The sequence below is a fragment of the Papaver somniferum genome, chromosome 7 (assembly GCF_003573695.1).
Source record: "Papaver somniferum cultivar HN1 chromosome 7, ASM357369v1, whole genome shotgun sequence".
Classification (NCBI taxonomy): Eukaryota; Viridiplantae; Streptophyta; class Magnoliopsida; order Ranunculales; family Papaveraceae; genus Papaver; species Papaver somniferum.
Genome location: NC_039364.1, coordinates 3,741,161 through 3,813,249, shown reverse-complemented (window position 1 = coordinate 3,813,249; position 72,089 = coordinate 3,741,161). Strand labels below are relative to the sequence as shown.

General features: G+C 36.2%; 5 protein-coding genes across 5 annotated transcripts; 3 read left to right on the top strand and 2 right to left on the bottom strand.

Annotated features, from left to right (window-relative positions):
- Positions 1–9,924: 9,924 nt before the first annotated feature.
- LOC113292910 (germin-like protein subfamily T member 2) lies at positions 9,925–10,830 on the bottom strand. The gene has a single exon (XM_026541725.1). It carries the CDS (start codon positions 10,790–10,792, stop codon positions 10,097–10,099), a length of 696 nt encoding a protein of 231 aa, XP_026397510.1. The 5' UTR covers positions 10,793–10,830; the 3' UTR covers positions 9,925–10,096.
- A 32,085-nt stretch (positions 10,831–42,915) lies between these two features.
- On the top strand, positions 42,916–45,103 carry LOC113296415. Its single transcript, XM_026544723.1, has 3 exons — positions 42,916–42,984; positions 43,503–43,827; positions 44,850–45,103. Coding segments are annotated over exons 2-3 (315 nt in total). The 5' UTR covers positions 42,916–42,984; positions 43,503–43,513; the 3' UTR covers positions 44,851–45,103.
- A 1,130-nt stretch (positions 45,104–46,233) lies between these two features.
- LOC113293931 (F-box protein At3g07870-like) lies at positions 46,234–47,559 on the bottom strand. Its single transcript, XM_026542373.1, has one exon. It carries the CDS (start codon positions 47,557–47,559, stop codon positions 46,234–46,236), a length of 1,326 nt encoding a protein of 441 aa, XP_026398158.1.
- A 4,606-nt stretch (positions 47,560–52,165) lies between these two features.
- Positions 52,166–58,969, top strand: LOC113293930. The gene is made up of 5 exons (XM_026542372.1): positions 52,166–52,202; positions 55,977–56,478; positions 57,735–57,943; positions 58,035–58,126; positions 58,358–58,969. Exons 2-5 carry the CDS (start codon positions 55,979–55,981, stop codon positions 58,967–58,969), a joined length of 1,413 nt encoding a protein of 470 aa, XP_026398157.1. The 5' UTR covers positions 52,166–52,202; positions 55,977–55,978.
- Positions 58,970–66,492: 7,523 nt separating this feature from the next.
- On the top strand, positions 66,493–66,996 carry LOC113293929 (ubiquitin-conjugating enzyme E2 7-like). Its single transcript, XM_026542371.1, has one exon. It carries the CDS (start codon positions 66,493–66,495, stop codon positions 66,994–66,996), a length of 504 nt encoding a protein of 167 aa, XP_026398156.1.
- Positions 66,997–72,089: the final 5,093 nt, after the last annotated feature.

Here is a 72,089-nt window from a genome sequence, read left to right as displayed (position 1 = left end):
GTGATTGTAAATTGCCAGACCGACACCTTGATATCACTATCTTCGAAATAACTTTCCATCTCCCAATACGTGTCATATAAGCGTTGGTCTAATTTCTAAATGGTCTCCAGTGTTATTTAATGGAGATGAGAATTGATGGAATCAATGATATAAATCGAGCCACATATTGGGAAATGAATTTGGGGGACGGGTAGCGTTTTCACAATATCTCAAGAATTTCAAAGTAATTTTTCGGATTTTATTTCATATTAGAAAACAAAGTTCTGACTCGGTGACTGACTCGGTCGAAGTAAGGTGTCAGATCGTTTTTTTTCCCTAATTACTGACAAGAAGTCTAACTCGGCCCATACAACTAACACGGAACTGTTTAAATCAGGTATTATTTTGCACCTGTCGTATCATGTAACATCTGGTTGAACTTAAAAAGTCATTTTTATTTCTATAAATTTACTACTATTAAATAATTTTATAGTAGGGTACAATGAGTCAAAATCAAGTCCAAATAACTTGGTTAAGTCAGGAAAAAAGAAACAATATACTCTAAGATGTTCCTTCGTTTAGTCTGGAATAAAAACAAACAATATACTCTAAGATGTTCGTGAAACTCGTCGGATTGGGGTAATCTGGGTATACCAAATTTTAAATGGACTCAGATGAATGGCCAAAGGGTGCCAAAACTGCTAACATTACAAAATTACCCTTATCCATTATATTAAAAACTAAACCTAATTCATCTTCTCATTTCATTTTCATTTCATCTTCTGCTCTACCATACAGACTAATTGGTCCCCTCACCTTCATTGGAAACCTTTGAAAACTCGTCGATTAGAAAATTTTATTGTCTATTAATCTTCAAACATGAAATTGCATAAGGTACTACGGTGGTCGGCCAATTGAATGCAGAGTTGACAAAGGCTTCAAGGGCATTAGTAAAGCAAGTTAACGGGAATCTAAGTCTCTTCCAGGTAATTCAATTCCTAAATCATTTACATTCGCAAAATGTTTGTGTAGTTAGTGTTTGGTAAGATCAGATTCTTGTTATACTTGGTGTTTGCATAGATTTGGATATACGAGCACTTCACATCCTTGGTGACAGCCAATTTCAGCATCAAAGTCAAGACTGATCTTCTGAAGCATAAGCCTAGATGACGCAAGCACAATTTTAAAGGTTATGAGAAGAAAGATATCCCTCATCAATTTATCAACATGGGAGTTTCCTTGGACAACATGATAGCGGATGAGACAATTTCAACCCTTATCAATAAAATAGACAAGATAAAAAAATTATAAGGAGAAATGAGTTGCATTTCTAAAATGGGTTCACTGGAAATTGTTCACCATGTTTTCGATACATACCAACAAGAAAGTTGAATTCAAAGTGTATCAACTATGACAATTTTATATCAAGTCTCATAACAAATCTAGAACACTCAATGCAAAAAATCACGAAAAAGAAGTACATTTTTCTTAAAACAATCAAAATCAAAGGAGAATATTATTTTAAAAATGATAAAAAAAAAAGTATCATAATTATCGGCCGCTAGCTTCAGCATTTTCTAATCGTTATGCTCCTAAGCCCAAACACCTCCAACATCTAAATTAACCTAGTTTCCCCGATTCTTTAAGGATACCATTTTAATTCTTAAAATTTCTTAAGACGAGCAGCATTGCAAGAAATGTATTAAAAACAAAAGGCCGAAGAGTTTAAGCCTTAAGGTGGTCAAAAAGTTATAATTAGGTTCTTGTACGATTTATCTATAGATCCGCTAGAGATAGACCTGCTCTGTAAATCCGCTAGAGAGAGACCTGCTCTGCAAATCAGGAGATAATATGAGTCAACTCAGTATTTCAAAATTTTGATTTCCCTCCCCTATTGATGCTACAGTGAATCTATTTTATCTTTTCTTCGTTTACCCTTAATAATTTTTAAATCATGGTTCTACTTTACTTCTTAATCTTTTTTTGATTTGAAAAAACTACTTTGTTAAAAATCAATCTAAAAAATGCAAATGAGTAACTAATCTCTTTTTATTATCTTTGTGTACACACATTGCTTAGTCCATAAATGGCGTTTGCCGGGTTTTCAGTGTTGATTATGGCGTTTGTTGCTGTTGTCTTATTGTTTGTTAAAGCAGAAGTTTCTCCTTCAATCCTCATTGTTCTTGGTTTCTCCGAAGGAAAAAAATGGTTCTTCTCCGATTCAGTAAGATCTAAACTCGCCCATGGATGTCGCACGTGCAAAGGTAACAGAGTCCGTTACAAATTTGAAATGTTAGTAGCCCCTTTCCTTCTTTGGCCAATCACATCTCATGTTCTTGCCTTTTATGTTGCAACCAATCCCAAAAATCTCTCGATAATTATCACAAAAAATACCCACATCTATCATAGTTCAAGTACCCCTAATTGGTATTATACCTATATAAATCCCAATCTCAAGGAAAGCTTTAATCCTGCAATGAAGTGAAAGAAAAAAAACCAAATGGCATAAAATCAATCAAGCAACCACATTGTTCTTAAACCAAACAATGATGTTTCTGAGTTATCCTTAAGATTTAAAAAAGCTACTTTGGAGCTACAGAAATAAGATAATTAATAGGGGGAAAACCACTTTTACTAGAGGGAAAGCTGACTTGATCCAGGTTATTTGACTTTCACTTAATATTGGGTGGATCTGATAATAAGCTTTCCCCAAATCAATTTTTCTTTTTGGAGTTTATATTCCTATATTAATCTTCAAACGTGCGGATGGCATGGGAACTTCGTTAAGTGCTCTGTACAAGGTTGTATTCAAAGAGGACGTACGGGAGGATGACGCACATTGTGAAAAATGAACAGTACTATAAGGAGATTGCACGTATATTGGAGTCAGTCCGACGACATGAAAATTGAACAAGCAGGTAAAAAATGAAAGAGACTGTGCACCGTGCTTATATTACTGATATTACAAAGCCAAGGCACAAAAGAAAAGCTCCACATACAAGACCGTTGATTATTATATTTTAAAAGTAAATTATGATATCAAAAAATAATACGAATCAACAATGATATACTACTTCCAGGTAAATTTAATGGTATTCAAGGAAAAATCGGGTCACCTGGACATTTGAAACAAAAATTAAGTTTTCTTCATAGATCATAAAAAAAACAAAAATCAAGTTATTAAACTGTAGACAACTTAAAACGGAAAGAGATGTATTAATGTAGTTGTAGATCCCAGCAATGAGGAGTTATCTAATTATAAGCTGCAGAAGACTTCAGATGGCCTGAAATATCAAAATATGTTGTCCTGACACTCGAGAACTTCGAATCAATGTTTTAATCCAAGTTAATCGTTCCAATACTTTCATCTTTGTTTTTGGCCCTAGTTATTTTCGTGAGCGCTTCATAATCCGCAATTTTGTTCTTGTGTGGAGCTAACCATTCCCGTCCATAATCAGTTAAGGATTTCGTTGCAAAAGCATATGATGGATATGGAGGGATCGAAGCAACAAATTTTTCTAATATTTCTTTACAGTGTTGCTTTTTTTCTGCTTCTACCTCAAACAACTGGATACGATAGTTTTCTTCCATTTTAGTACTTCACACTCGGATCAAATTAATTTCTAGGGTTTGTTATTATGTAGATAATAATTTTAAAAAAAAATTAGGGTTAAATGGGATGTGTACGAACTATTAGTTCGGGAAGATTGAAGGGTGGCACAGGATACTAAATTACAAAAGTTATTTTTTGATATGGGGAAAGCTTATTTTAAATCCACCCAATGATAACCCGTAATCAAATACCCTAGACTAAGGTCAGCTTTCCCTCTAGTAAAAGTGGCTTTCCTCCTATTAATTATCCAGAATAAGGAGGATTTTGTCATTATCAATCAAAAAGAATCTGGATAAAAGGAAGAAAATAGTGATGGATAATGGGACTTTTGTTTGATTGAAAAAATTATTACTGAGGGTAAAATGGCTTATGGTACAGTTGAAAAGAATATCCAGTTTACCTGACCATTTATCCCTGCACAAAGTGTCAAAATCATTGAAGTAGATTCTAATGTAATGATATTCAAGCTTCTGAATAAGGATTTGGTAGACAAAATCATAGAAGAAGGTCCATGGAACATAGATGGAAAACTTTGTATTCTATTCGACTAATTTCATGGTCTTATTCATCAGAATCTTGAATGGAGTAAGCAAGTATATTGGATTGATCTGAAGTATATCCAACCTGAACATATGAATGTGAAATATGTGGAAGATATGGGTAAGATACTGGGTGAAGTTATAGCAATTGAACCTGCTAATGCCATTCCTACTGAAGGTGTTCCAGTCAAGATTTGTGTTAGAATTGAACTCACAGCTCCATTGAGAAGAGGTGTCTAAGCAATAATCGCAGCTGGTTCCACTAAATGGATTAGATTCTTCTATCAAAAGCAACCTAACAAGATTTGCAGAGAGTGTTTTATGATTGACCATTCCAAAGATGTTTGCAAAGATGCTGCTATTTATCTGAAAGCAACTCATGATAATACACTACCTTTTAGAGGTGTTGGAATATTAAGAAAGAACATCAGTGTGCGTTCAACCACAACTAATACTCCTAAGTTGATGACAAGAAAGACTACTAAGCCAGATCCTTTTGTTCCTCCTAGCCTGTTGACGGTAAAATCGTGAAGTTTTAATCTATTTCTGACCTAAAGGACTCTGCTACAAGGTCGGAAAGAGACAAAGATTCATAGATAATGGAGACAACCAAGATAATAATGAGGTTGAAGCTGAGAAACAGACATCAGGTAGAATCACACTTAAGGACAAGCAATCTAGAAGCACTACTGAGGAGAATAAGGTATTTCTGAACTTTTATTTCTACTCTTGTCTTAACTTTAATTTTCATAAGATATCTAGTATTAATTTTTACTCTCATTTGAATCTTAGAAAAGTTTTTAGCAACATGAAATTCTTTCATGGAATGTATGTGGCTCTGGGAATAAAGACACTATAAATCATCTTCAAACCATCATTAGATCCAATAATCCAGATGTTATTTTCTTATCAGAAACCAAAAACCAACTTAAAAGAATGCAATTCCTCACAGCTAGATACAAATTCCCCAATTTCATTTTCCATAATCCAATTGGTTTATCTGGAGGTCTTTGCTTAATGTGGAAAGATGATGTAGATCTCACTATTATTGTTACCAAACATAGTATCATTAACTGTCTTATCAAACTAGACTCTATGCACAATGGTACTCTGGTTTCCTTTATGTATGAGGCTCTTAATGATATAAACAGGAACATACAATGGTAGTATTGGGATTATATTAGGAATGCTTATAATAATAGTTGGTTACTTTTAGATGATCTGAACTTCATTTTAAACTGTGATGAGAAATAAGGTGGTAATGTCCCTATGCAATCTGAATTAGATCACTACAATGACTTACTTCAATTTAGAGGTATTCATAACATGAATTTTATAGGCAATCCATTCACCTGGACATATATAATGGAAGGAGAAGAACTTGTTTTAGAGAGATTAGACAGAGCTTGTGCTACTTTTGATTGGATGCAAAGTTTTATTAATGTTGTTGTTTATCCTCTAAATACTCTTGGTAGTGATCATTGTCCTATCATGATTGTCACCTCTAAAATGGATAACTCCACAAAAAAACCTTTTAGAGTTAACAAAGCCTGGTTCAATTATCCTACTTGTTCTGATCTAATTAATTCTAAATAGGTTTTCAATAATACTGGTTCTTATGCATTCAGGTTCTCTAATAATCTGGATGATGCTAAATATGCTCTTAAGGATTGGAATTACAACCATTTTGGCAATATTAGCACTCAAACATCTAAGTTGCAAGCATAATTATCTGTCATTACTAGAAATAGAAGCAACCAAAATTCTGATCAAGTTAGAGACCTAACTGAGAAACTTAAGTTTTGGTATAATGTTGAAGAAGATTATTGGAAACAAAGAAATAGGGAGGATAACTTAAAATATGATGATAGGAACACTGTTTACTTTCATCAGAAGGAAAACTTTAGGAGAAAAAGGACGCAGATAGATTCCTTACAAAATAGCTCTGGAAATTGGCTCACTGATAGAAAAGACATTGCAGATAAACTGTTAGGTCACTTCTATAATATGAGTAGAACTACCGGCACCAATAATCCTGTGAACTATCTGAACAATATTACTCCTTGTATCTCTGAAGATGATAATTATATGCTTATTTCTTTTCCCTCTTATGATGAAGTTAAGAATATTGTATTTGCTATGAAACCTTGGACCACTCCTGGTCCAGATGGTTTTCCTGCTGGTTTTTATCAAATTATGTGGGATACTGTGGGTCAAGATGTAGTTAATATGGTTAAATCTTTCTTTGATCCTCAGAATATTTTAAAACAACTTAACCATAATTTCACTACTCTTATTCTTAAATCTAAGTGTCCCGAAAAACTGTAGACTTCAGACCAATTAGCTTATGCAATGTTTCTTATAAAATTATATAAAAAATTTTGGCTTCAAGATTGAAAAAACTTTTAAGTAAAATTATTGCTCCCAATCAAACTGCTTTTATTGCTGGTAGACTCATCCAAGATAATATAGTGGTTGCTCATGAGATGATTGACTCTCTTAAGAAGACTAAAGCTAAAGATGGAGGTATTGCTATTAAACTTGATATGTCAAAAGGTTTTGACAGAGTAGAATGGTCATTTTTAATTGCAAATTTAAAAGCTCTTGGATTCTGTGATATTTTGTGTGCTATGATTGAGCAGTGCATAGCAACAATTTCTACTTCTATTCTACTAAATAGATATCCAGGTAAGTTATACTACCCCCAAAGTTGATTGAGACAGGGAGATCCTCTATCTTCCTATCTTTTTATCCTTTGTATGGAAGCATTTAGTAGAGCTCTAAGATCTGCTGAATATTCTAAGTTGATTAATGGCTTCCAAGTCACTAACGAAGCTCCTCCTATAACACATCTATTTTTTGCACATGACTGCTTAGTGTTCATTAAATCTAGAATCCAAGAAGCCAATCAATTACTACAATCATTGACCAATTCAATAAATTTTCTGGTCAAGCTGTCAATTTTGACAAATGTGATGTGGCCTTTAGTCATAGAGTTCTAGGTAACATTAAGAACACAATCTCTGGTATTCTTAAAATTAAGATAATGGCTTTACAGGAAAAGTACCTAGGAGTGCCACTTATTCTCCAACGAGACAAACTCAATCCTTTTCTAGCTTGACAAATAGTTACAAGAGCAGTTTATCTATTTGGAAAGGTAAGTTTGTCGCTCCTCCTGGTAGAACATTGCTCATTCAATCTGTTTTAGGTAATTTGGCTAAACACCACCTTGTAGTTTTTCCTATGCCTAAAACTATTACTAATAAGATGGATTCAGTTCAAATGAACTTTCAGTGGGGTAAAGATGAAAAAGGAGGAGGAATGTATCCTAAAAGATGGTTAGATGTTGTACTTCCCAAAAATTTGGGAGGTCTTAACATTAGAAGGACATACATTCTTAATCTTTCCCTTCTCACTAAGTTAGCATGGAGAATGCTAACTAAACAAGATAAGTTGTGGGTTCAAATTTTAAGTTGCAAATACTTTAAAAATACTAATCCTCTTAATGGTGTTGTTTCTTCTCAGGACTCTTGGATTTGGAAAGGTATATGTAATGGGCTTGATATTGTCAAAAGATATTATATCTGGGAAATAGGAGGTGGAAGTCACATAGATATCTGGAAGGATAATTGGATTTCTAATAGAAAGAAACCTCCAGATAGTACATTCTATTCTTCTAACATGAAGAAAGTCGGTCATCTTATATATAGTGATTCCCTTGCGTGGAACTGTGAAACTCTTAAAGCTCTATTTGATGAAGATACTGTCAAGGATATTATGAAAATTAGAATTCCTATCACTGGTCAGGATAAACTCAGATGGTCACCTGCTCACAATGGTTGCTTCTCATTTAAAAGTGCATATATGGTTATTCTAAATGAATCTCTAGAGGTCAGTCCTTCTAACAATGATATGACAGTTAACTGGTCTTCCTTATGGAAACGAAAACTCCCTCCTAAGATTCAACACTTTATGTGGAAGTGTCTGCACAAGTGTCTTTCTACTAAGGATAAGCTTGCAAGAATCACTAAACATAAGAGTACCTCCTGTCCTCTATGTGGTAATGGCATAGAGTCTTTCCAACATCTTTTCACTGATTGCCCTGTGGCTGCCAGTATATGGAGTAGAGTGAATCTTAATCTTTATAATTCCATCTGTAACTATAACTTGCATGACTGGCTGTGTAACATTCTTAATGCAGGCAATACAGGTTTACAGGCTGATACTAAACGCTTTGAATACACCTGTTTTATAACTTGGTACATTTGAAAAGCTAGATGTGCAATTTTTTTTTTAAAAATACTCAGTTTAATATCTCTCATATTTCTGAAAGTATTGTGAATCATCTGGACGAATGGCACAATTTCTTAGTTACTGTTAATAATTTTGCTACTAGCACTGTCAGAAACTTATGGAAACCAACTTTGCCTAATGTAGACAAAATAAATTTTGATGCTTTTTTCATTAGTAGCGCTGTTCCGCCTGGTATTAGACCAACTTTAAAGAATTCTGCAGGATACTGCGATGGAGTACGATGTATTCCTCTAAAAACAGTAGATGCAGAACAAGCTGAGGACATTAGGAGCAATGGAAGCAGTTCTATGGGCTAAGGAAAGAGGGTTTCAAAAGATCCATTTAGAAGGTGATTGTGTGAATGTAGTTAGAGCAATCCAATGCCATCCTACCTCAGTCAAGTGGACAACAAATAATGTTACTGGAAATATTCTCTTCTTATTATCTGATTTTGAACAATGGGAATGTAGCTATGCACACAGAGATGCAATAGCTTAGCTGATTCTTTAGCTAAATTTGATGAAACTCAAGATAGTTTTGTTGATTATTATTCAAACTGGCCTACTTGGATGAATACATTGATCTTAAGTGACCAAAACAATATTGTTGCTTCCTAAATTCATCAATAAAGTCTCTTATTAAAAAAAAAAAAGGTTCTTGTATGATTACGACTTGCATCTTTTACCCATCATCTTTAACATAATTACACAAAAATGTCGCTATTTTTCCGCGGAACAGGTCCGGGATAATCACTATCGATTGGGACATGCCGGCGGGCATTATAAAGTTTGTGGGGGTGTTTTTGTCAAATAACTGTATTCTTTTGTTTTCTTTTAAGCATTGTATTCTTTTGTTGACTTCGCTCATCATTTTGTTTTCTTTTTCTTTTACGCTGGAAAAGTATCCGTTGATGTTTAGGTGGTGTGTATATACGAGGAAGTTTTGGGAGCATGCAGCAGGGTCTATGAGACTACGAGCTATACATACCCCCACCGTCTTCCCCACGATGTGACACCAATATTTTAAACCCTTAATATGGTTGGAGCCCGTGGTGGATTCCGGCTGAATAGCCCACGATGTGACACCAATATTCTAAACACCTATATGCCAGCATTCAGTTATATACTCTCAGGAGGATTCACTGAAAGTGTTCAGCATGTTTTGATTGATAGATATATACCCACAAGAAAATTAGGTTGAATGGATCAAGTCATTGTTTCATAACCACTAGCTATAATGTTCACTGCATAATTTACGACGCAACTGCGTGTAATCTCTGAGTCATGGTCGAACGAGTTAATTAACCGATCAGCTTCGATTGTACATCATGCTTCTCCTTAAGCTTTCGAGACATACGTACATGCGAAAGAGTAGTCACAACATGTGTTATAAGAGGTCTTTTGGTAGCATCTTCTCGTACACACATCTCAGCAATAACAAGATCTTGATATAAAAATTATCCTATATAGCATCTTATTATCTCAATAAGGGTCATGAAAAATTCACTATGTGATGCATACAATCATATATAAGATTTAAGGAAACTAATTTTAGGAAACATAATTCATTAATAAAGCATGGGGACGATCTGTCAGTCCCTTATTACAAACTTAGAGTTACAGAGATACAGATACGATACTGCTTTCAAGTTACAAGGAAGAACCACATTATGCTAGTTTATTAAGTTACCAAACTTTGACTTTATGATAGCAATCACGTTCACATCAACTTGGAAGTTCTTAGCCAAAATCTCATTGGGGATTGTTGGGTTAGAAGCAAAGAGGTTACTAGGAATTTTTGCAAATCCGGGTTGCTGACTATTGAAAGTAGCTATCATAACAGCCTTTTCCTGTCCGGCGTTCGATACAGAGTGCACAAGTCCTCTGGGAATAATCGATAACTCCCCAGACTTCAGAACCTTTGAGTAGAAAACGTTGGTAGTACTAACGAACCCAATATGGATTTCCCCACTGATGATGTATATAACTTCACTTGCCCGAGGGTGTGAATGAAGTGGAATATACCCACCAGCTGCAAAGTCAACTCGTGCTACCGCAAGTCCAAGGGTGTTTACCCCAGGGAAGTTGTTAACATCAGCGGGACTAATTCCAATGCCTAAGGGATTGGCTGTGCTCGATCCATTCATCAAGCCACTGTAAAAGAAATCATTTGATGTAACTTGAGATACCGGCTTGCAAGGAAATCCATTAACAACAGTTGTGGTGGATTTTAAGTCAGCAACACAAAAGTCTTGTAGCGGGTCGGGATCAGCAGAAAAGCATGACAAAGTAAAAAACAGGATCGTAGATAAACAGAGAACTAGGAAGAATGATGATGTTGTTTTGATACTAAACTTAGCAGCAGCCATGGCTTTTCTTTCTTTGTGATTTAGTGTAGAAAGAAATGTTTTTGAGTTGTATGAAAGTTATGTTGCGTGTGCCACTATTTATATACACAAGTTGTGTACGAAAATGCAGTTGAAAACCAAAATTAAACTTCAGCTCATAGTGCAGATCTGTTTATTTGATGTACGATTTTTACCTATTGATTAGTACAGTGTAATTTCTGAAACCTTTAGTGGAAAGTAAAACTAAGAACTCTTTTTTTTTTTTTTTTATTGAAAGAGAGATATTATTAGAAGAAATAATTTACAATGAAAGCTACCAGGGGTAGCAGAACCAAAAGCAAAAGTAGAAAATGTAAAATTTACATAAAAAGATTGTCCCAATTTTGGACAGTAAAAGAGAAGTTCAGGTGCGCTTGAAAACCAAACGCAGAAGCCCAAGAAATTACTCAAGACTTAACTTCATATCCTTAGTCAGAGTCTGTCTTGAAAGTATGCTTTGTATTAAAGGTACGTGCGTTTCTTTCTTTCCAAAGTATCCAGACCACTGCAGCTGAAATGAGAGACCAATAAAGCTTATCTGTGCTAGAAAAATAGTTAAAATCCCAACAGAAAGAGAGATCATACAGACTTTTTGGAAATGACCATGCCCAGTTTGAAGGAGTTAACTGCGACCAAATCCTATTAGCAACCATACAGTGTAAGAAGATATGATCAGCAATTTCAAAAGCGTTTCCACATAAAATGCAGCCACCTTCAAAAATAACCCCCTTTCTAGCAAGAACATCAATAGTCTTTAACTTCCCGTGCACCGCACACCAAATGAGAAAATTTACCATTGGAGGTATGATTTTATTCCATACGAAAGAATGAGGGAAATTATCGATTCCTGCATTTGAATTCAGTTTAGTATACAAAGACTTGACACTAAAAACGCCATCTGAACTGAGTGACCATATTAATTCTCGTATTTTCCAAACCATCTAGAACCGGAGGAGAAACTCCTATAACTTGCAAGATACTAGCAAATTATCTAAGAAACTCAGTGTGTTTTCCATTTCATTGCCCTATGCACTAAACTATGTATTAGTGGAAAATTATCTGTTTCAGTGGTAATCTAAAAACGACATTAGTACATATGTTCACTACATATCACATCATTGATCTATCTGGGACATAATTAAATTTTACCAAGTTCACCTTTTTAACTAAAAATCATCTTCAATGTATGATGTATCCCAAGAAATATTACAGTGAAATTAGATTTCGGTACATTTAAGAAAAACAATTTTGGATTTTTTATATGACGCGTCATTAAAAGCAGGGTCAAGATGACAGCCATGTCATCTTTAAAAGTAAGCAGCACCTTTGCATCCGGATGAAGTTTCTTTAGAAAAATATCTTAATTTACCAGTGGTGTGTTTTTTCTAAGACCTTAACCCCTATCAATTTCAGAGGAGATGAAACAAAATGAATTTACCAGGGGAACTAAAGGCAATCTTTACTCATGAACAAAGGTAAGATGGAATGCAATATTCCGTGCTTGACCTTATTTAAGTTATTAAATGCCACGCACACAACACTAATTGTTAATACAATACATGGTTCAAAAAAAAAAAAACAACTAATTGTTACATATAATAGTCCTTACCACAACCTACAATGGACAAGAAAAATAACTATCATCTATAGGCAAATTAAATCTATTCCTATAGCAGGGACCTGACCTACATTTTTTGTGTTTTTCTATCATGGGCTTACCACAATCTACAATGGTGGGAACTAGGTGCGTGGCAGCAAAGCCACTAGCAAATTGATTCTACTCCAAAGATAGATCATGCCAAAATGGAAAACTGGTTATGGAAATTCCGCGTGGTCAGACCTGATCACGCTCCTTACCCCAACCTACATATAGCAGGGACCTTGTAAGTTATAACGGTCTTTACGTACCACAACCTACAATGGTGGAAACAAGGTGCGCGGCAGCCGAGCCAATATCGTACCATTGGACACACTGATCAAATTATCTAAAACTAAAAAAACTAATCAAAACATGAATTTCAATCAAAACAATAAACATAGTACGATAAACTTAACAGAACCAGTAGTAAAACACCGAGGTGACCAAATTTGGAGTATAAAAACTCGATTCAAATGTTGGGATCCATTAGAACTCCATATTAAACAAAATTGATACAAAAACCTCAATTTTTTTAAAAATTGATACAAAAATCCTAAACAAAATCGGTTTCATCAAATTTTATGACGAAACCAAAATTGGTTTCACCAAATTTTGTGATGAAACCAAATTTGGTTTCATCTTATTTTTGCCTATTTTTTTGATCATGAAATCAAAGATTTTAATGATGAAACGGTAAGTTTATAATGAAACAAAATTTTAATGGTACTGTGTCTAGTTAGTGGCGGTCTTGGTTGGTGGTGGTGCTTTTTATGGTGATGGTAGTGTTAGTATTTGTTGGTGGATATGGTGTTGGTTGCTAGTAGTGATAGTTGATGGTGGATATGGTGGTGGTGGTTGGTGATGGTAATGGTCGATGATGATAGTGCTGTTATATATTGATGGTGGATATGATGATGGTAGTGGTGGTGGTTGATGATGATAATAGTTGATATTGATACAAAAACCCCAAATACTCATATTATTTGGGGATTTTGTGTTACTTTATTTTGATGGATTTTTTTTGTGAATAGATAGTGACACCTTTCGGTTATAACTCACGGCCCGTTGACAGAATAATAATGTTACTCCAGTCCATGAGCCTTGTACAATTAACCAACTAAGCATGCTAATAAACAAAAGGAAAAATTATAACCAATGATCATTGTCTTTATATATAGCTCCAAAAACTAAACCCTCACAGAAAGTTACCAAGGTAAAAACCATAATCTTGTTTGTTTTTAATTTATTTATCTTCTTAATACTAATAAGAATTGTACCATTAACAGAAACAGCTTTTATGGTATCTGCGTCTGCATCACGAGGAAGCTTTAATCTCGCTATAGGGGGGCCAGATACATAATTTCCTGCTGCAATAGACATCACTTGGTTATCATCCTCGAGCTTAACTACAATATTCTTATTGGTAGTGTTGAACCGTGATTCACTTGTTAGGAACACATGTGAATCGTAAAGAATCACCAACTTTTGCACTATCGGTCAGTCCCTTATTACAATCCTGAGATGGATTCTAAACTTAAGAAACATACTTCATTAATAAAGGAAGGGGACTATCGGTCAGTCCCTTATTACAAACTTAAACAGTTAATGAGATGCAGATACAGATACGATACGATACTGCTTATAAGGAAGAACCACACAATGAGCTAGTTTGTCAAGTTACGGAACTTTGACTTTATAATAGCGATGACGTTCACATCAACTTGCAAGTTCTTAGCCAAAATCTCATTCGGGATTGTTGGGTTAGAAGCAAAGAGGTTAAGTGGAAGTAATGCAATTCCGGGAAGTTGGCTATTGTAAGCACTTATCAGAACCTAGGAAAAATAAACTGCTCTCCAACTTTTAGAACCTTAATTTTGCTTGCTCGAGGATGTACATACTACATGGAGTGGAACAAACCCAAGTCAACTCCAGATTGAAATTCCAACTAGTGTTTAACCGAGGGAAGGTGGTAACATCATTTGATGTAACTTGCAAGGAAAGCCATTCACAACAGTTGTGGTGGATTTTAAGTCAGCAACACAGAAGTCTTGTAACGGGTCGGGATCAGAAAAGCTTGAAAAAAGACACCACAAAACAAAGACTTAACTACAAATTAAAAAAATAATAATAATTTTTTTTTGGTCATGAAATAAGATTATATTGAAGAAGAAATAAGAATCAATACAAGGAGATACAACTTTCATTCTTCAACTTTCGATTGAAACTTGAAAGTGTAAAGATATTACACGAAAAAACGTAAGAAATAACTCTTACAAACTGTAAGATGAAACCCAACAGTCACAACCCCATCAAAGCCTAGAAGCCCATTGCAAACCAATATAGATGTCCAAATGACACAAGGGGAATTGCCCAAGATATCAGATGAAACCCTAATTAAAATTCCAAACCTTGACCTAGCGGAATTGCTGCCTACCACAGCTGCGCCGCCATCCTTGCCATCACCTTCACAAACCATTACTAAACCTCCCCTTGATTAATTGATTTTGAGTATCATCATAAACCGGCACCTTCACCGATTAAGAACTGACTATGGAAAGCCAGATATCATCAGAACCGGCACTTTTACCGATTAAGAACTGAGATTAAAAGCCAGATATCATCGGAAACCAACACCTTTACTGGTTAGGAACTGAAGATGTATGAGATGGGTATATCAGAAATCAACACCTTTGTTGATTTAGAACTGAAATTGAGTGGGATGTCTTTATCAGAAACCAACACTCTTGTTGATTTAGAACTGAAATTGTATGAGATGGGTGTATATGAAGTGTTTGATGGAGGTTAGGTTTAGGTTGAGATTAATTAATGAAAATTAATTTGGGATTTCATTGATTGTGAGAAGTAGTCTGTAATACACCACCAGAAACTAAAATGAGGTGAAATTGATAGAGGGAAATGGGGACAACTTCCTCAATGTCAGAGAAAATGAATTTATAAAATAGTTTGGTTTTTGGTCTTGGTGGGATTGGAACTTAGGATCTATTGGTCACTAAGGACACTAGCTCATTTTCACTATTTGTGAATGAACTTTTAGTCCCACATAGGGAAAAGTAAAGATGATACCTCTCCATAAGTATTGAAAATTTTGATATTAGAGTGGCCCTTGGGTCATTAGCACTTTTGTGCGAGGGAACGGACTTAGGCAATGGCTAGTTGGTGCAATCACACATTTTCACACACGCGCAGTGCTTCACGCCATCCGTGCGGGCTCGGGTGTGGGTGTGGGTCAAGACTTAGCTTTTTTGGCAAAACTTCTTTTGAATTTTTGAATTAATACTTAAAAGATTTTAAACAAAATAAATCTTTGGGCGACTTTATGTCTATGCATGAACGTTATATCAACATTAATTTGCATGAACGTTTTATATCAAACTTAAATTTGCATGAACGTTTTTATTTCAAATTTAAATTTGCATAAACGTTTTATATCAAACATAATGACGCATGAACGTTTCAGACCGTTGGAAAAAATCTGAATTAATTGAAATTGTTTTAATGCGCGTTTATGAGACCTCTCTCTATTCTCCCCTATATAAAGCGATCACTTTCTCTCATTTCGTTTTGTGTCCAGAAGAGCTACTATCCTCTTCTTTTCGTCTTCTCCCCCTGTGTGGTCCTTTATTTTTCATTCTGTGCACAATTGCTGTTGAGGTCGTAAGAGTGGGCAAGTACTGTAGTGCTAACAGTGCTTGCAACGGGCAGTTTTATCCTGGATACGAACTTGACCACAGGGTATAGGTATCACTCATTCTTGAGGCGTACCGGTCAAATATCGTGTTAAGGACAGCGTGTTGAACACGTGACTCTGTCCTCTGTTTGCAGTCCAATTGAGTGTCTATTTACTTTCCAGAAATTAATCCTTTTATTCTTACATCTTTCTTGAGTGTTTTATTGTTACAGACGCAACATTCAATTCATGGAATCGAAGAAAAGATACAGGAATTGAAGCAGAGATATGGAGTCTCAAGCATCCATGGGTACATGAACCCACTCCGACAACCCAGAGATATCCGGTGACCAAAAAACTAAAACTGCAACTAAAACTAACCAACAAGAACTGAATTTCTTGCTCCGATCTAATCTGTTTGGACTAGATCCGAGCAAAAACGGCGCTGTTTTGTAGGTTTTTTTTTTCCTTCTCTTAGAGAGGAGAAAGGAAAATAAAAATAAATCATTGCATGGAATATTATGTTCTATCTATCATGTATTGTCCTCTAATTCCATGGTTGTAATGTTGTATGCACAAACAATAAACCACCTTATCATGTATTGTGTTCTATCCATCATGCATTCTTATCCAAATTGACTTGATTTATGGATATCATGCATACATGAATTATTAGGCTTAACAGTTCGCTCCTTAACCTCTATACCAGTATGTAAGATAACAATTGCCTTATTGGATAAGCCCGTATCACTTGAGCACCGAAATTATAAGCCATAGAAATGAAAACTGGGCTAGTATTAAATTATTTAGTGAAAAGGGTATAAATGGAATTGATATTTTTTAAAGAACATGTAAAACATATTTCAAAACCATAACAATTTCAATAAAACTCATCTAACCCCTGGAGAAAAAGTGAGTTATTAATGACTCCGTAACATTCTGTATATATTAACAGAGTTTTTTTCGAGCGCTCTCATTCACCGGAGTTCTTGGTTGATTATCGTTTTTGGTTGATTCTCGTTTCTGGTTAATTCTGACCCCACTAATTTTTCCTAATTTATTTATCTGGCCCCACGAGATTTATTTTATTGGAAAACAAATATTTTATTAACTAAAGCAATTGTCTACAAAAATACAGTGTTGCCAAAAATAAATTAATACAAAACTCAACCACACAATTTCATCGTAAAATAAAAAAATTAAATCAATCATGTATCAATCATAACTCAGTTGCATAATTAATAAATAAATAAAATATCCAATGTCCAATGTCCGATTACATTTCTCAGAATCATATTTTCCTAATAACAACACTATTCTATCGGTTAAAACTAAATAAGATTACATTTTCAATGAGAATTAGAAAAAACAAAATTGATCCAATAAATTGATCTAAAAAATGAAATAAAATTGAAAAATTAAATTGGTCGTGGGTACTAACCTTTGAATCTGACGTTGAATCTTTTTTGCAAACAAAATTTTTATCGACCCTGTCCAAAAATAGAGAATTAAAAAATTGATTAAAAAAATGAAGCAATCATTAAAATCTAAAGCAACCAAATGTTAATACAGGCAAACAAAAATTCAATCGAAAACAAAATAATAAACCTATTTTCACATTATTTTCTTAATGTTTTTCATACCATAATTAAAAGCAAAATAAGTTTACTAAAATAAAAAATATATTACAATAAAGCCGATTTCTAAAAGTGTTAAGTGTTTTTCTTAATATCATAGTACATAAAAATAAAAATAAAATAATCTCTATTCCTAAAAATATTTCAAATAATAAATATGGCTATCAAAAATAACCGTGGTAGCTCAATATTATTAAAAATGCATAAATCTAAGACTCGAATTTTGATTTATTTCCACAATATCTTCTTCTATTTATGGAATCATTCATAAAAATATTTTAAAAAAATATATATTGGTACCAAAAATAACTGTAATTGCCCAAAATTATAAAAAAAAAAATCATAAATTTGAGACGGAGATTTAATATTATTTCCAAAATATGATCTTTTATTATGGAATCATCTTTTATATATGGAGAATCTGGGCATTGTAAAAATCTATATAAATCACTCAGCAAACTCTCATCGTTTCCACAATTGTTGGTTTTTCTTCTTCCTTGCTTTTATTATTTTGTTTGTATTTTTCGTTGATTTTGTTTTGCAGTTGTTGATGATATGTCCCCGCAGTTGATGATGAAATAATGAAATTGGTCCTCGCAATTGATGATGAAACAATGAAATGGGATCTTTGGGTTCACTTTTAAGGTGATGATTTTTTTTTCCTTTTTTTTTTTCTTCTATATTTTCTGTTGGTTTTGATCATGCCTCACAATGAATAATGAAGCCATGAAATCGAACCTTACGTTTAGTTTGGTATTCTTTTATCTAAACCAAATATAAGCGATCGATCTATTGATTTCGCAGCATAGGAGAAACCTGGGAATCTAAAAGATCAAATATCAATGCATGTTGTGTCATTTTTGTGTAGGTTAAAATCTCTTATCAACACACAACTATTAACCTCTGATCTAGTTTATATGTTGTGTACACAGGTACGAGTATCATTTGGGAAATCAACAAATAGTGGAGAAACACAGTTTCTCCAGCTACAGACGCCATCCAAATCTGAAACAAACATCGGGAAAAAAAAGAAAAGGAAGAAGCAGACAAATCACTCTAAGATGGATATGAGCACTGATTAGAGGTGGAAAACAGATGATGTTTCAACTGAATTTCTATTCGACCAAGAAGCTAAACTCCAATTTAGTAGAAAAAACTAATTACCTGCCTATCATATTCTTGCAATTTTTCAAAGGCAATTTGTTTTTTGAAGCACACGGTTAAGACTATTTATTAAGAAAATAATCTTGTTTGTTTTTAATTTATTTATCTTCTTAATACTAATAATAATTGTACCACTCGCAGAAACAGCTTTTATCGTATCTGCGTCTGCATCACGTGGAAGCTTTAATCTCGCTAGATCTAGAGGGGGGCCAGAATAATTTCCTGCTGCAATAGACATCACTTGGTTATCATCCTCGAGCTTAACTACAATTTGCTTATTAGTAGTGTTTAAGCGTGATTCACTTATTAGGAACACATATGAATCATCTCCTTCTGCCATTGGTAAAGAATCATCAACTTTTGCTTTCTCCATTGGTATATGAGACGGAAAATACTTGCTGCGTGAACTGAAACTGGCACCTAGTTGTGTTGATTTTAGGGTTTTATTTGTATCCCTCGAAGTCAAAAGTGTTTAAATTTTCCGATAAAAAAAAAGTGTTTAAATAGGGGCGTTAAGTCTTTGAACTGGTAGCCCGTATATGGTTTCCCAAAACGAATTTGTTTCCTTTTGAATGTCAAGTCCCAATTTGGTGGACCGGGGCACTCCTGAACAAGGGAAATAAAGCCCTGTTTTGGGCACGACGGGTCAGGACCATAGAGGCCGTGATATATAAGTGCAAATTCTGCAATTTTGAGAAGACGTTTGGATACCACGTGAGAAATGGTTTTCTCACCGAGTAAATTAAAGGTGTATTCCGTGGGCTGACTCGTATGTAATCGTTGTTTGGGATTGTTTTTTAACCTATAAAAGCACTTCGTAACCGACTTGTAACAAAATTTTTTAGAAAAATAGCCTTTGGTAAACTTTTTCCAAAATGTTTTTCTTCAAAACCACTTCTGTTTGAGGCCATGTTTTAAAAACTACCCAATATTAGGTTTTAGAAACAGTAAAAGAAGTTAAAATCTACTTAATTTTAATTAATTGATTTTCTGTTTTAACCTTGTTATTATACAAAAATTCTTAGTGTACGGATCCCATGGACAACACTAAAAGACTAAAAGAACTACTCACATTTTTGGATATGTGGGGCCCAAAAGTGGCCCCCTGCAAATCCCCCAAAGGCTGAGGGAGATTGTTTGTAGCGCAAAATAATTATTTTTTATATCTAAAACCCATTAATAAGATTCCATATTTGTGCAACCCATAATTAATGATAATAACATTCGATTACAAAAATAGCCTTTTGCTTAAATGGAGAATCAATTCCATTTTCTTTTGTATTTTTTCCAACTATTAGGGCTTAACCCTTGCCATTACGGCACGGGCCTTGTATTTTTTTGGATAATTATTTTACTTCCAAAAATCCAAAATAATGTTTTGGTAATATTGTTCAATTATCTTTACCCGACCTTCGTCGGGTAAGCAAATGGTAACCTGGTAGGACATTCCACCTACACTACAAGAAAACTTGGTTTAAGCGACCAAAATCTTAGCAAGCTCTCAAAGTTTTGGTCGCTTTAATAGTTAAGCAACCATGTTTGCAATTACCAAAAACTTTGGCTGCTATTAACATGCCCCCATTAAATCGTAGCTACTAATTAAATTTATGGGTTGCTCCAGCCTTTTTCCCAGTACTACATAGCGGGTAGAATAGTAGGTTAGTACCTATTTACTTCAAGCTACCGTGTATCAGCAATTCAAAATATGTTTGGCTGCTAAAAACTTGTCTCAGCAACTAAGGTATAGCGACCACCAATTCAGAAAAGGAAAGTGGATGATTCTAATAATGGAAAGGGAAGCAATCACCAATCTAGTGTTTGATGTTTGATATTGAGATGTTTAATTTTGATTTGTAGAAATTTTACGAGGTGGGTTTCTAATAGAAGTTCTACAGTAATTTTACGAGGTGGGTTTCCCATTCTTTCTCATTTTGCTAATCATTTTCATTCAATTGATTTATACACATTCGTAGTATTCAATCCAAAATATATATGTTCTACATATTTTCTACGATAATAATTCACTTGTTCATTCCGTCCATTTCTAATACAATACTCGAAATTCTATCTAATTGAAAACCGAAGGTAATTAGCGAATTTGTTTCCAATCATTACCTAGCTCTTGGCTTTCTATTGGCCAGATAAATTTGAAAAATCGTATTCCTTGTTCGTTTTGTAATTAGCACAATTTTATATGATCTAAAATACTCTTTACATCCTAATTGCGTGATTAAAAAAAATTGGGACAGAAAAAAGAAAGAATCGGAAAAATCTGATTCCTATGATTCAACATGAAATTGTTTTAAGTGTTTTATCAAAACCTTGAAAATTTAAAAATTATATCATTAATTCCTTTTTTTCAAAAAATCGGTGGAACTTGGTCAATTTTCCCGATTTACTGTCAGTAGTTCCCATCCTCGGTGAACTAATGATGGACATTCAGTTAAAATAATGAATAACTGGATAAACCAATTTATGTAGGAGAAATTCAAGGTCGAGCGAATTGGATAACATTGATAGATAAAGGGTGAAATACACAAAGGTCGATGGACATTCAGTTAAAATAATGGATAACTAGATAAACCAATCTATTTAATAGAAACTGAGTGAGGTCCAACGATATTGGGTAAGATTGATGGATACCAAGTTAAATTAATTCAAAGCGAAGGAACTTTAGTTTATTTGATCGATAACCATATAAACTCATGGAATCTAAGAAAAATTGAGTGAGATCCAGTAATATTGGACAAGATTGATAAATAATGTCTTTAATTAATTAAGGTCGATGAATATTCAATTAAAATGATAGATAACTAAAGAACCTTATGATTTTTGGGAAAATCTGAGTGAGGCCGATTGACATTGGGTAAGATTGACAAATAACAAGTGAAATTAAGTGAAGCCACGAACATTCAGTTTATTTGATAGATAACTATGTGGCGAAATTGACTAAGGTCGATCGATTGAGATGCACTTGTATAAACCAAACAGTAGGTTTCAGATAACAAGGCCGGTCTAATTTATAATCAGGAATCTATTTTTAATGACAAAGCTGGTTCAAGTAGTGATAGTGTGTTATACCGAATTTGAAGTTCGAACGGACATTGAGCTTCATATTTAATGATTTCGATGATGTATCATGCTAAGTTTCAAGTCAGAACTCTTCTGAAGCTTCGTGGTTCATAGTTTGTATGCCATTTTACCACATTTAAAGTACGAATCGACATTGAGATTCATATTTATCTATTTTGATGATGTATCCTTCTAAGTTTGAAGTCAGAACCCTCCTAGAGCTTCTTGGTTCATAGTTTCGTTGTCGTTATACCGAATTTGAAGTTAGAGTTGGCATTGAGCTTCATATTTATCGATTTTGATGATGTATCATGCTAAGTTTGAAGTCAGAACCCTCCTGAAGCTTCGTTGTTCATAGTTTCTATGTCGTTATACCGAATTTGAAGTTCGAATCGACACTGAGCTTCATATTTATCGATAAATATGATGTATCATGCTAAGTTTGAAGCCAGAACCCTCCCAGATCTTCGTGGTTCATAGTTTCTATGCCGTTATACCAAATTTGAAGTTCAAATCCATAATGATCTTCATATTTATCTATAATGAATAGTAGAAATTACTTCATGACCTATGCGGCTAGTCGAAATTCAAACCGGAAACACACAAAGAAAGCACAAAAACACAAAGAAACACACCAATTATCGATTTCATTTTTCATTTTCCCGATTCATTCTTATGTATTTTTTGGATTTTTTATATCATAATGTCGATAACAATGTCCTAAATTTATTAATATTTTTTTTGGATTTTTTTCATGTCAAATTTTGATAACAAAACCGGATACATGAGTACGTATTAGCACAAACATAAAAACACTTACTTCTCAATCCGCATGAACATCCCAAATATAATATCAACCGTCAAGATCTTTTTCTTGATCCGTATGAGTGGATCAAACGAAATGTGGTCCGTCGATAATTTTAGTTTTCATTTTGGTTGTATCATCAACTACTCGAACTCTAATTCCTTTTGGTTCTCTCTTTCTTTCTTCCTCTCCTCCGAAGCACACCGTCGGCGCTGCATCACCACCGCTGCTCTTCTCTCAATCCCTCTTATTCATCTCCATTTCTTGATAGAATCGACCCATCTTAATTCTCATCTGCAATTTCTGGTGAAAATCATCACAACCTCAGTCACAGAAACTCATCAATTGAATACCTCAGATCCACCTTCTACAAACCCTAAATCAAACGAAACCCGATTTCAATTCGTAATCTGCTACTGATTTCCTATTTCACCGATTCAATCTCAGAACCCCTTTCAATTCTTCATTCAACATCTAATCTAGCCATAAAAATCATATCTCTCCATCCCTGAACATCGAATCAATAACAGAAAATTCATTATCTCTTCCATCTCTGATTAAAGTTTCTTAATCATGGGTTCGATTTGTGGAATTGGTGTTTCTGCTGCTAGAAATCAAGATGGATGGTGAATTACAGTTAGGGTTTGAACAACAAATTGGAGATGAAGATTTTAACTGAACTGTAGATGGAATTGATTACAGAAAAGAAGGAATTGAAATCAAGATGGATGGTGAATTACAGTTAAACCCCATCATTTCTAATGTTTATAATTTTGTTTTCGTGGCCATACAAACACTGAAGTTCGGTCTTACAAAGATCTTGAAAGTAAAATGCTTAAGAAACTAAAGAAATCAATGTTTTTAGGGATTTTTTTTCTCTGATTGTGCGGCTTTTTATGGGATCCCATATATGAAAATGTAGTTTCAGATGTAATTAGGATTTTAGAGGGGTTTTTTGTTTGGTAATACTTGTCTGAGGCTTTAAGCATCTCATTTTGATTGTTTGATAAACATTTTGTTCCATGCTTATGATGTGTTTGTTAATATTCCTCTGAGAAATAATTATTTTGAAGTGATTTATAGTGTGATTCATTCAGTAACTTGAAGGAAGTTCTTTGATAATATAGTTGGATTATAGTAGCCTTTGATAATATGGTTGATTATAGTAGGTCATTCTCTGTATTGTTAGCATGGGAGATGAGGGTAAAGTTGTTAAAGTTTTGGTGAATTGAATATGGTTTAGTCTTTCATTCGTAGTCACTTATTCATTTTTGTTTCTTTCATAGTGTTTACATTGGGATGAGCTAGAACGGGATTATCACAAAGTCTTGGCGAGGTGATCCCTTGCACTATTCTCTGTCAGGTAGAAGTGTTATTGCAATTCTGGCGAGTTGAAATTTAAGTCACTTGACTTCTTACATTTTCTCAATTACCTTGTGTTGGTTTGCTAATTTATGCAAGTGGTTAATTGCAGGAACAAGGCAAATTAGTTCTATTTGGTAATACTTGCAAGACGATGTTCGAATCAATCATATTTTTGTTTGTCATGCACCCATTTGATGTTGGAGATCGATGTGAAATTGATGGAGTTCAGGTATTTTTTTTTACCGAGTATTATCTTTCTTTTTTGGAAATGGCCTTGTTGAATGTTTTCTCAAGAAACTCGTTTTCATTGAAATTTCAGATGGTAGTTGAGGAGATGAATATTCTGACCACTGTGTTTCTAAGGTTCGACAATCAAAAGATAATCTATATGTAGGTAGGACATTTGTGTCCACCTTCATTACATTTTTGGATCATACTAGGTGGTTCAAACTACCTGCAATGAACCCCATTTGCTAAAATATCTGCACAAGCATTTCCCTATTTGTGGATATATGATTCGACTGTTCAGTTGATTGATAGTTGCATTTTCTGTAGGAATTGATGCAGAGGTCAAGGACATGTGATCCATTATGTTCAGTTGATAATGTGAGCTCCCAATATTTTGAAGCGAGTTACCATCCAAAGACTGATTTCTTGAAAGCGTTTGCAATCGTTGGAGCAGCTGCGGCTGGGGCTGTGGGTTGCTGAAAGTCAGGTTCATCCCCATGTTTTGTTTGCCTGAATCGTCATTTAAATTGTGCTTTCTTTGATTGCTTATGAGTAGAACCATTGAATATAGCCATATAGGTTAAGTTTCTCTTTAACACTGTTCGGATTAGGATATGCAGGGATTATCGTTGAGGAATCTTTATCATTCAATAAAAGTGGAGTTGGATTATTGATGGCAGTTAGTTTATGGGTTATCAGAAGCATCGGGGTAATATTCATTTCAATTTCTTGAGATTTTAGCTTAATGGGAAAAGTATATAGAAACATGATACTGGCTATTTTCTTTTTCGAAATAATCAGCTGCTCCTTTCATTTCTAACCTCTCTTATCTGGAGGTTTTCATGTTTGTTTCTTTCCCCTATTAAGTTCTTATTTGTTTGGTTGTGACGGACTCTTCTTTGGGTGGTGAGTGGTCGCTACTCCTCATTGACTGATTCTTCTGATTCCATTTCCATATTATGACATGGTGTATTGGTGTTACCTCTGTTGTTTCTATTGAGCCATTTGCTCCAAAAGCATATAAGTAAAGTGTTATGCACTTTTTACTGTCAGATGCCTACATATGTATTATACATCCAAACTAATCCTTGAAGTGTTTGTTCACACTATTGTAAAACGCATTCTCAGTAGAAACATGTATATCTGTTTTTCATTCTAAAAATCTGCAAGGACAGAGAATCACTGCCATATTTTGATGGCTCATGTTATGAAGTTCTGGTGGCTTCCGATTATCCCATCCATGTCTAAGCTGAAATATTGAAGTACATTAGATATAGATTTGCCTAAGAGTATAGTCATGAAAATATATTCTTGATGTAAGTATACGTTAGATGCTTTTTGATATCTTCATGTGATTGAAATGCATGACGTTGTTGTGATAACACCATGGGTTCTTGCTGTACATTTCAAGTTGGAATTGTCACTTTCTTTCTAAGCTCAGTCCTTGACAACCTAACATCCACCATTGTGATGGTGTCGTTATTGAGGAAACTAGTGCCTCTATCAGAATACCGAAAGTATGTCCCAATCATGTCCTTTGTTTCAGATGTTCCTGGCTAATAATGACATTCTTCATTAGATCATTTCTAAAATTTATATTATGAATATCATTATCTTTGATTTGACATGATCGTGTTTTGTATAATCTGAATTAGTAACATTGTGGCAATAAGCAGACTACAAGTTGTGGAGATTTAGGATTTGCTGGTTTCTTTACACTTGAATGATGAATGATCAGATAGGAACTTAAACACAAGAATGATGGCAGTATGAATCTCTTATTATGAGCTTAATGCTACAAAGTCGAAGGAGTGTTCATCTTTAGTTTCAAAATTAAGGAAATTGTAATCAGCATTTTTTAAAGAAATGATTAGTTTGTATTTTTGATCTTTTTGTTCCTCTAAAGATTGTCTTTTTTTTAAGAAATGATGTAAATTGATCTATGTGATATAATAAAACATGATTCAATTTTTAATTTGGTTCATAATTTGTTTTAGTATCAATTTTAATTGTAATTTCAATTTAGGATTATCTAAATCGAAATAGGCCAGATACGTTCGGCACCAGAACAACAGATGTAGCGGGCAAAAAGTTTGATAGCTCAAAAATGTAAGCAACCAACTTTAGGGCAAAAAGTTTGGTAGCTCAAAAATGTAAGCAACCAACTTCGGTAGCTCAAAAACGCAAGCAACCAACTTCAGGGCAAAACATTTGGTAGCTCAAAAATGTAAGCAACCAACTTCAGGTATTTCACTTGCTCTATTATGGTTGGTCTATCTATGAAGTGATCAACGTTTTACTTATTGTATTTTGGTTGGTCTAGCTTTAAAGCGATCACTATTTTGCTTGCTCTAGGGAGGTCGGTTTAGCCATGAAGCAATTAAGAAAAAAGACGCTACATGATAGTTGCTTGATTACTAAAGCGATTGCCTAGCTGCTCTAGACTTGTAGAAATCCCACCTTTAGCAATTCGAGAGCGAGAGCCAAATTAAGTCGTTTTAAAGGTTAGAGCGATTCAATATGGGCTTTTCCAACCAAAAATGCCTGGTCGCTTAATCCAACTTTTCTTGTAGTGCTACATCCCGATAATCACTTCCGTTTGTGAACCCACTTAAACAATTATCTTGTGATGAAAGGAAATACGACCTAGATGTCATGAGTATTAGCTAAAAGATTGATAACAAAAAGAATTGGTTGATTGTTAGATTTTCTAAACATGCTAAAAGACATACACATGTAAATTAATCCACAATTAATAAGCGACACCATTATTTATTTATTTTCTGAAAAAAGGCAACACAAAGTTGGCAAATGGAAACTCACAACACTTTTCAAACGGATCGGGAATGCTTATTACATGGTTGGACATTGAAATAAAAGCACAATCTTGCAAATCCACATATGTAGTATGGCCATTTTTGTCATGATTGTTGTCATTGCGCGGGAGCTAACACCAATTTTTTCGACGCTTGTGCACCTAGATGAACCCACATAAAGCTGCTTATGGCTATAAACTTGGCTCCTAAAACATATACTAAGATTTTTAGTAAAATTAATTATTAATAAAAACATGTATTTATTAATACTTTATTAATAGCTAAGAACGATTTTTTTGGGGACCATGGTTCTATTTTTAGTAAGACATTTAGAAGTAAATCTAGGTCACCCCTTATCTAGATATTTATATTAACACCTAAACTACCCTCCTGATTAATTTTGGGTAATGATTAGTCAAGTCATTATGAAATGAAAAGAATTCGCAAATATACAGAAAGAAGGAATAAATGTACAAGTATTACAGAAGATCAAAGAAAGAAACAAAGACTACTTCTTAGTTGATCCTTCATCATCTTCATCAAACTTGTTCTCTTCTTCGTCTGCATCAGAACCTTTATCTCCATCAGAACCTTCATCACCATCAGATTCTTCATCATCATCTTCGCTATCAGAGATGGTCAGACTAGGAATGTTCTTTGGGATCTCCTCCGAGAGACAAGGATAATCAGAGTGAGGAATACTATGGTCATCACAAACCATTTGAATAGTTTGATTGCGAAAATGCAGAGCGTCATTCTTAAAGTTCGCAACAGTGATCTTGATTTGATTATTTAATCTAGAATATTTGTCGTTGCGAGAAGAAAGATTCTTTGCGAGTTCCTCTTTTTCAGCTTCAAGTTCCTCAACTATTTGGCGATATCTACTTTCAGATTTTGCGAAGCATATATCAATTAATCATTAACTTGATAAAAACTCGTGAAAAACCAAAGATTAAAAAAATAAAACAGTTAATGACCTTCTCTATCAGAAATCATATCTCTAATCAAGGTTGTATGCTCAACTTGGAGACTAACATTTACACCTAAATATTTTCTGGCGTTATCCAAGATTGTCGCGGCCCAAGCGAACTCATCATCACTATTTATAAGAAGACGAGAACGAACTTGGTTTTCTCTCTCGCTAAGCACAACATTTTGACGATTGGCTTCATCTCGTTCAAGTTGAACCTCAAGAAGAGTCTCTTGGAATTTCGCCAAAGCCTAACACCTTGATCAGAGGTACGATCTTTATCATCTATAAGTTTGCTAATCTTGGTTCTTAATTCATTGATCTTCTCTTTAGAATTGAGATAAAAACGTTTAAATTGGTTGGCTAGACCTAAAATATATCTATGATCAATATCTAAGAGGCGAAATTTGGATTTAAGTTCATTCAAAGGCAGAGATGAAATTTTATCATTAGAGAAACTATTCAAAGATTTATTAAGATGTTCAACAAGAGTGTCATTATCTAGGGCATCGGGAAATGAACAAAGAAGAATGGCTTCATCAGAAAGACCATAAATGTCTGCAAAAAGGATTAATCAAATAAGATAGGACAATAGGATGGATGAATGAATGAAAGAAAATGAGAAAAATTGCGTACCATAGAGCTGATCATTAGCTTTTTGAAGAGTAGAAATTTTGTTCCTTTGCGAAGAAGTGTCGGTTTCCAGTTGTTTGTTCTTCTCGCGAAGACCTTTAACTTCAGCTTCTAATTGTTCGTTCTTCTCACGAAGACCCTTAGCTTCAGTTTCCAGTTCTTCATTCTTCGTACGAAATTGAAGATTCTTCTTTTCAAGAATTTCGCGTCTCCTCTCCAAATCTGAGGCAACAACAAAAGAAGCTTTTCCAGCCTGCGAGAAAATGTAAAAATTATTAAAATAGAAAGAGATTTTGAGTTACAATAATGAAGAAGTAAAAAGACGAAAGCATACCAGACTATTAAGAGAATGCAGGAAGTTGAGAGTCACCGATCTAGAAACTCCGCGAAGAGAACTATCACCATCCAATAAAGGAACATCGCAAATCATGGCAAGAGATTTGCAGGTATTAGCGAGTTGACTATCTCCCATTCCTTGACAAGAATCAGAAAAGATGCCAGAGAGCTTAGCCATAGAAGATTCATATGGAGAATCTTCAGTTGTGGCGGAGTCATCATTATCGTCATCATCCTCATCTCTCTCGGAATTTTCATGAGAAGGAATATTTGAAGGAGAGGATGAACGGATTTTTCTCTTTTTTAAAGGAGGAGCAGTTGGTCTTTCCCTGCGAAGAGCACCTTTGCCTTTATCACCAGTCTTCGCAACCTTGGCAGGCTCTTCTATTTCAGCGATAACCTTCACACACAGATAGAAATAAGAAATAAAGGCAACAATATATTGTTTAAAATCATAAAAGAATATTTCTTACCTCATCTGTGTATGAGCGAAGAGCTAACAAGGTATTGGCTTTCCCAGTCCTATGGTAGCTATCTTTCAGTTTCTGGATCTGTAGAATGTCGCAAGAATCAACGAACAAAAGAGTAAAGAAAAATAAACAAATGTAAAGTGGGAGAAACTGGAAGAAACATACCTCTTTCTTCTTCTCGGGCCAAGAGAATACCCAAGGTTGATAAGTAGCGAGATTCTCAGGAAGAACATTTGACCCAGCAATGTAAGGTCCTTTTAGCATCAAAGAAAAAACGCATCATTTATCATCTTTGTTTGGCGAGGGGTTGTGTTCTTACCAGAATGCCAATCAATATCATGCATGAGCATTTTATCTTCAGCAATAACATCCTTCCTTTTCAAGCAAATACCCCAGCGAGTATTCTCTTTCTTCATGGATATTAATTCATAATTTTCGAAGAAATTCGCTACTGTATACTTCTCAGCGATTATCTCTAGATCTACGAATTTAGGATCCCTAAGTTCTTTGGAAGAAAGAGATCCTTTAACAGCACCGCGGTTAGCGAACTCCAGCATCAGGCGGATGCAATCCCCACTCAATTGGAAGATAGCTCGCGAAAATTCCGAGTGAGCGAGAATTTCATAGAACAGAGGAATATCTGGGTCATAAAGAGGAATGGGGAGACCTGCGAGAATTTCACCCAACGAGACTATGATTGATTGGTCATCATAATGTTGATCAGAGAAAAGTTTGATAGAAAGAATTGATTTGGCACTTTCACCAGGAATGGTAGAAAGTGTGAAACCTTTCTCGGCAATATCTTTTTGAATGTCCTTTAAGGTTTTCTCATGCTTTTGACTGCTTGGAGGCATATCTGTATATAGAGTATGGGAATGGATGAAAAGTAAGAAGATTGAAGAGGGAAGAATTACAATAGCAGAACTTATGGAAGAACAATAAAGTTGCAGAGATGAGAGAGTAAAAAGAGAAGAGAAAGTAAAAAGAAAATGGAAGGAAGAGTAAGAAGAATATATAGAGAAGATTTTTTTTACTCGAAGAAATAAACACCATTAATGCGAAAAGACGTGAGCGGTTGAAAAGCAGCGGTTACAGAAAAGACGTGTCAAGAAATAGATGGAAGAAAGGATATGTGTGATAAATGCAGAATATGAAGAGATGGACAGCTGCGGCATTTCTCACATCGTTCTCTACTTCGCAGAGAAGATATGAGAAGAGGAAAGATGTAGGATCAGAATCTCGCAGCAATAATGCCTCAGTGAAATTATTAATAACACAACACAACAGTGTCGCAGAACAACTTCAGAAACGAAATAATAAACGACGTCAGCTAAATCATGAGAAAAATGTGATGATCCTGTGAAAATTAGGGAGTTTTACGAGATTAACGTTTATAAGGTTGCAATAATATCGCAAGCCATTTCCGAAAATAAAGGATGGATTAGCTGTCATCCACTATGAAAAACTCTATATAAAGAGTTGATCATCTGTAAGGAAGGGGAAGATCTTTTCTGAGTGAGATGCAAGTAAATAGGAGACAGAAAATCTAGAGCAGTGTTTATTCTTGATTCCTTTATCTTTTTTTGTAAGATTGTTCAAAGATTCATCAATAAAATTAAGATTGTTAATCCAAAAATGAGTTGAATGTTAATGAAATCTTATGAGGGGTGTGTTGTAGGATTTCCTACAACTACATATATGCTTGTGCAAAACAATGAATACTTGTGTATTCCACGGTATAAATCTTCATTGATCCATCCTTTTTGTATTACCGTGAGGCTCCGTGATGTGTCTTATGTTGAGCACGATACAACTAAGTTGATTAGTCCGCGAACTGCCGAAGTTCTCAAACCCGAGAATTTCTGCTGGAGTTGAAAAACTACTTGCGTGAGCCAAGTACGCGAACCCAGTCCACAAACTAGCGTAGTTCTCGAACCCGAGAATTTCTGTTGGAGTTTGTAAACTCTATCCGGTGTCTTAAGTCCGCGAACCTAGTCTGCGAACTTGAGAAGGTTATATATCTAAAGATGATTTATGAACTTAATTTTAAAAGACTAAGGAATACATTTGCAAACCGTGGATATTAAAGTTCATGAACCGATTCGAGTGAATCAAATCATCTTTGCTTCAATTGTGGCTTGTGTAGTTACATAAGATTTCCTTGCAATTGAACAACTCTCTTAACTAGTTCATTTGAGTCAATTGAACTAGTTATGGTGAAGAAGAACATGGTTGGTATGAAACGCTAATATGGTTAACCTCTTTGGGTAGACTATTGTTGAACCAACAATGTACACGTTTGTGTGCGGTTAACAAACCTAGAAGAGTACAGTCATTTGTGTATGACAAGCTAAGTTTTCGATCTGATGGTTGAGAAATATTAGCTTGAATCTAAATCAGGTTTTCATCTAACGGTGGATATTGATTGCTTTGTAACTAAGGCAAAACCCTGATTTGAAAGGCTATATAAAGGAGACATCTATTATTGTGCAAAACTAATCCCCACACCTTACGTGTGATACTAGTTTGCGTGCTAGAGTCGTTTCTCCTTTAACCTTTGGTTTTCTTCTTCTAAAACCAGGTTAACGACTTAAAGACTTCATTGGGATTGTGAAGCCAGAGCGATACAACTTTTATCTTAGTTGTGTGATCTGATCTTGCATCTTCTATCGTACGAGTACAATCATATTGATTGGCTTGAGATCGTGAGAGTTCTCCGATATGCAAGATATAAAAAGTAATCACAAACACCTTCGTCTCATCGTTTGTGATTCCACGACATCTTGTTTCGCTACCAAACGATTAAGATCGTTGTGAGGTGATTGATTAATCTAGGCTATTCTTCAGGAATATAAGACCGGATTATCAATTGGTTCCTGTTCACCTTGATTATTATCAAAAGACGGAACAAAAACTTTTAGGGTTTTTCTATGGGAGACAGATTGATCATTTGATTGACTTGTCTGTGTGAGACAGATTTGTTTATTTTTAAAGCCTGCAATTTTGGGTCGTAGCAACTCTTAGTTGTGGGTGAGATCAACTAAGGGAATCAAGTGCGCAGTATCCTGCTGGGATCAGAGGCGTAGGAAGTACAACTGTACCTTGGATCAGTGGGAGACTGATTGGGGTTCAACTGTAGTCCAGTCCGAAGTTAGCTTCGAGTAGGCTAGTGTCTGTAGCGGCTTAATACAGTGTGTATTCAATCTGGACTAGGTCCCGGGGTTTTTCTGCGTTTGTGGTTTCCTCGTTAACAAAATTCTGGTGTCTGTGTTATTTTTGTTTCCGCATTATATTTGTTTATATAATTGAAATAATACAGGTTGTGCGTTTGAATCAATCAATTGTAAATCTGACCTTTGGTTGTTGATTAATATTGATTGATCCTTGGACGTTGGTCTTTGGTACCGTCCAAGTTATTCCTTGTGTTTAATTATAGACTCGCTGATTTCTATTAGCTTGAGTGAATCAAAATAAGAGAGAGATATTAACTCCTTGAGATACTTTTATCTAGATTGAGTCTGACTGTCTAGTTGATTCTCTAGTAAGTGTTTCGGAGTTAGTCCATACAGATTGCTAATCGAAATATTTGGTGGTGTTGTTAGACCCCCGCTTTTTCATCTTCATATGATCTTCAATTTTTCGTTCTTCTTGAATAACTTGTAAAATCCTAAGACTCTATTACTTATTTTATTCCAAACTGAAGCTGATTTTAGTAGGCTAAATCAAAAAATAGTTCGACATCCAAACTTGACAACATACTCAACATATCAAGGTATTTGGGTTTAAACGAGCATTTACCCTAACACGCCTTCTTGAACGAGTTTGTAAATATATGTTAATAGGTGTTCATCCATATCAAGGTGGATTTTTTTGATTCAAATATTTTTTTGAACGATGAATTCAGATATAGTTTTATTACTCAGGCGTATTTTTTTTATTCGCATACAAAAAGAATTCAAGGTAATAGGTGTTCACCCATATTACAAATTCTAAATTCTTCTTTAACCATTAAAATTATTTTCATTAATATTTCCATAAATCTAAAGCGGTTTTCAAATTAGTATTTACAAAACCCCAGATTTATTTATATATATACAAATTGCGCCATTTTAAAATTGTTAAAGAAAAATGTTATATTTAAAAAAAAAAATTACACATGCGAAATTTATAGCATTATATGCTCTCTTGCATTTGATTATTTGCATATGAATAGTTTTTTTTTCATATAAAATTTCATGTAAGTATATGAATAAAATCCTATTAATAGTTTGCATATGAATAGTTTGCATATTAATAATAAAATCCTATTATTTGCATATGAATAGTTTTACTCTCCCATATTTTGACAGAGCATTTATGAGTATATTATTATTATATTATGTTTAAAATCCTATTACTAAGAAATACGTTTGGAGGTGTAAAACGTGTCAGCCCTGCTGGCCTAGTTCACGAAGTCACATGCTTAACGTGTTGTGCTGGGGTGTTATAATTCTATGTTTCCTATAATTTATCTGGGTCTTCCTTTAGATGATAAATACAAGGGGATTCATAAATAGGACAAAATAATTGACAGATTCAATGCAAAATTTGCAGGTTGGAAAAAACATTTTCTTACTAAAGCAAAGCAGGGAAAGTTGTTCTTATCAACAGTGTTCTCTCAAGTCTTTCAGTTTATTTTATGTCTTTATTTGGCATGGTCAAATATGTGGAGCTAAAACTGGAAAGACTTATAAGAAACTTCCTTTGGAATGACAATAAAGGAAATAGAAAGTTGAATTTAGTTAAATGAGAGGTTGCATAAAAAAGAGACATGGTGGTTTGGGTGTTAAAAAGGTTAGAATTATGAATAATTCTCTTTCATTCAAATGGTTGTGGAGATTTTCTCATGGATCTGAAGCTTCATGGAGACGTATTATTGAAGAAAAATATGGTGTTGACGGGTTAAATGGCTTTCAAAACAGCCAAAAGGAGCTTATGGTGTTTCTATATCGAAAGGAATTATGCAAAGGAAATATTTCTTCTGACAGAATTTTAATTTTAAGGTCAATAATGGTCTGAAAACAATATTCTGGGAGGATAAGTGGCTCATTGATGATGCTCTGTGCAATATTTTCCCTAATCTGTACACAACCACAAAATCTAAATCAAGTTCAGTTGCATCTATTTGTTCAGGTACTTTATTTAATCTCTTTCAGAATCTAAATTTCACTATAAGATTAACAACTGTAGCTAATGGAGAATTTGAAATTATTCATAAATGTTCGGCAGATTTCAGTTTAAATCCGGATTGTGAAAATATCTTTCAGTGGGCTTTAACTTCTAAAAAGTCATTCTCTTCTAAATCCTGCTACAACATGCGCTCACGTCGCCATCTGAGGAACTGTCTTCCTTCTCGTAATGTCGGTCTTCTGGAACATGAGCTTTAGATATCTTCCTTTGGCGTCCAGTCCGCTGTCTTGTAGCTCTACCTTGCTCCGAACGAGCATAGTAATCAGGAGAAACTTCCCTCTCATCGTGTGGATCTCGAACCTCATCTTCATCATTCCTGAGATGTTTTGAATGGGTGTTAGTTCTGGCCGCACTCAGCTGAGTTGCAGCTGGCCGGGTCCCTGCTCGACTGGGTCGTACATGCCTTCGTTTGGGCAATCTTCCAGTGGGTAACATATTTCTCTCTGGTCGATCAAGATTGATCACTTTCCTTTTTGGGTCTACAGCTTGAGGGTCAATTCGACTTCCAAGGCGTTGCCATACCGACTGACCCCACTGGATGTTCAGAATACCAGGCCTAGGTCGAGGCTGTTTTTGGCGTTCTAACCTCAGAAGAGCGTTCTCCTTATCCAAATCGTTCAGTCGATCGAGTAACAGTTCTTCCTCTGTGCTAGGAGTCGTGGTGCGGCCATTTTGCAGGTTCTCTAGATCGCTTGTCCTCCTAAACGAGTTTCCTCGAACTTGTGGGTTTTCCCCATCAACATCCATTCCTTCGTTATCTTGATCTCGCCCACGATCCAGGGATCTGTTATGAGAACGATTTCGATCTCGATCACGATCTAAGGCTCTGTCATGACGATTTTGAGCCTGCTTGTTTCCAGTGGGCACTGCTGGAGCTGACTGAACCTCAATTTCGTGCGGGCATATCCCAAAGACCTTTAAGATGAATAGTTGTCTCCCTCAAAGACCTATAAGATGAATAGTTGTCTCCCAATACTCTTCCAAAATCAAATCTCGGATTCAACAACCTCCTACAACAGTAACTTAGTCTGATGTTAATGGCCGATTCTACAACAGCATCTGTAATAACTTGTCCGGAGCATAATGATTTCTCCTTTCAAAATGTCTAATTCCATATCTCGGCATGCCACTAAGCTTCTTGTACCATCTCCTTTCTTTGGAATTCTTGACATGCAATGCTCTTAGAAAATATTTCTATTAAAAGATTTTTTTTATCTAATTAGTCTACTTCTTGTTTTTTAGTTTTTACGTGAAAAGAAAATCATCTAGTAATCATAATATTATGGTTAATTTTCTATTCTAATGTGGTTTTGTGTAATCAGATCTACTATGAATATGAAGTTGTAGCTTGTAATTGTTTAAATAAAAATAACTTAACCGGACATGGAGAAGAGACATCACAAATTTTCTTTACTTTTTGATTGTTGAGTCAAATTAGAGATTTTTTTTCCAGATTTTATGTATGATTCTATCATTAGATGTACTTCTCGGTTCTAAGATACAGCTTAAATCATTGTACCAATAAATATAATTTTGCAACTCACAGAAGCATCAGCATTTGTGTCTTGAGTGAGTAAAAATCTGACTTTGTCATCTTTATTCATCATAAGTTGTAGTTTATCCCCTTTGGAATAATATAACGAACACGTACAATTAAGTAGTTTCCACTGGACTATAAGCTGTAACCACTAGCGCGATTTTCATATAATTAAGAAGAAGATTACGGGTAAGATGTTGCTATTTTCTTAGGTATTTTCTATGCATACAGCATTTGTGTCCGATTAATGCTTAATTACTCCTTTCATATTCCGTCTATAAAATGTATGATTGCTACATGATGTTAGCCAAATGAAAGTATCTAAACAGTAGTTATTGGATGATGAAAATAAAATAGAAACGGTATGCAATTGTGAGATCAAAAAAGTGTTAGAGAAGGTGGTCTAATTCCTCATCTCGTTACCACCTGAGAGCGTTTAGCTAAGCCTTTGAATCCCTCAGTATGTAAAATCACAACCGTCTAACAAAGTAGGAAAGTACCGTCGGTCCAAAAAAATACTGACCCTCAGTTCCACCATTAACCAAACACAATCCAGCGATCAGAATTAACACTGCACCTAAAACTGCAGATCTCTTAGCCATATAAAAAGAAAAAGTAACAACAACCAATAGATATCTCTTATCTGTTATAGATCTAAGTTCATCATCAGGATGGTCCATCAATGGAAGCAACAATATCACTACAAATTCATGGCTGATTCTTCATCAACATCAGCAACAACAACTCGTCACCATAATGATTCCTCCTCTCAAAATATTAAGACTGCAGCTATCTGTCTTGTTTTTTAATTTTACCTAGCGCTTATCTCTCAGGCAACTTGCCGGTTTCCATTGCCTTCTGATGATCTTTGTTTCCACAAATAATCATTCCACGGGGTTGTATAACCTAAGGAATACTCTCCCATTAACTTTGGAAGGGGGTGTGCTACAAGATCCCAAATCACCGATCATTGCCTACCATAAACTTAAAAGGACATATCTGAAAGACAATCAAATCTCAGATGTAACAGCCTCGAACAACAGTATGATGTCCATGGCCGATTCTTCAACAGCATCACAAACAACACTCGTCAGTATTATGATGATTTCTCCTCTCAAAAAATTAACATGGCTATTTCAAGATTCTCCATCCCGCTTATTTCTTATCCCAGATCTACTGCCACCAAATGGCTAATTCCACATCTCGGGATCGAACTAAGCTTCCTCTACCATCTCCATTCTTTGGAATTCTTGCCATGAAATGTTCATAGGATATATTTCTGTTAAAAGATCTTTTTATGTAAGTAGTCTTTCTACTTGTTGCTTTTCAGTTTTTATTTGAAACGCAAATCATTTAGTAATCATAATTTTGGGGTTAATTTTATGACGCGCGAGTTATAACACCGTGGGGGTCCTTATCGAGCTAAAATAGACCCAACAAAAGAAAGCCAACACATTTACCTCATTTTACCTAAACTGACTAAATAACCCTTCCGTCTATTTCCCTACACTTTCTATTTTCTTCCCTATTCGATTAACCGACACTTCTTTTCACTCAGAAACTATCAAAAACTTCCCTTGGAAACGAAACCATTTTTGATTCCTTCATCTTCTTGCTACAAAAAACAATTAATCGAACTCGTAACATAGAAGTCTAACCTTCCTCGAAAGGAAATTAGGTTGAAGTTTCATTTTATTTTGACCTAGTTTTATGTTCTTAAAAAATTAGGCGAAGAAGAAAATGGCGAAGAAGCAAGAGAAAAAGAAAGATGAAAAGAGGAAACCTATTAGGAAAGTGGTTGTAAAAAGATCTCCAAAAGGTAAACCTAGTTTTATTGTTCTTGAGATGTTCTCTTTACTGATTTCATTTTGATGTTGTTTCACCTAATTCGAGATTATGAATCTTAGGTTCTGTAGAAATTCGATTCATAGTCATCTGCTTGGTTTCATCACTTTTTGAATCTTAGGTTCTGTAGAAATTCGATTATGAATCTTCGGTTTCATCTGCTGATTTCATACTTAGGTTTTTGTAGTTTCATAGTAGATTTTTTTTACTTCAATGGTTTCTTTGATGAAACCAAATCTGGTTTCCATCATCTTCATCAATATATGATTTTGGTGCTACTGGTATTACTAAGGGATAATCTGCTTTTTTGATGAAACCAGATTTGGTTTCTTCATTTTCCAATTGTGAAATTGGTTCCACTATAATTGATGATGCTTGCTAAGGTATATTCTGGCTTTTCTGATGAAACCTTTTTTGGTTTCATCACTTTTCATTTTACAACAAACATCATTCAAAATGAAAAAGTGATGAAACTATATTTGGTTACCAAGAGTTTGTTTCATGTAACTGTATTTGGTTACACCATTTGTACTTTAGTTTCATCAATAACTATATGTTTGTTTTAAGTAATAGAAATTTGCCTGATAAACCTACATATGCAGCATGCCTGTTTACTTTGAAAATCATAATTTTGTTACATAACTAAGGTTCTAGGATGATGTATATGAGAATGATTTATATGGAGTTATGAACCGCTGAAGCTCTTGTTGTTGTGTAAGAATACGAACAAAAGCATTATCAGTTTTGTTAAATCTTTGTCCTCTTTTTATTTCTTTCTGGAGTTTGCGAACACATAGCTTATCTAAAAAATAATTTGCAACTAAAGCTATTATTGTTGTGTTCTCTGTTTAGCGTCTTTATTTCTAGTTTATCTGATGCAACCAAATCTGGTTGCATTATTTTTAGTTATTGGTTTCATTATTTTTATCTATGATTCACCTAACTTTTGGTTTCACTTACAGGTAAAAAAAGAGAAACAGAGTCGTATAGATGCTCGTTGCATCATTTGTGCAAAGTAGTAGCTGACATAAAGGCGTTGATACAAAACAAAGAACCGCATTTGTTAACTCTTACATCATGTCCATTCTGGCGTTTCATTGAGCCCTTCTTTGATGGTGTAATGGAAGAAGAAGAGCTCGTCAAAAAGAGAAAAGAATTTATGATGGTTTTACAATCCCTTGAACTCAGAAAAGATGGTAATCTACCATTGTGTTTCAGATTAGTGCACAGACCAGGGAGAGATGATTCCTTGAGCCATTCTCTGTCGGATAGATATTACAGTGGCGACTTGTGTTGATGGTTTGTGGTCAGGCTGTGCTGCGGAAATGTAAGTTCTCCTTCACTTTTTCTTTCTTCAACTGTTAACTTCTTACAATTATAGTCCTTTTATATATTTTGTGCCTGTCTAGCTACGACACCTTAGGTTTTTTATGTGCCTTTTGATGTTCATTGTTCCAGGTTTTGTTGATTCTTTTTATTATTTTCTTGTGAAGATTCCTGAATGTGAAGAGTTGCAGCTGGAATAAGATGCTGATAGGATGACAAGTTCAAATTGCTTGTATGGTATTTGCTGCATTTTCTGCTATAACCATACATTGTCATCTAGCATCTCATCTTGAACAATGTCTATTCATTTATTTTGCTTATGGAACTTTCTGTCAACCTTTATACAATAATGCTCATGTCTGATAAAACCGTTACAAAACACCATCACAATTATAAATAACAGCCTATTTACAACACGTTATAACAGTTACAAATTTAATAAGTAACATGTATATCCTGTGATAAAATCCTGGAAATGGTGTAGTGTAGGCTAACTCCTATGGTCTAGATTGAACTGATAAATTTGTCAAAAAGTGTTGCAGTTCAAAAAAAAAGTGTGGTAACACTTGCACTTGCTAGTTCTCTCTACTAGCATTTGCTCCCAGTTCAACTAGCAGCGAGATTCAAACGATGAATGATTCAGGGCTGAAAAAGTGATACAAACGCTGAATAGTTCAGCGTTGAGAGATTAATTTTCTGATCTAACGGCTGGGATTTAAAGCGTTGGAGCAAACAGCGCTGACGCTGAACCAAACAACGTTGTATAGTTGTCCCAGATGACGTGGTCTTCTAATCGAGATGCTAGATTAGCCATCCCATAGGACTTAGAAAGTTGCCATAGCTAACATGGATTTCCAATCTAGCTGCTAGAATAGAAGACCATATGACTTAGCCTTAGAGTATCTCTTCCCATCCTGGTCACATTTTTGTTGATAAAAATCATTGAAAACAAAGAAGGAAATAATTTTAACCAATTATATACCTAAAAATAAGTAAAAGTATGATACAACATCTTATGGTTTTGAGACAAAATTTATTTTCTCCTAATATTTAGGATTTTATACCTAGAGAATGTCTTAAAATTGATGCCACATATGAAAGATCCACAATCACTATTGGAGAATCTCATATAGATCTAGTGATATCCTTCTGAGGTACATGACATACTCGATACATCATATTACACTAAATATAAACTATCTAACGTTCCCCCTTGAATTTATGGTTTCGTCACTCTAACGGAAGGACAATACATTAGTTTGGTAATACAATTTTGAAATAAAACTAAGCCTAAACCCTTAGTAAAAACATCTGTTGATTGATGTTCAGAAAGCTAAATTTTACAATCCGGACATCACCAGATCTCTAATGCAATGATAATAATTTTTCACATGCTTGGTACGAACATGAAAGACATGATTATTAGCTATACTAATAGCACTTACATTGTCGCAGAAGAGAACAGCAGGCTTGGAGAGTGTAACGTTCAATACCTTCAAAAGATAAGAGATCCATAATAATTTTGCACTTGCAACTGCGAAGGACTTGTACTCAGACTCAGCACAGAACCTCGAAATAGTAGCACTCGAAATACTAGCATGCTTTTTTGAAGACCAGAACACAAGTGAAGTACCTAAGACAACATACCCACTAGTAGACCTTCGTGTATATGGGCACCCGACCCAATCAACATCTGAGTAAGCAGTGAGATAATCATATTTACAGACACACATAGTAATACCATAAGTAATACTCCTTTTTAGATATCTCAATATCCTTTTTAACAGCCGTAGATGAGCAGTTGTAGGTCCATGAAGAAATTGACTTCCATAATTGACAGAGAAACTCAAATCAGGTATTGTCAAAGTCAAATATTAAAGGAAGTCCATAAAACTTATATATATAACAACATCTGCCAGGGGATCACTATCATGTAAAGACAATCTAGAACCTTGAACAACAGGTGTGTTAGCATGGAAACATGTGAGCATATCTGCTTTCTCCAAACTTTGCAGAGCATACTTTTCTGAGTTAAGATAAGTCCACTAGAATATCTCAACCATTCAATTCCCAAAAAATAATGTAAAGAACCTATATCTTTCCTCACAAATTGTTTACTTAACATAGTGATAAAAGAAGTAAAAATAGTTGATGAAGAACCTTTCAAGATAATATCATCCACACATTAGAGAAGGATCAGAATGTTCTCACCAGAAGTATAGGTAGACATTGATAAGAAATCCAGTTGTAGTAGGAAAGCCATTAAAACATTCAAACCAAGCACGAAATGCCTGTTTTAGCCCATTTTTTTTTTAAATGACACACAAAATGTAGTCTAATTAGATCTTCAAAACCCTTTCGTTGCTTATTTCTTCAGTGAGATAACCATGAAGAAAATTGTTTGACACATCTAACTGATGTATATCCCACTTGCGAGAAAATGCAATAGTCAGTACGCATCTAATTGCCGTAATCATCACTACATGGCTAAAAGTTTCGGAAGAGTCTACTCCACCATGTTGATTAAAACCTTGAGCTACCGGTTGAGCTTAATTCCTTTCAATACTACCATATAAGTTATACTAAATATTATATACCCATTTACTTCCCAGAATGTTCATCCCCTTTGTGGGTTCTACTAAATCCCATATGCCATTATCAAGTAAAGCGATATTTTCTTTCTTCACAGCATTTACCCATACTGGAAGCTCAGCAGTAGGTTTTTAAGTTTTCAGCTCAACATCAGTAACAAGTAAAGCTTCTGATAAAGGATGTAATATAGTTGCATGAGCAATATAATCAGATGGAAGTGCTTTCTTCTTAGAAATACCACTTCTCGAACGAGTAGCAATAGTTCTTGTAGGTAAAGAGGTAGTATTAATTGAAGGTTCAAAAGTAGTAGTCTCAGTCTCAGCTGCAAAATTCAAAACCCTTTTCTTCCTATCTCTCAATAATAATTCTCCTAAAAAACACTTTTAAATTTAACCTAATAATTATTAATTAACTTAACTTAATTATTTAATTAACTGATCATTAAACTAATTAATTTTACACTAATTTAATTAGAAAGAATAATTTTAGTATTAACATAAATACCTAGCTAAGGGATAACTTAGGATTACTTCATAATGATCACCTAAAATTGAAATGATGGTCCACATAAAAAAGGAATAATGCCCAAAAAAACCGTTCTAAATTTAGGGTTATCTAATGGGCCTAAACCTAAAATGGATCATTTTGTGACCGTTTAATCTAACGGTTCATCAAGTAAACCTAAAATCTAGAGATGACATTAGTCTACACATTTAGGCTGAACAGTATAAATCACACTGAGGTCTTCTATTTCGTTTATCCGCCGAAATTTTATTTGTTGTGAGAGAAATTTTATTACAGCAAATTGCTTCACATTTCAAGGTAAGTTATTAAATTTTTGAAGATTCTTATAAGCATCTAGATAAAATTTCTTCATATTTCTGTTAATAACATTCAATAAATTTTCGATCTGTTTTATTTTTGTCTTTTATAAGATTGTTATCTCTACATATTGCTTAAAAAAAAAATTCTGTAATTTTAGGTTAGATATTGATTTGCTTGTTTTGGAAGGCATTTCTGTGTTTTAGGAGTTTGATTTATTTATTTGGGAAACTTTTCTGTTATGAACCATATGTTTTGCTACAAAGCATCTTGTTAATAAGTAGATTATGTAGAGAAACGGGCATCTTGTTTGTAGATAGATTATGCAGAGAAACGAAAATATTTGAGATAGTTTTGAAAATCTATTAAAGGGAAAATATTAGTTTTGATATCTTGAAGTCCCTTAAAGTTAATTTGGGATTAAGCTTTTGGAAACTTTCCTTCATAGTTAATTAGATAAATCATGTTTTTATAGTTGCTGGATGCGATGAATTATTTTTGGTTTGCTGTTGGAGCAGGAAAGTACAATATGGATCAGGCATTGTTGGACGCTAAATATTTGTTAGACGATGCTGTTAAATACGGATCCAACTTACACCAGCCAAATGGTACTCTCGGCGGAAAGATGGTCACAAGCATTCAGGCTTATGTCGATATCATCGACAACTATAATATGCAAGTCGATGACGTGGAGGCGGCTGAAGGGCTTATTGATTTCATTAATGCAGCCGTTGCTGCGCCGGGCAGCAACGGACACCTTACCTCTATCTTGCTTGATCGTCTTCGAACTTTCACGAAGTCCTACCTGGCGTCAATTAAGCAACAACGCGGGGATGCTGATTGGTGAGGTTTTGCTTTAATATCCTCTGAGCTTTGATATCGTTGAGGTTTCATTTTTTCCTTCTTACTTTCCGTCACGCATTGTACTAGCAGTTGTTCTTTCTACTTATGACTGACCTGGGATTAGTAGACTTGATTTTTATTACCTTTTACTTCCTTATTTTGTTGATGGTCATTTTCAATCACCTTTTGACCAACATAGATACCTAAATGCCTTGCATGACTGATATTATAATGGAGGTTGTGGGCCTGTGTCCATAACATTTAGACTATGGTTAATGACAGGTTTTGTTAAATTATTCATGTTGTGGTATCTTCACCCGTCTTTAGGAGGATGCCATGTATATCATGTAAATGCTGAGCAGTATGCATGTTGGCTAGTTTTGGTGAGAAGAGTGATTGTTGTTTATGGATCGCTAAGTTGGAACTTTTAGCTGCTGCCTATCAAAGTCTTGATATGATGCAAATTCACTTTTATTTTTGATAGCCACTGTCTTCTGATGTTCCTGTCACAGCTTTTGATTCCCTGTTTTGTTTCCTAATTTGCTACAACTTTAGCTGCTTACCTGTATTATGTGGAAACTTTTAAGCTGATATCCATCTTTTAAGCTGCTACCATCCTTTGTGAAGTGACTCTGCCATTTGGTGATAAGGCTAGGGTTGTGTGTGGTTGGTTAGATTGAAACTTTTAAGCTGCTGCGCATCAATGTTTTGATGTGACACCAATTCACTTGATGGCCACTGTCGTTTTATGTCCCATTTTTTGTTACCCTTCCCTGTTTTGTTTGCCTAAGATAGTTGCCTTGCGTGCCTGATATAATAGTGGAGGTTGTGGCCTGTGTCAATAACTATTAGACTATGTTGTGATTCCTCCTTGACTTATTTTTATATCCTATACCCCCTGTTTTGTTTGCTGGTTTACTACAACTTTACATGCTTTCCGGGATTTCTTTTCTGTGTTCGCACCTTTGAGCTTCTAGATGCAGAGAGAAAATTTTAACCTCCTGTTTCCTTTAAAACTGCAGATCTCATGTGTATGAATTGGTCGTGTCAGTGGTGCTAGCTCGTCGGCTAGTCAACTGTGAAAGTACTTCTGAACGCACTCAATTCTGTCTGAAACTCTGTTTTCTTTATCTATTCCCAAAAGATTTTTTTAAAATCATTTTGAGGTTAAAACAATGTTAAGTTTCTGTTGAATGGTTATGTTAGTTTTATCATTTCAATAGTAAACACTGGAGTTACTTTTGTTTGTATTGGATTGATGGTCTTACGTTATTTTCTATTGAGGGTGGTATGGGTTGAACCGCTCTCCTTAACCGAGATGTCGATAGGAAATTATTCCAATAGTAGATCTTTTCACTTGGTGTTGGTTCATGGTAGATACTTATGGATATTAGGGGCAAGGGTTGTTGTACCTAAGAAGTGTGTAATTGAACTCAGTTTTTGGTTCTTGTACCTAGTAAGCATTTGTACGCACCATAGTAGTATCCCCTATTGTGAAAATCTACGAATTAATAGTCGATGAATCATTCTATTTTTATTTATCCATGCGAAAGTCTACTCTGGAAGAGGAGGAAGCTTGAGGTAGTTAGCACAAGTTGTCAAAGTACTCGCAAGTCTACGGAAATCTTGCTGTTGGTCAAAACTTTTAAGTTTACTGAAGGGTATAGATTCTAATTCAGCTGAACAAAATACAGATGAAATAAGGACAGATTTGCTAATTTCAGATTTAAATGCATATTTGGAAGGATCCAGATTCCAGAGAAAGCTTATAGAGAAGGTCCATAACTCGTCCATCTTGAAGTACCTTGGCAACAACCTTCCCAGATGAAAAAATGACGATCCCATGGTGCGTAGCTGACAATGGATGAGGGAAGTCCTGAAAAAATAGGCCGTATTTCTAACACGTCGTATCCCCATACCAAATGCGGATCCGATTGCCAATCCAGCTCACCAAAAATAATATCCTTCAATGCTCAAGTTTAGCTCAACAAAAATTGATTTTAATTTTGTGATCGAGAACATAAAACAACTGTTACTGTCAGGGGGGGCTACAGCCAGGTTTAGTCAACCTGTGGCTCCGCCCCTGGTCAATCAGAACTACACTCGATGATTGAAGATGTGATAAACCGTTTCCCTAACAATTACATATCTCTTCACTCTCAATTCTGTTTTTTCTTCCACTTTGTCTCTGTTCTACCACTAACAAAACCAGAGTCGTTATTGCAATTGGAAACAAGTTCTGTCCATGAATTCTCACTTTTTCTTTGTGGGTTTTCTGAAAGCTTGGTTTTAGATCAACAATGTTCTACATAAAAACCACCTTCTCTTTTTGATTGAACAACAAGGTTAATCAATAATGGTCTTGCATCACAAATTTAAATAAGCACATAATGAGAGGGATAGCCATTATGACCCGAGTCTGAAATATTTCGTATCAATCTCCTCATCCAGAGAACCTCGACCTATATCATCAATAACATTATCCAATGGAGTACGAACTCCGCATGGTCGAACCGTGTACTTCTTTGATTTTTCGCCCATAGCTTCCAAAGATGCAAATGTATTTACGTGACTAATTGCTTCAACAGCTTCCAAACAGTCCGCTGATGCTTGGTTGGAAATCATCTTCAAAACTGTTGTCTTCGGGTCATAACAATATAGCACAGATTCAGCAAATAATAATATGATTTCTCCCTTTATTGTAAGTAAAACAGGCTGCAACTTCCTTGTACGAGTACCTACTACGGATTCATAATCTATATCAAACTCCTTACGCCAGGTCTCCTTTGAGTCGCTACTTCTCATCAACGACCAGATTTCTACACGTAATTTATTATCGATATAAACACACAAATGGCTTCCCAGTCCCACAATTCCACATCTATCTCCCTTCCCACGCTTTTCCATACGAGGAGGGGCAGATTGCTTTCGAAACTCCTCATCATCCAAATCAAAGGCCACAACGAAGTTGCGGCAAGTCCAATAGATAGCTTCATTGGCATAGGTACCAATACCCCCACTCATTGTTGCCAGTGCATAGGGAACTTTACCAATCGCTCTCCACCCACAACCACTGCCAAGTGTGTACACTTGGACATTTCCTTCCTTACCATCGAGGTAGTGGATTCTAACAACCTTGTACTCATTGGTTGACCTTACATACCCAAATCCACATGCTATACGACCATACATGTCGACCTTTCCTTCCTCTATAAGCACAGGATCAACGTCTTCTTTCTGTACAACTAGTTGAGGAAGATAAACATATTCTCTGGTAAGGGGATTTCCAATATAGATGGGATCTATAATTGAATGGTGGATTTGAAATGTACAAACCAAACCATTGGAGGAGCCAACTAAGTGACGACACATAGGCTCCTCGTGCATAGGAGGATGATAGATCCTTTTCAGATTTTGGTTGTAAACGTATTTCTCATCAACGCTAATCTTGTCACTTGGTTGTCCTCCATGGAAAAGTAAAGTTTTGTATACAATGGGATCGTTGGTGCGACCAGCAAAAAAGAGACATGGCTCCATCTTAGCGGCTAGATTATCATTGCCATCGTCGCCACCTTGGAGATGGTTAAGTTGGTGACCGAGGTGCATTTTAGCGAAGTTACTTTCCCGAATGAGAGTTACCCATTTCCTACAGACTAATTTGCACTGTAAGACCGATTCAGCTGGAACCCGAGAAACGATAGCTTGTATCATATCTGAGGGAAGAGACTCCATAGATGCTTGTTGAACTAATAACAAAAATCAAAAAACCAACCAATAAAGTAGAAAAAATCTATCTAGGTTTGGATAAAAACTTTGGTGGATGTGCTTCTCTACAATGCCAGAATTTAGCTAGTTTGAGAAAGAAAAAAAACTTAGGTGGATGTGTGTTTTCTACAATGGGAGACCTTGTTCTTATTTATAGGCTTCAATGATGCCATAACAACACAAAGACTGAGAAAAAGAAATCATCAAAACTAGGAAACAGAACTGAACTAGAAAAGAAAAACACGTAGTTTAGCAATCAAAGTAAAACCTAGGACAACAGAATTCTAATACCTCCGGCATTATCACGTCATAAAATGCTTCAGACCTTAAAACCTTCCACGTATACCAAGCAAACAATCACAGCCGAGTATGAGATATCCATTCGGTCAGCAAACGAGGTTAGCCACAAAATACAGAGCATCCGTTAGATCATTTCTACAAACGACCCACCGATCCGAATTTAACCATACACTAGAAGGGCAGATCTACAATTCGCTATTCATACCGAAACCTAAATCTGATTTTCAGCAGTCACTGACAGAGACATCTGTAATCTCAAAAATCATCACGATAATCCATCGACTGGAAACCATATCAACAAATTCGTGGCCGATTCCTCAAAAGCGCCAAATTATGGGTTTAAATGTTTTTAGATTAGATCTTCTGAGGTTGATTGTTTTTCTGCTTCTGATTGCAGATTATTTCAGTCTTTATAGTATGAAAAGAAGGTTTTTAAGAGGTCAAAATTAAATCTAATTCGAGTTCTTTACTAGTAACATTGCTTTCTATTGTCAGATCTACTTTATTATAAATAAAGTTATTACATTTCAGTTGTGTATACAATCTTATGGATCTCAGGTAATCGGATCAACGTTAAATGAAGTTGTCACTAGTTACATTCCATATTTGTGTACAATTTTTTCCTTCCAGTTGAATGGAGAAGCTCCCATCTCAACACATTACGGGTAGCTCTGCACTGGTGTCATTTTAGTGATTTTCTTTTAAAGTTTTCTTAATAGAGCACACAATGCATACACAAGAAACATAATAATATGGTTTTCTATAATCATATCTACAAAGCATGTGTGATTGTAATTGAATGCATTTTTCACATATGCAAAATGCTCAGGCGACCAGACGGGCATTACTACTACCAGATGTAGTAAATAATGGTCAGGTAACAGACAACAAATGGACTTGCTAGTTGCTTCATAAGGCATACTTGTAAAACCCCTTAACTAAAATACCTCTTTATCCTTGTACACATAAAGTTAACCCATCAAGCACGCTTAGGAAACTATTAAGCATCACCAACGGTAGCACAAATCAACGCTTTCCAATCTCAATGACTTGGGTGCTGATTGAGTTATTTATTTGAATGCAGAGTTGCATCAGTATATGAATTTTTAAGACTATTCCGAAACCACTCCCTAACTGGGAGAGGTAAAGCATTCTTGTGATTCAAAGTACTTCGCCGTCAATATTAAGACCTAGGTGCAAAATTTGTTGGGGATTTCTTTACATCGAAAACTCACAAATACTATTAACACATGTACACATCGTTCTTCAATGGCAGTACAAGAAACTAAATTCAAGCAAAGGCCTAATGGAAAACCAAATTAAAAGTCTATATGATACAAAACCAAAAAAAAAACACTCAAATTTGAGATGTGAAATGATGGTACATATGTCTGCATGTGTAAGACTATTTGTAAAGAAAATTCACTACCAAAAAACTAAAACATTAGACCTTAAGTAAAATTAGCAACAAATGACACATTTCGGCTCCTAAACCCGAAAATTAACACCAGCAGTTCCTGTAATCATAAGCGACGGCTGAATGAAAAATCATGGCAGAAGCAAATGGTGATTCAATTAGAAGTATCACCAATAGCAACAAATTATTCGCGTTATGATTTCTCCTCTCAAAATGTTAATTTACCATCTCTTTCTGTGTGGAAGCTGAATTGTTCCAAAGACGTTAATATCATGGGGCTATGGCTCAAGAGAGAGTGTAGACCTATTTTATTGACGTGTCAATATATCCTGCAGAGGTAATGACTGCTTGCGATTTGGCCGCCCTACCCTAAATAATACCTTTGGGGTAAACTTAAGACCTATTAACAAGGGAAGCAAAAATAAGACCCTACTTAGGAAGGCATGATATGACCTCAAAAGAAAAATGTTACTAACACTATTTGCAGGAAACAAGTTAAAAATAATATACATCATAAAACAGAAGATGACAACATAAAGGTGAATAAATCACACATAAAAAAAGGAAAAAATAATAACAAAAGAACGAAGAAATATATAGTTACAATCAAAAGTAAAAAGAAGGGAAATAACTAAGGCAGAAAATAAAAGAGAACATAAGGGCGAACCAAACAGCAAACAAGAAGAAGAAAGAGGAACACGTAACAGGTATGAATCTGGCTAATCAAAACTGTTAAAGCGAAAATTACGCATAAACATATTCCTGTAAATATTAAAAAATGTTTGCATAGCACGTAACTATAAAAGCGATTAACAGAGGCAAGTACGGGAATACAAACGTGGATATAAATGTTATTCGCCTTCATATGTTATAGTTATGCATACATTATTTGCTAGAATCATTGGATTTGTCATAAAAATTAGAAGGAATAGTGTTTTGTTTTTATTAACAATCAAGTGCAGGATTAACACCAAAATATAACAAGAAAGGATATCCATAAAAGAAAAAGCCCCCAAGCTTAGGATCCCCCAGAGAATTATCCAACAAGAAGGAACATATATAAGGAGCATATTCTTAAATTTCAAAGATCTCTGGTGAAGGATATATATTCAGAATATCTATTTTTGTTCTTTACATGTGATATATATATATGGAGATATGAACACAGAATATCTCAAAGATATGTTTCCCGAGCTAAAACAAACTCTGATTAGAATACAGGGAAGTTTGAACAACTACAGAAGACTCGGACTGTGAGGTGAAGACTCATTCAGGTGGTTGTGTTGCCACTGCCGTGGCACACAATGTGTACACGTCCAATACCCCCTCCCCCCCCCCCCCCCCCCCCCCCCCCCCCCGCCCCTCAAGTTGGAGCGGGAGGATCATGAGGCCGATCGCCCAACTTGCTGACAAGATGTCTAAAATGATCCACACCAAGCGGTTTAGTAAAGAGATCGGCTAACTGGGCTGCACAAGGAATGTGAGTTGGTTTGATAAGTCCAGAGATGACTTTTTCGCGAACAAAATAACAACCGATTTCAATATGTTTAGTCCGTTCATGAAATACCGGATTTTCAGAGATGTGAATAGCAGCCTGATGGTCACAATAGACTGGAATTGGCTGCAGAAGATTGACACGAAGATCAGTGAATAAATAATGTAACCATTGTAACTCAGAAGTTACCCTAGCGAGAGATCGATATTCTGCCTTAGCAGAAGAAAGGGAAATAGTGGGTTGCTTCTTGGATTTCCAAGAAAGAGGACTAGTACCCAACATAATGAAATAACCTGCCGTAGAGCGACGAGTGATTGGACAACCTGCCCAATCCGAATCAGTGTAACCAGCAAGAGAAAGTGAGCTAGTAGCAGAAAGAAAAATGTCGTGAGCAACCGTACCTTTTAGGTAACGAACAATGCGATAAGCGGCATCCAGGTGACCAGAACAAGGATGTTGCAAGAATTGACTTAAATAATTCACAGAATAAGTAATATCAGGACGAGTTACCTGAAGATATAGAAGACGACCAATTAAGCGACGATAAATACTTGGATCAGAGATAGGAGTACCTGAGTTTGGTAATAATTTTAGGTGTTGCTCCATAGGAGAGGCCGCAGGTTTAGCACCTAAAAGACCAGAATCCTGAATAATGTCTAGAATATATTTACGTTGTCCAAGAAAAATGCCATTTGGATAACGAGAAACTTCAATGCCCAGAAAATATTGCAAACGCCCTAGATTTTTGAGTGAAAATTTGGCTTCGAGTTTTTGTATGAGCTGTTGGATAGCCAAATGATTATTTCCTGTAATAATGATATCGTCGACATAAACCAAAAGATAAATAGAGATGGCGTCGGAATGAAAAAGAAAAAGTGAATAATCAGCACGAGACTGGATAAAACCTTCTTCCAGTAAAGCATTAGAAAATTTAGCAAACCATTGACGAGACGCTTGCTTAAGACTGTATAAAGAATTATTTAGTTTATAAACACGAGTATCACCCTTTGTTTGAAAACCAGGGGGAAGTTTCATATATATTTCCTCATGAAGAGCGCCCTTGCGCTGAAGTAGCCACAGAGTGTACATTTTGACGTGTTCGACCGCGTTTCCTGTTCGGTCGAATCTTGATGGGAATGCAGGGAGCGTGCACTTTGGTGGAAATGCCGCTTGCTCCAATTCTCGGGTGAAAGGAGTCCTCTCGGCTTCGCTTATTACTTCAGCGAGCTTGTCTTCCTCGTTGCTTCCTGTTAGCTTCTTGATATTTTCTCCTCGGGTTTTTCCTCTTCTGTAGACGAACTCTCGGGCGGACCATATCCTCCTCCTGTCGGCCCTGCTACGGGATGTATCGGGGGTTGGCCCGATCGTCCCTGGTTGCTAGACGTTTCCCGACTGGACGATCCTCTGGATCTAGATCTTTGATTAGGTAACTGGTAGTTTTCATACTCTAGCGCCAGATTTCTCTGTTGCAGTTCCCTTAAGTTCACTTCCTACCTCCTCTGATTTTCTAAAATGGCTAACAATGTTGGATTGGTGCTCTCGTGACTAGATTGCCCGTTTTGATAGTTCATATGAGCTGGGGGCGCCACTGCTATTAGTGGTGGAGGTGGGAGTGGCAGCATATGGGGAACGCCTCTAGTGTTATTTCGTCTGCCCAACTGTACGTGCCTGAGTCGCTTCTTCTCACGATCTAGGGCCTCTTTATATTCGGCTCGTCGTCTAGCTCTTCGCCTCTGGGCCTGCATGATCAGTGCCTCCTCATCGTCATTAGTGTCTGATGCAGTCAGTCCGTCTATCTGCTCGGGTCCTCCTTGTGTTGGGTTGATTTTCTCTAACGGAGGGGGCTCATCATTTCGTCCCAAGTCGACTTCCTCGTCCACGGTTGGCATCCCTCCTGTCAGTTCTCGAGATTCCTCTGGAAGGGGGGGTGGGGGGGTGGGGGGTTGTCGGCCATTTCCCTGTCCTGGTTCTGTTATCCCTCTTGTCGTCCCTGAAGTGCTATCCATTGGCTCGGACGCACCCTTTGCCCGAGTATCGTCCATGCCTACGTCAGCAAACACATATAACTTCTTACTTTGACCTGTTTTTCGAAAGTTTTTATGGGATGTAAGAACTGACACTAAAACTGGGTTTGTGTACGATACCCCCTATTTTGTTCGGATGACCTCACCAATTCAACACTTTTCGACTCTAAATACAGCTTTTGACAAGCACCGTGCTATGTCACTTTCTGTACTTCGGTTGTGCATTAATCAATATTTGTCCTACATTCCCTACACTCCAAATCATTAAAGACTAGTACTTTCCGAGTGAAAAGCCTTGAATTTGTACTCTTGTGATGTCACACTTCAGCCTCTAATTTTCAACAACGAGTATTATTCCCTTAGAACAATTCAGGGATGACTTTCCCTGAATTCCTTGGGTTTATTCCGGCGGATAGTGATGACTACATACAATATTTGTTTTCCCACTCTTCGATTCAACCCATCGATCTAGAGTCGACCTGTCGAGGTGGGTTTTGTAAGATCTAAGGCTTTCAAGACACCGGCATGGAACTTCTGTTGAGTTCAACCAAACATCAAGGATGTTACATGGGAGTTTTCTTAGAAGTTATCTAGCTTCCTGAATCCGATGGCGAAAAATGAGTAAAGAAGACGGAGATAACTAATTATAAAAACGCTATTTTACTCGCTAACTAACACATCTAAACGATTTGTCGACAGAATCTCACCGTGGCTACTACCAAACGCTGATGGCATTATTTGGGAGCTCTTGTAGATCTTCCTGTCGCCTTTGATACCCAGACGCAAATTAACTGAAAACCTTTCTTAATGACCAAACTTTATAAACAAAAATCTAACTTTGATGTCCAAACAAGAAGAACAAACAAAACGAAAAGAGTCACACCAATAAAGTTTATCTCTTAGCATCACTAGCACTCAAGGTGTTCTTAGGAGCTTTAGATTATCTCACTTTATGGATGACATCAGGGTATCCGAAGATGTTAGACGGTTCCCTTAGTCGGCGCCAGAATGTAGTAGCATAAAATCGCAAACTACATCGAAGGGTGAAACTACTAAGCTAAACCAAAGTGAAGATGCATGAACAAACATGAACACAAAGATATACGTGGTTCGTCATGATTACCTACTTCCACGGGGTGAAAGGAGTGATTAATATTACTTCAAGTTTGGTTACAAGTGATGATCTCTCACAATAATGACTTCTTTTCTCTCTAAGTGTGAACTCTCTCTCCTTTCCAACCTGCCTTTCACTCTCTAGATGCCCTTATATTTATAGGCCAAGACATGGATACGACGAAGTTACAGTGTAAATCATGGTGCATCTATCTCGCAGTTCCTCCTCAGGTCTACCTTGATGTTCCTCTGATCTATCGACTGGGCCGATGCGGTAGAGGCTCCCGACAGTTTTGTATCCGAGACCGATTCTTTAATGCTATTTAGTCTGAGGTTGCCTTCTCCCTTCTCGCCGCTTCGTATTGACCTTCTTTCTTATTTTGATCGAGTGTCTTCTGATCTTCTGTCGGCTTTGTCAGGTGATGAGAGACTTGTGACATCCTACAGCTAAATGGTTGTCACGATCGTCCCTCGTGATTTCTCTTTGTTTGTGCCCGCTTGAGTTATTCAATGCTTCTCTTCCTTCGTTTCTTGGTGCAACTTAGCCTGAGATCTCGCCACCTAGCCATGTCGATTATTTACTCCTACACCTAGGAAATGCTCTATAGACCTCTCCATTTCAGATAGATTCTCATTGTTATCCTTTAGCATAAGTTTTTTAAACAAACTAAACGAACACGTTCCTGGTATTATTTCAGGTCCATGATACGGCGAAGCTTCTTAGATGTAATTTCACCTTACACGAAGAAGAAGAAACTAAGCCATCTGATATTTGATAATAAATACCATAAAGACAACATAACTCGTAAAGGTGGAAAATTATAAATTCCGAAACGATTGCTCTACGTATCTTTTGATTATTATCGGCGTATCGCGTATGTATAACTTTACATACTGTAACTGAAGAACAAACATTCTAAATATCCCTATTTTCTCATGTAGCTATAGGTCCCAATTAAGTGACATAAGCTCAATTTAGCATGGAAAATTTTCTCGCGATTGATACATGGGATGCCAGTAATACGAGGAGATACCAATCTAGAGAGGTCATCCCTTTCAGGCGTGCTACATGAACCGCTGTGTGACAGCTGAATAGATATGGCGCTGAAGTGCGCTGAAGTGTTGGAGAGAGGAGACATATATCTTTTGACAGGTCAATGTACCAGAGAAAAAAAAACAGCGAATAGTATGTATGCGGTTGGATTTATCAAACGGGTAAATCTCCACATCTGTTTATCAAATTTTCCATTGTATTACACCAGAGTGTGTAGATTAAACGAAAGAACAGGCTACTCTTCTTCCATATATTCTCTCTTGCCAAATTTTTTGTTCCGTTACTTAATTATCGTCGTTGTAAAAATTCTCTCTTTTGTAAATTACAATATAATTTTATGCCTATCTTGATGGAAAAAAAATATTCGTTATGCCTAATTAATGGGAAAAAACTTCACGAGTTTTTATATTAAGTAACGACTTATTACTGAACAAAAAATATGAGAAAATAAAACAAAATCGAAAAAATTTGTAACTTGTTGTTTAATTGCAGCCACAGGTACAACTTGTGAACTTGATAACCTTTGTAACCTTTGGCTCTAACCTTTGTAACCTTTGATAACCGTATTTCCGAATTTAGCCTTCAGATCAACGACCGTCGTTAAACCTACGCAAGCCTTTAATAAATCTACACAATTTTTACTTCTTGTTAGCCGATTGACATTTGAGTTTTGGAAACTGTGGAGTTGTCATGCAATTGGGAAACTCTATTTTTTAGAAGTGTACGCGTATTGATATTTTTAGAAGTGGTTTATTGGTTGAAACAAATTTAATTCACTATCCTTATATTGATCAAACATCCAAATCTTGAATCCTACACAGTTTCTAATCTTGTTCGGTTTCAGTATACATGCCTTAGGTCCAACTCTAATTCCTCTCGTATATCATCACGCTATAAATAGAACAACTCCACTGCCCTCTAAATATCCCCATCTTTTCTCAACTGCGTCTACTTTTCCTTGACATATAGCTTTCGCCCTTGTAATGGCTGACAAAACTCAAGCAAGCCTTCTTCTTTCGAAACAACTCAGAGATCTTTCCAAAAATCCAGTTCATGGGTTTTCTGCTGGGTTAGTTGATGATACGAATATGTTTGAATGGAGTCTCACGATTATTGGACCTTCCGGTACTTGTTATGATGGAGGATTGTTTAAAGCTATCATGACGTTTCCTGCTAATTATCCCAACAGCCCTCCAACTGTAAAGTTTGTGTCAGATATGTGGCATCCCAATGTTTACTCCGATGGAAAAGTCTGCATATCCATTCTACATGATCCTGGTGAAGACCCGAATGGTTATGAGCTTTCAAGTGAACGATGGATGCCTATTCATACGGTGGAAAGCATAGTTTTGAGTATTATATCATTGCTTTCGAGTCCGAATGATGGTTCTCCTGCAAATGTCGACGCCGCCATAGAATGGAGGTCTAAGAGAGGTGATTTTGTGAAGAGAGTTAAACGCATTGTGAGACAATCACAAGAAGGGTGATCTTCCAGTATTCTTACTGTTGCAATGGCTCAATGCATTTGTGTTTATTGTGAGTGGATGTAATTGTTGTGCGGACGTTTTCTTTAGTTTTTTCTTTTGTCGTAAAAAATTTAGAGATTTTTTTTTTTTTTTTTAGTTCGAATCATTGTTTTTATTTTGTTAACTCGAAAAGTCCAAAAGCAAATTCCGTAATGGTTTGTTGGTAGAAGCAAAAAATACGTTCCTCAAAAAATGCCCTTGATACTAAAATCATTAGTATTGTGTGATATGGTGTACCGTAAACCAATCCTCCGTCAAATTGACAAAGGTCACAATGAAGAGCTCTGATGGAGATACTTTGGAAATCAAGGAGACCCTAGTTCTTCAGTCCGGTGTCTGTCAATCCTAGTTTGTTGCATCACCTTCAACATACTATGCTTAGCAGTTGGGACATGTTTCATAGTAAGGAAAGTTGAAAACATGCCCTATATCGGATTGTTTCTTGAAATGGTCCAGAAACAATTTCCTCGACCGATGGATGACATGTTAAATCAACAAGTCTTAAATAATAATATGCAGACAGATCATTGCAAAGCAGTTACAGGAGATACCAAATTTCACTATATTACGATGAATCAATTATTAACTCCAGATATCAACTTGATTAATTTATGTGGATGCTACTTTAACCAATTATTAACCCCAGATATCATTATAGTAGGCTGGTAAAGTCATTGGGCGGTAGATTAACTGTGCACCAACGGATCGCTGAACAAAAAGTATTTTGACAACACCAAATTTGACACCGATTAGAAACAACTATCCCTATGAACTAGTGGTTAAACGATCTCAAGCCATCACCGGACAATTTTAGAGCTTGTCAATTAGTAGGGGGGTGAGTGGGTAGTAGGGAAGAATAAGTGATTCAGATAAAAAGCTACCTCCACCGTAAGATGTGGGACAAGGACATCATCCACTAAGTCAGTCCTCTCTGTTTGACACCGGCAAACTGAAACTTGTGTAAGTTTTCTGTTTCTTGATTTATCTCTTGAACTTCCTATTATTTTTTCCTAGTTTAGTGTTTTTGCTTATTTTAGTCCGTTTCCTAATTTTGGATTTCCCTTTCCCGGTTCTAATCGGTTTCCCAGTCCTAGGAATTAATTAATGGAGCCTATATAAGAAGGCATCGCATCGCCTGTATTGTCCAATATAACACATTCTACATTGTTATCGATATTTGATTTAATGTTAATCTCTTGGTTATTGTTCTCAGATTTAGTGGCTTAATACAACCATGGATACTAATGATCATCTGGTTAAGGAATTTAAATTACTCGATCCACCTGTATTTGGGGTCTTCAGATATAGCTGTTGCGGAAGAATGGTTTCGAGTGATTGAGAAGAAACTAGGTTTAATGAAAGTTACGATGAGGAACGAGTCATTCTCGCTACATCTATGCTTGAAGGAGTGGCAAGTCATTGGTGGGACATCAATAGATACACTATGGATCTTCAAGGAATGACTTGGAGAGAATTTGATATTCCTTCTTGGAAAGATTTTATCCGTTTTCAGATCGAAACTTGAAAAAGATCAAACTCATGCAACCTGCTCACATGGAAAATAGTGTAGAGATGGAAAATTTGGAGTCTATGGAGATTGGTGATGTGAGAATGTGTAGCCCATTGAGGAAGCAAAGACATAATATATAACAATATGGTGCACCAGAGGTGATTGAGGTAAAGGACGTCTCGGATAGGATGAAGGATAAAGTCGAAGACAGGATAAATTCTGCCAATCCCAATTCTGAACTCATTCTCGTGCAGGATCCCCAGCAACATCCGTATAGTCAGCAATAGTTTGTGGTAGATGGTCCATAAGTACAACATGTATTGCAGAATAAGCAGATAGAAGAAGAAGAAAAAGGGAAAAAACAACTAAATCGAATTCAAAAGGCACAAAATAAAATAATTAGACAGCGGATGTGGAGGAAGAAGAGACGACAACAGTTAGATGTTACTACTGCGATGGAAGAAACACAACAGCAAGTACAGGAGGTTTCAATCGTGGAGGCTACTTCAGAGACGAAAGAAATACAAGTTACACAGCCCGAGGTTGCACCCGTCGACGTAAAAAAACAGAAGCAGTTGCAACAGAAATGGGAGCCGATGCAACAATATATGCATCAAGTTCTTTCACCACAGGATCAGCAACAACCAACACAACAGAAGCTGCTTGCACATTGGGAGTTTAACGTAGAGGAAATAAATCAACATCAACAACTAAAACAGTGGCAACTACAACCAGAGCAACAGGAACCAAAACAAGTAAAACAACATCAGAACCCGGAAAAGGAAGGAAATAGAAAAAATAAAAGAAAAAGAAAGAGGAAAAGAAAACAGTATCGACCAGAGGTTGCGATTGTGGCGGTGAATGTAGAGGAGTTTTGGGAAAACGAGAGGAACAGAGAAAAGGAAAAACCGAGCCCAATCAGGTATGACATGTGGTGAATGTACAGTCTTTAAATATCATTACATTGTGCCAAAGTAAAGTGTCGCAAGTTCAGTAAAAGTTTTTTATTTTTGGGCCGGAAAACTGTTCGTGACAGGAAATATCCATTGCCACTAGCAGTGCGCGGCATCAGGTTTCAGAGGTTTCAACCCTAGAAAACGTGAAAACCCTTGAAAGAATCTGTCTCTCCTATCTCCTGTTTCAGAACCAGACCCTCTTCACAACTAAAATAGAGAATTAACATGGAAATTATCAAGGGGTTCATCGGGGAAGAGCCAAAGCTCACTTCCGATGCAACCGAAGGTATTGAAGGTTTGTTGATGCAACCAAAGACCAGTATGAATGCCTATTTTGAGGAGCAAAAGAAGATCATATCTGGCCTAACAAATACTGAAGTACCAGGTTCACTTTTAGAAGAAAAAGTGGATCCAATTAAAGCATTGGAATTAGCGAAACAATAAAGAGACACCATGAATACTTATTTTCTGGAGCACCAAAGCCAGTTCGGGATTTTCGAGCACAACCAAGATGGCAAAGCTGGGTTACGGAAATCATATAACGGTCAGAAGACCCCAAAGGTTTACCAATCTGTACAGCAAGAAGTCGGTTCCATCATTGAAATTTCACAAGGTGAGCAAAAGTTTAGATATGTTAGTGGACTGCTTGAAGGTAATCGTTTCTTTGGATTTCCTTCAGGATACGTCTTGAATGATCTTAAGAGAGAGATCAACCAAAAGGTTAATAAAGTGAAGGCCAAGGTTTTGTAGGAAGTGGTTCCATCGTTCGAGAATATCAAAATGGAGAGCAACAAAGAACCCCCAAAATGGTAGGACTGAATTGCATGAATTTCGAGCTCATACTGAAACGCCTGTCATGTAATATTCTTGTGAAACTTCTTCTGTGACCGGTTTGAGTGTTTTTCATGTACCTTTGTGATGTTCTGGTATGAGTCTTTACACTATCAAATAGGATGTTATTGGCTATGTTTTATTTCTTCTTTCTATCATTACGATAAATATATATCATCACATACGAAATATAAAGAAAAAAGAAGATAGAAAAACTGAAGCGGACGTGTCGACGTTTTTAATCTTTTTTTATTAGGAGGAGGGGATCTATTTCTTGTCTTGCTTTCTTCTTGATTAAAACTGCGTAACTGGAAGAAACTAGAACTTACCAATCCTGTTATAAGTTATCCCCGTATGAAATCTTTAAGTTAACTAATATAAAGCAGTTCTGAAGATACTCTTAGAATCACATGACGCAGAAGCCAATGCTGTCATGCCAAAAGACAGTAGACAACGTCACAAGGAAAGCAAAACACAGAAGAGCAAAAGATAGATATATATCACTAAGATAAGAATTCATATGAATCGAAAACAAAACATTTGTACAAGTTGGGTTTGCAACCTACAAACTTCAAATAAAGCCAAATCAGAACATCAGTAACCCTTCTGGGGTACTGTATGCATTGCACAAGATTAAAAGTGGCCAAAAAAGGATTAGTGTAATTAAGAGCTAAAGTATTGGCAATGCCTTCCTCTTGGCAGCAAAGGCGCACAATTCATAGTGTGGGCACCTCACTAGTAATGCGCCCAAGGCTTGCAATGACTTATATGTAGTGAATTTATGTTATCAGAGGCGAACCAGGCGCCCGCAGAGATGCTTAGGACGCATGATTTTTAGTGTGGGCGCCTCGCCTTGCGCTTCAGAGAACAAAGGACACCAACGACGGTCAACATACACTTGCCACATTATTGGCATCCTGTGGCATCCCTCTAACGCTTCTACTTACCAATAATGTACCTCCGTTTTCACGCATCCCATATATTCATGCAATTAGGAATAAATTAACCATTTTTCCATAACATATATATATATACACACGAAAAGAAAAGGTACACCTAGGTCAGATCAAAGAAGGATAACACCATAATAAGGAGATATATGCATCACAAGAAATTTAACAAGTCATTTCTACGTACCTAACTTTTAATTCTTAACTACAAGCAGTTGCAGACTCCATAAATATAGCCATCGAAAACATTACCCCGTGCATAAGATACGATATTTTTACGTTGATCTTAGTGTCATAGGTTTGAACCATAGAATATGAGTTTGATAGAATCCTGATTCCCAATAATCTCTTAATATTATCATTATTTTTTCCTTTATTTGCTAATTAGTTTTACAATTTAAGTATGAAATCAACTTCCCAAGTCCCAGAATCGAATGTTTACTTACCGCTGTAAAAACTACAGTAACCAAGAACTTACCTCTCATAGAGAAAAACATATATTAGGTTTGTCTTTTTCTTTTCAATTATACAATCGGTTTGCGTTGACGTAATTTAGCTTACTTATTATTTTTATACTAGGTATCACCCCGACCTACGGCCGGGGCTCAACCTTTTTCGGCTTTGTTTTTGTTTGGCCTACCGGTCCGAATGGACCATAATATTTTAGTCAGCCTAAGCTTAGTTGGGCATAATATCGTCTGCCAGAGTCATAGTTTCTTAGGCCATAATTATGCCCCAATTTGGGGTGGTCTCATTGTTTAGTTTATCGGGACATAGTAGCGGATTTAATCGGTCAGGTTAGCATGTTTAATTAGGATTGGTAACGTTTCTGGTGTACAGTTAATTGGGTTATGATAGCATGTTTAGTTTGGATTTGGAATGATCTCGGTGTACAGTTAATTGGGTTACAATATCATGTTTAGTTAGTCTGGTTGGTTAGGCGTTGTAGTTGGGGCCATAACCCTGATTGTCAAGAACGGTCTTAGTATAGTTAACGCACAGTAGCTTTTTTAGTTGGTCAGTCTATAGTATTTCGAGCCTCATTAAAATGATATCAGTGTTAAGTTACTCAGTTTACGGTAGTTGGAGCCTCATTATAAATGATTTCACTATTATGGTCACAGCAGCGTGTTTAGTTAGTCGAGTCTCAGTAGCATGTTTAGCTACGAACTGGGAGTTTATGGTCACAGCAGCGTGTTTAGTTAGTCGAGTCTCAGTAGCATGTTTAGCTACGAACTGGGAGTTTATGGTCACAGCAGCGTGTTTAGTTAGTTGGGGTACAAAAGCGTGTTAAATGTGCATGTTAGTTGGGTCGGACTGAGATACCTTAGAGATAGCATGCATATAAGGAGTTTAAACTTGAATTTTGATTGCCAAAACTTGAAACCAAAACAAAGTCACGACTCACGAAGTCTGATCGTAAAAGAATACGTGTATAACTCGCTTGATGAACGGCTGCCCTTATACTCTTTTCTGAGTAATGAATATATTGGCCTATAGTTTCCCTGTCTTCATCCATTCTTCCGAATCCATTCGTTTAATCTATATATAGATGGATAATAGTTACCACATTTAACAAACGGTCCGCGAGTTATAACCCCAAAAATTGGTTTCACCAAAATAAGATGAAACCAAATTTTGGTTTCATCATAAAAGAAAAAAGAAGAAGAAAAAATGAAACACAATAAGATGAAACCTTCCACCACCGTCAACCGCACCGCCCTCATCGCCACCACAACCATAATCACCACAAGTCCACAACCACCACTACCATTACCTCCTTAACTAAGACTACTTTCAACAAAAAACAATCCACAATAAGATGAAACCTACCACCACCGTCAACTGCACCACCCCCATCGCTGCCACAACCACCAGCACCACAACCACCACTACCATTACCCCCTCAACTACAACCAGTTTCAACAAAAAATAATCCACCTGTATCCCACCATCAAAAACTGGCTTCACAGATATTGATATTCAACAAAATGAAAAAAAAATAAGATGAAACCTAATTAGGTTTCATCAACTTCAGCCAATTCATTACAATTTTAACAATGCAGACATACACCTCTTTAGTTGTAACCCATACCAGTCCTTTATGCAACACCTGAAGCTCAACTACAACTCTCATTGCATTAGCACCACCCTTACTCAGTTAATCCATTCTTTACACTTCCATAACTTCAGTTAAGGCCACCACTACCAACAAAACTTCTTCATCAATACCTGCAGTACCAGTACCTGCTATACACATTCTCCCAATTCATACACACATATAATCAAAACCACCATTGTACATACAATCGAAACCACATATTGTCATTTCACCAACATAACTTCAATGATGAAACCAAACATGCCGTCTTCCAAGTCAGACCGAATAAACTATACAAAATTCAGTTGAAACCAAAATTTGGTTTCATCATAAACTTAATTTTCATCATTAAAATCTTTGGTTTCATGATAGAAAATAGGCAAGTTTATGATGAAACCAAATTTGGTTTCATCATTAGTTTACTGTTTTCACCAACCAAAACTGTCAGAATTTGATGAAACCAATTTTGGTTTCATCATAAATCTGTCATTTCCCAATACAATATTGATTTTGACTTTGAAGATGTATCATCATTTGCTGGTGATGAAAACATCATAAGGTGGTGGTGGTGATTGTAGAGGATTGAACGAGGAGGCGGAGGTGATGTTGGGAGCGGATCTGCAGGTACTGGTGTTGATTGTAGATGAGGTGTTGTTGGTGGCCGATTTGAAGGTATTGGAGGTGGTTTTAGATGATAAAAGGAGGAGGTAAAAGTAGTGTTGGTGGCGGATCTGATGTACTGGTGGGAAAAACAAAAATAAGAGGAGGCGGTGTTGTTGATGGAAAATCTGTAGACAGAGAAGAAGAAGGTGATGATGGTGTTACTGGAGGAGAAGGAGGTGATGATGGTGTTAATGGAGGAGACGGAGGTTCTGTTGGTGGCGGATCTGGACACATCGGTTGGTTTGATGGTGGCGGAGCTACTGTTGGTGATAGATCTGAATATAAATAGAAGAAAAAGAGACGAAGGTTTCGTGGAGGAGACGAAGGTGTTGCGGGTGGTGGTGACGGAGGTGTTGCGATGGTGTTCATGGAGAGATATTTGTTGCTGCTGGTGTTAATGGTGGTGGGGAGATGAAGACCGCATAAATAGAAAAAAGAAAGGAGAGAAAAAGAAGAAGACAAGGTAAAAAGGGTATGTTTGGCTTTTTTTAAAATAATAAAAACTAAATTTGCACATTATTATTTGACCTGGAGTTTTTGTGTCACTTTTTAATTAAATGATTTTCATTTATTAACAATAATATGGCTGGATTGTTTGTACCACATGTTTGGTCACCTTGGTTTTATGTGACTAGTTTTGTTTAACAAACACAAACTTCAATACTAATTTTCAGACGACTCCAGCCTGGCAGCCTCAGTGCCATCTCTGACCGTCAGGACTCTTATCCAACCCTTCTCTTCCCTCTCCGACAACTCTTGCTAATGGAATTCGTGAGAGAAAGTTTTCCGCCCACGTCATTATCGAATATTATCCTAGAGAATTTCACCGGGTCTTTAGTGGTTTGGACTACATTAATTACAAAATAAAAGAGACATTAATTGGTTAGGTATGCACTATGTTTTCAGTGTAAAAACCTTTAGTCACTCAATCATTCCATCCATGGCTGTATGTTTCTTCTCCACAGGAACTGCAACATAAGAACCATTAATCATTCCATGCAGCGGACCAACAAATTCAACCATTCAATCAATTACATCGACTTGGCCTCCGAACATCATTTTTGCCTACTCTTGGGTCAAAATTCTGCACCATGCAATTAGCAGTACAGACACTTATATCTATAAGTAGTTAATTAATTAAGGTTTAGAATTCACATGGTATGGCAACAGCTTCGTATATAAATCCTTTCGCACCTTTGAAAATAGGACTAATAATTAGAAGATATCTAGAAAAGTTTGTTTATTATGAAAGATTCAATTGGTACCTTTCCTAATAGGATTTAATCTGTACCTTTCCAAATAGGACCTTTTGTATGGAAGTAAGATTAATCATCTCGGTGGAAGCATTACTTAGCATGCCTGAGATATTACCTAGCCAGTCAATTTTTTGTCACCAATGCTCTTTAGTGATTAGAAAATGTTAACTCTTCTGTGCTCGCACATTGCCAGCCAATCAATTGTTTATCACCCCAATGCCCTTCAGCGATGAGAAAACGTTAATTCTTATGTGCTTGGACATTTCTCGCTTATTGGCTTGAATATATCTTGACCGGCTAGAAAATAAATTAGCTATAAATTCATAAAACCGTATCAGGATTCGGTAATATATGATATCTAGGTTAAACATATCAAGGTAGCCAAATTTAGGTTTTCTCAAGTCGGCAACTATAACGAGGATGCAAGTGGCGCATAATGATTACGCGTTACAAAGTTGCAGGTCAAGTCAGTGTGCAGATAGAATGGCGCAACACTGTGTAAACTGTCAAGTGCTAAGAATGGCATAACCCCGCAGGGCCAATGTAGCGCTAGTGCATCACTACATTGTGAATACATTTGGCTGAGTAATGAAGCTGATTGGCGGACACAATGGAGCTTCATTGAGGGAAAGGCAAGACTAGACCAAATTTGCAAGATGCAACATGGAACATGCGAGGTGGCATGTTGGCATGTCCGTGGAACTGAGTTAGCCAACACTCAAGGATGATGCAAGCATGTAGAATAGACTAAGGATAAGTCTATGGTATTAGTTCAAAGTTGGACAAAGCTTGAACAATGCAAACAAGCTAGTAACGCAAGAGTGCGCATTACTATTGTCAAGCTAATTGGCGAAGTGAAGCAAGGATAACTCATATAACCATATGGCACGCATTGGCATCAGTTGGAAATCACGTTGGAATGAATTTGGATTAACTAAGTCATCTTAGCAGGATCAGATCATGGCCATATGCAGTTGTGCACAGAATTGGATCAGATCATGGCCATATGCAGTGGTGCACAGAATTCTCTCTTTTGTAAATTACAATATAATTTTATGCCTATCTTGATGGAAAAAAAAAAATATTCGTTATGCCTAATTAATGGGAAAAAACTTTAGGAGTTTTTATATTAAGTAACGACTTATTACTGAACAAAAAATATGAGAAAATAAAACAAAATCGAAAAAATTTGTAACTTGTTGTTTAATTGCAGCCACAGGTACAACTTGTGAACTTGATAACCTTTGTAACCTTTGGCTCTAACCTTTGTAACCTTTGATAACCGTATTTCCGAATTTAGCCTTCAGATCAACGACCGTCGTTAAACCTACGCAAGCCTTTAATAAATCTACACAATTTTTACTTCTTGTTAGCCGATTGACATTTGAGTTTTGGAAACTGTGGAGTTGTCATGCAATTGGGAAACTCTATTTTTTAGAAGTGTACGCGTATTGATATTTTTAGAAGTGGTTTATTGGTTGAAACAAATTTAATTCACTATCCTTATATTGATCAAACATCCAAATCTTGAATCCTACACAGTTTCTAATCTTGTTCGGTTTCAGTATACATGCCTTAGGTCCAACTCTAATTCCTCTCGTATATCATCACGCTATAAATAGAACAACTCCACTGCCCTCTAAATATCCCCATCTTTTCTCAACTGCGTCTACTTTTCCTTGACATATAGCTTTCGCCCTTGTAATGGCTGACAAAACTCAAGCAAGCCTTCTTCTTTCGAAACAACTCAGAGATCTTTCCAAAAATCCAGTTCATGGGTTTTCTGCTGGGTTAGTTGATGATACGAATATGTTTGAATGGAGTCTCACGATTATTGGACCTTCCGGTACTTGTTATGATGGAGGATTGTTTAAAGCTATCATGACGTTTCCTGCTAATTATCCCAACAGCCCTCCAACTGTAAAGTTTGTGTCAGATATGTGGCATCCCAATGTTTACTCCGATGGAAAAGTCTGCATATCCATTCTACATGATCCTGGTGAAGACCCGAATGGTTATGAGCTTTCAAGTGAACGATGGATGCCTATTCATACGGTGGAAAGCATAGTTTTGAGTATTATATCATTGCTTTCGAGTCCGAATGATGGTTCTCCTGCAAATGTCGACGCCGCCATAGAATGGAGGTCTAAGAGAGGTGATTTTGTGAAGAGAGTTAAACGCATTGTGAGACAATCACAAGAAGGGTGATCTTCCAGTATTCTTACTGTTGCAATGGCTCAATGCATTTGTGTTTATTGTGAGTGGATGTAATTGTTGTGCGGACGTTTTCTTTAGTTTTTTCTTTTGTCGTAAAAAATTTAGAGATTTTTTTTTTTTTTTTTAGTTCGAATCATTGTTTTTATTTTGTTAACTCGAAAAGTCCAAAAGCAAATTCCGTAATGGTTTGTTGGTAGAAGCAAAAAATACGTTCCTCAAAAAATGCCCTTGATACTAAAATCATTAGTATTGTGTGATATGGTGTACCGTAAACCAATCCTCCGTCAAATTGACAAAGGTCACAATGAAGAGCTCTGATGGAGATACTTTGGAAATCAAGGAGACCCTAGTTCTTCAGTCCGGTGTCTGTCAATCCTAGTTTGTTGCATCACCTTCAACATACTATGCTTAGCAGTTGGGACATGTTTCATAGTAAGGAAAGTTGAAAACATGCCCTATATCGGATTGTTTCTTGAAATGGTCCAGAAACAATTTCCTCGACCGATGGATGACATGTTAAATCAACAAGTCTTAAATAATAATATGCAGACAGATCATTGCAAAGCAGTTACAGGAGATACCAAATTTCACTATATTACGATGAATCAATTATTAACTCCAGATATCAACTTGATTAATTTATGTGGATGCTACTTTAACCAATTATTAACCCCAGATATCATTATAGTAGGCTGGTAAAGTCATTGGGCGGTAGATTAACTGTGCACCAACGGATCGCTGAACAAAAAGTATTTTGACAACACCAAATTTGACACCGATTAGAAACAACTATCCCTATGAACTAGTGGTTAAACGATCTCAAGCCATCACCGGACAATTTTAGAGCTTGTCAATTAGTAGGGGGGTGAGTGGGTAGTAGGGAAGAATAAGTGATTCAGATAAAAAGCTACCTCCACCGTAAGATGTGGGACAAGGACATCATCCACTAAGTCAGTCCTCTCTGTTTGACACCGGCAAACTGAAACTTGTGTAAGTTTTCTGTTTCTTGATTTATCTCTTGAACTTCCTATTATTTTTTCCTAGTTTAGTGTTTTTGCTTATTTTAGTCCGTTTCCTAATTTTGGATTTCCCTTTCCCGGTTCTAATCGGTTTCCCAGTCCTAGGAATTAATTAATGGAGCCTATATAAGAAGGCATCGCATCGCCTGTATTGTCCAATATAACACATTCTACATTGTTATCGATATTTGATTTAATGTTAATCTCTTGGTTATTGTTCTCAGATTTAGTGGCTTAATACAACCATGGATACTAATGATCATCATCTGGTTAAGGAATTTAAATTACTCGATCCACCTGTATTTATGGGGTCTTCAGATATAGCTGTTGCGGAAGAATGGTTTCGAGTGATTGAGAAGAAACTAGGTTTAATGAAAGTTACGATGAGGAACGAGTCATTCTTGCTACATCTATGCTTGAAGGAGTGGCAAGTCATTGGTGGGACATCAATAGATACACTATGGATCTTCAAGGAATGACTTGGAGAGAATTTGATATTCCTTCTCGGAAAGATTTTATCGGTTTTCAGATCGAAACTTGAAAAAGATCAAACTCATGCAACCTGCTCACATGGAAAATAGTGTAGAGATGGAAAATTTGGAGTCTATGGAGATTGGTGATGTGAGAATGTGTATCTCATTGAGGAAGCAAAGACAAAATATATAACAATATGCTGCACCAGAGGTGATTGAGGTAAAGGACGTCTCGGATAGGATGAAGGATAAAGTCGAAGACAGGATAAATTCTGCCAATCCCAATTCTGAACTCATTCTCGTGCAGGATCCCCAGCAACATCCGTATAGTCAGCAATAGTTTGTGGTAGATGGTCCATAAGTACAACATGTATTGCAGAATAAGCAGATAGAAGAAGAAGAAAAAGGGAAAAAACAACTAAATCGAATTCCAAAGGCACAAAATAAAATAATTAGACAGCGGATGTGGAGGAAGAAGAGACGACAACAGTTAGATGTTACTACTGCGATGGAAGAAACACAACAGCAAGTACCGGAGGTTTCAATCGTGGAGGCTACTTCAGAGACGAAAGAAATACAAGTTACACAGCCCGAGGTTGCACCCGTCGACGTAAAAAAACAGAAGCAGTTGCAACAGCAATGGGGGCCGATGCAACAATATATGCATCAAGTTCTTTCACCACAGGTTCAGCAACAACCAACACAACAGAAGCTGCTTGCACATTGGGAGTTTAACGTAGAGGAAATAAATCAACATCAACAACTAAAACAGTGGCAACTACAACCAGAGCAACAGGAACCAAAACAAGTAAAACAACATCAGAACCCGGAAAAGGAAGGAAATAGAAAAAATAAAAGAAAAAGAAAGAGGAAAGGAAAACAGTATCGACCAGAGGTTGCGATTGTGGCGGTGAATGTAGAGGAGTTTTGGGAAAACGAGAGGAACAGAGAAAAGGAAAAACCGAGCCCAATCAGGTATGACATGTGGTGAATGTACAGTCTTTAAATATCATTACATTGTGCCAAAGTAAAGTGTCGCAAGTTCAGTGAAAGTGTTTTATTTTTGGGCCGGAAAACTGTTCGTGACAGGAAATATCCATTGCCACTAGCAGTGCGCGGCATCAGGTTTCAACCCTAGAAAACGTGAAAACCCTTGAAAGAATCTGTCTCTCCTATCTCCTGTTTCAGAACCAGACCCTCTTCACAACTAAAATAGAGAATTAACATGGAAATTATCAAGGGGTTCATCGGGGAAGAGCCAAAGCTCACTTCCGATGCAACCGAAGGTATTTGGTGTAGAATGTTAGTACTAGAAATCACACAATGAATAAACTTCTCAAAGGAAGAGTTTTCTTTTCTCAAAAATCTGCCGATCTTCCTTACAAACGTGGCCATATATAGGCCTTATGGGATATGCCAATATCTTTTATGATTAATGCTAATAAAGAGGAAATCCTACTAAATATAATATCATGCCAATACTAGCAAGATATCTCTTATTTCCTAACAAAAATAACAAATAGGAAAATATTTAACGGATATTCTTTCGTCGATCCCTTCCTTCCAAGTAGGATTCTGCCATATCTTGCACTACATCAGTATTGAAGGTTTGTTGATGCAACCAAAGACCAGTATGAATGCCTATTTTGAGGAGCAATAGAAGATCATATCTGGCCTAACAAATACTGAAGTACCAGGTTCACTTTTAGAAGAAAAAGTGGATCCAATTAAAGCATTGGAATTAGCGAAACAATAAAGAGACACCATGACTACTTATTTTCTGGAGCACAAAAGCCAGTTCGGGATTTTCGAGCACAACCAAGATGGCAAAGCTGGGTTACGGAAATCATATAACGGTCAGAAGACCCCAAAGGTTTACCAATCTGTACAGCAAGAAGTCGGTTCCATCATTGAAATTTCACAAGGTGAGCAAAAGTTTAGATATGTTAGTGGACTGCTTGAAGGTAATCGTTTCTTTGGATTTCCTTCAGGATACGTCTTGAATGATCTTAAGAGAGAGATCAACCAAAAGGTTAATAAAGTGAAGGCCAAGGTTTTGTAGGAAGTGGTTCCATCGTTCGAGAATATCAAAATGGAGAGCAACAAAGAACCCCCAAAATGGTAGGACTGAATTGCATGAATTTCGAGCTCATACTGAAACGCCTGTCATGTAATATTCTTGTGAAACTTCTTCTGTGACCGGTTTGAGTGTTTTTCATGTACCTTTGTGATGTTCTGGTATGAGTCTTTACACTATCAAATAGGATGTTATTGGCTATGTTTTATTTCTTCTTTCTATCATTACGATAAATATATATCATCACATATGAAATAAAGAAAAAAGAAGATAGAAAAACTGAAGCGGACGTGTCGACGTTTTTAATCTTTTTTTATTAGGAGGAGGGGATCTATTTCTTGTCTTGCTTTCTTCTTGATTAAAACTGCGTATCTGGAAGAAACTAGAACTTACCAATCCTGTTATAAGCTATCCCCGTATGAAATCTTTAAGTTAACTAATATAAAGCAGTTCTGAAGATACTCTTAGAATCACATGACGCAGAAGCCAATGCTGTCATGCCAAAAGACAGTAGACAACGTCACAAGGAAAGCAAAACATAGAAGAGCAAAAGATAGATATATATCACTAAGATAAGAATCCATATCAATCGAAAACAAAACATTTGTACAAGTTGACGTAGTTTAGGTTACTTATTATTTTTATACTAGGTATCACCCCGACCTACGACCGGGGCTCAACCTTTTTCGGTTTTGTTTTTGTTTGGCCTACCGGTCCGAATGGACCATAATATTTTAGTCAGCCTAAGCTTAGTTGGGCATGATATCGTCTGCCAGAGTCATAGTTTCTTAGGCCATAATTATGCCCCAATTTGGGGTGGTCCCATTGTTTAGTTTATCGGGACATAGTAGCGGATTTAATCAGTCAGGTTAGCATGTTTAATTAGGATTCGTAACGTTTCTGGTGTACAGTTAATTGGGGTATGATAGCATGTTTAGTTTGTTGGAAAAATTGGGTTTCACAAAGGATGAATGAATCAGAGAAGAAAGTGTTGCACTCCAAAACTTTCAAGGCTTGTATAAATTTCTTTTAGACAAATATTTCTACCCTCCCAATAACAATTGGCGATTACAACAGGTATGCGAAATATTGCCTTCAGGATACAATGAAAGCCCTGCAACGAAAACTGAATTCAAGGTTTGTACCCCTTGATTCAATCAAGAACACACAAAGAGATTTCTGATTTCTGATGATGCTTTTTGAAACAGAGAAAACAGATTGATTTTTCTTATCTGTTAAACGAAACTGGGAGAAGCTATTTATAAAGGGTTTTGCACCTGTTGGGAATAGGTTTTTATTCGCCAACAGGTTTCTATTCACGAAACGTCAGGTTCCTTCATCAACAGACATCAATGGTGTCTTTTGGATTCGAAATTTTCGAACAGGCTTTTATCGGCCAAATAAAACCGTCAGGTCGACCACAGCCTGGGGGGCGATGCCCCCCAGGACCCCCCTTTGGTTAGCGGCGTTGAAAATATTCCAACATTCTCCCCCTATTTTCAAAAACCATAAAAC

What these genes read in the sequence shown, in the direction of transcription:
- LOC113292910 (XM_026541725.1), bottom strand. Translation starts at nt 10,792, where the DNA reads ATGGCTGCTGCTAAGTTTAGTATCAAAACAACATCATCATTCTTCCTA.
- LOC113296415 (XM_026544723.1), top strand. Translation starts at nt 43,514, where the DNA reads ATGGATCAGGCATTGTTGGACGCTAAATATTTGTTAGACGATGCTGTT.
- LOC113293931 (XM_026542373.1), bottom strand. Translation starts at nt 47,559, where the DNA reads ATGGAGTCTCTTCCCTCAGATATGATACAAGCTATCGTTTCTCGGGTT.
- LOC113293930 (XM_026542372.1), top strand. Translation starts at nt 55,979, where the DNA reads ATGGCTGACAAAACTCAAGCAAGCCTTCTTCTTTCGAAACAACTCAGA. An exon ending in GTGAGACAATCACAAGAAGG is followed by an intron (nt 56,479 to 57,734) that starts GTGATCTTCCAG and finishes TATTGTTCTCAG; the next exon opens with ATTTAGTGGCTTAATACAAC. An exon ending in GAAGGAGTGGCAAGTCATTG is followed by an intron (nt 57,944 to 58,034) that starts GTGGGACATCAA and finishes ATCCGTTTTCAG; the next exon opens with ATCGAAACTTGAAAAAGATC.
- LOC113293929 (XM_026542371.1), top strand. Translation starts at nt 66,493, where the DNA reads ATGGCTGACAAAACTCAAGCAAGCCTTCTTCTTTCGAAACAACTCAGA.